We start from the raw sequence: 72,089 nt of genomic DNA, 5'->3' as shown, positions 1-72,089 counted from the left end.
CGCTGATGAAACATTCTTCCAGACGTGGGTAGCTTTTGCTCCTTCAACATACTGAGCTCGTCTACTAATGTAAGAATTTCGGCTTTCGATTCCGAAAATGCAAGAACTCAGATTGTGATCAACTGAGCCAAGAAGATATGGAGTAGAAGGCAAGCGAAAACCGCGACGAAAGATCGGGTCAGCAATCCCGCAGCACAAAGCGTCAGTCCCATGCGCGAAGATAAAAACAGGCGTTTCAGCGAAGAAATAGCAGCTGCATTCAAACGGCGATATAATGTTAAGTGGCTTTCCGCGATTGAAGAGAAGTACAGCTGGCCTGGTTAAGGCCCTGTCAAGAAAATGAATCTGATACACCGAAGACCTGGAGCGGAGTGGGAGGGTAAGCAACATTGCCATCCAACGGGAAGTGAGCGGAAAGGACCAGTAATAGCTAAATTAGGATTTCGACCTAGTGAACAATGGGGAACTAGCGCAATATTCTTCCGAAGTTTCTGGAACTTCATAGCTTTCATAATGTTGTAATTATTTTCCCTGTTGATTGAAGGTTCACTCTGTACTATACTGCTGTAGGATATAAACTCGGCCTATATTTAGCCTGAGCTGTATATACTTCGTATGTCAGATAAAATGCCTAGGGAGTCCACAGTACTTCTAAAATATTATGTGGCTCGGTCGTCTCGCTAGGAATGGATTGCCACTTATTAGATCCAATCCAGGCTACTTTAGAATTTTTAAGCTTGATGCTGGCAGAACTATAAACCATTCGAGCACCCTCTCTCAGTGTAACAGTGTTCACAAAAAGTTACAAGTGACAATATTCAGCCTTTCTAAATATACAGAGTTCTGCGCTGTTGCAAAAAAGATGCAAAGAAATAATTCAACGCCCCCGTAAATTAAACTTTCATGTAGAAGCTGAACGAGATGAAAGAGGACGTGAGACAGCCTGCTAAAAAAAGACAAAAAGTTACCAGTTGGTGGGTAAGCCTAAGTGTATACTGTCCAAAGTTTCAAAAAGCAAATAAAAATAAGCACTTTTTATTGAAACTTTCACAATCGGTCTGAAAATCAAAAGGATTTTTAAGTGAGCTTTATACCATACGGTTGTTGCAGCAGAAATGCCATAAACAGGGCACAGAAAGGAACCAGCAAACAGACAAGACTCAGCTGCTGAAAAATGGCCGTACTGAGGCTTCCCTTCTGACCGCCCCTTGTTCCTGATGGCTCTTATAATGCTGGAATATTTCTTGAAAACTCTAAGGTTTCTATTGAACAACACTTAAAAATGTTAACTTTCTAACGAACTACCAGACTTGAATAGACATAAGAGAGGTTTCGACCCCCCCCCCCCCCCCCCATAGCTTCTATTGTCATCCTTGTCATTAAGGCGACAAACAGCTTCAGCTTGGTGCCAGCCTGAATCATACTTTAAGTTTCCACAACCACACAATATTTGAGAAACTACCGCAATAATAATCAGTCACGCTATCGATAGCAAGTGCACTTACTTGGTGGGCATGCTCGAGTGCATTTGTATTTGTCGTCAAACGCGTTTTCTTGATCTGGGCAGACCATCCCTTCTTCGCAGGGATTTAAATAGACGTAGTAGCTCCACTTTTTTTCGAGCTTGCTACAATTCCCCGCAGTAGGTGGCTGGAGGCAAGCGCCATTTCGGGTATGGGTGCCTGTCATGGATTTCAAAATTCTAAGTCAATCCAAAGGCAATGTCATGTCCCGCACCTAACATTCTTGCGGTGCCGCCACACTGTAAAGCTGGAACTGTGTGTCGTGTATATGAAACTCTCTTTCCTGCAGGGCTAAAATCTGGATCCGCCCCTGTGCCCCAGATTTAGTATCACTGCTCTCACGTTCTATGCTGGCTCTTAAGCCGAATATCTGTTTTACCGCAATCATAGACTGCGCTCAAGGCCCCCAAATTGCAAAGCAAGTATGGATACGGAGTTGCCAATCAGGCTTTTCCAGACAAAAGGAAGCTGACGTGTATGCATTCTGTTTTTCCCGAGTACTCTTAGCTTCCGCCAATAATTACGATGCTTGTGAGACGCCGTATACCAAAAACTGTTAGAGTGTTGACATCAGACTTGCCAATCTGTGCGCGCTTTCTTGGTTCTACACAGAGGTGTTTCCTGCCTTTTATCGGTAGTTACAGTTAACGAGTATTAAACTACATAACCGTACACATTGGGTAGCACTTGAAGTCTTTTGGGGCGAGAATGATTCGTCGTTCTCAAACCTTTCCCATTGGCTGGAGGTAAGTTACGTCACCAGACCGGATAATTCCCATTGCCTGGAGACGAGTAGCGTCAACAGAGCTCAAGTGACGTCACCAAGCTGCAAATAACGTCACTTCCGGTAACGAAAACGACCGCTTCTAATAGTATTGCATTGTCAACACATAATATTGTTGGTGCCTCTCTGAAATTTTTCTTCCTAAGCCCATCACCTTGCAATAGGCACATCATAGGTAAGCCACTACTGAGCCACTGAAGCCAAGCTAATGATACTACTGTGTCCTGGCCTTAACCGAAAACAGCTGCTTTCATGATTTACGCGAGTAAGTTTATAAGGCGCAGGTTTTGCGACTGATGCACCAGCTGTTACACAACGCGGCGTTTTTTTTTCTCCAAGCTCACTGACGTGTTCAGGGGGCGAAACATTAGAGGTCGCTGCCGCAAGAACAGTATGCGTGACGTCACAATCTACATTGAGAAGTAGACAATATTTCCAGTGTTTGAAAGCATTGTTGATGGCGCTGGTCACTGCGTTTGTTCCTTCTTAGTGAAGGATCGAGCAAAACATACGCATCAAGCTAAACTCCAGAGGTTGTCAAGGACATAGCAACTTTATCGCCCTAAAGGAACATGATGCCGGCAATGCAGTCAGCAGCAACTTCAAGATCTCTGCTATGAAAGACATATGCTATACGAAATTTGAGATCAGATAGCCGGGCGGACACTGGGCCCTCTCCAGGTCCCATTTCTTTGCCAAGCAATATTCCACTCAACAATCGAAGGTGCAACTGCGTGCGATCGCCACGAAAAGGCAGATGCACCCCCTGTTCAATTCATGCTATTGCGCACTACCCCGGCTCATAACGTCTTATTTACGCCACAGTAGCCATCTGAGACATTGAACCTCTAGAACAGGCAAGCCACCTCTCTGCGTATGGAAAGCCTCATAATGGTAGGGGATAAAGACGTGAGAGTAAACCTCTACGAAAACGCAATATTGATTTGAACGAGCGAACCGCACTAGAATATTTTACAGCCATCACCGAACTCGGTAGTATTATCGTACGCTCTCTTATCCTCAAAGACAGCTGCACATACGGCTGGCGCAGTTTAGAACGTCTACACTGCCATCTGTGACGCCGATCTGGCCATCTTAATACGGCGACCAACTGCATTTCGATAATCCAAGCTCAGCGCCTCGGAAGGTCTAAATGCATCAAGCTGACCTTCAAGGGCGACTGTATACCATCATGCGTGAAATTTGGGCACTTTGACATCCATCGTATCAATGCAGCTACGGTGCAGGAAGCGCATGAGGATCGGTCACGTGAGCGGCGCCTGGAACAACTCCATCTTGTGCACGAGATGCTCCGAGTCGCACACCGGCGATATTTGCCGCGAGATTTCCTTGAAGTGCGCCAACTGCCGTGCCCTCACGAATCTGCCTCGGAAAACGGCGCCCGTTTACAAACTTGACGGGTGTTACTGAAACAGATGATGCGAGACCATTTCACGCACTGAGAGGCCGCTGCAAAGTTGCAATGACGTCGTTCGCGCCGCTCAAGATCTTCAAAAGAAGGCAATCACATTTGAAGTTATGCGAAGGAATGCGCTAAAAGCGGCACAAGAAGACAACACACACACACACACACGACACAAGCGCAAACTAACAACTGTTTATTCCTTACGGAAGATGCGTTTATATACACAACGTCAGTTTTTTTAAATATGCAACCTACCATCACCAAACACGTCACCATCACCACGACACAGCATCTGCACTTATTATGTCAATTTCGTTTTTTGTAAGTGCAATGTAAGGAATGCTTACACACGTTCCATTTTCCGCCTTTTCGATTAAAAATGCTTCGACTATCTCTCTTTCAATCCTTTCTTTCCGTTTACCTACAGTTGTGGTCCTGTGAAAAATTGGTTCGCATTTCTTCTTACACCTGCTGGAATGTTGCGCCAGATTCCCGGTGTGGTTAATTTTTTCGCAGTCATTATTATGCTCTAGAAGTCTCCTGTTGACAAATCTACCCGACGGCCCAATGTATTGTTTTCCGCATGATATTGGTATCTTATAGATGATGTCTCTCTGGCATGGTACTAACCTTTCCGTATGGGCAATGTCACATTCCTTGCGCTTTTCACTCTTCCCTTTCGCATTCATCTTGTTGCAGATGCTTATCAGCTTTTTTCGGTGCGCTAAATACGACTTCCACTTGGTGTTTGTTCGCCGCTTTCTTCAATCGGTGCGATGCCTTAAAAACATACGGTATGACAACCAAAACTTCTCTATTCCCAAGCTCTTTCGACTTCATTCCTTTCCTCGTCAGGAATTTTAGCACTTTTTCGCCACTGACGAAATCATGTTGTCAGGGAACCCGCTATCGGTCAGTCGACTAATTTTCATGCTTATGCTCTCATTCAGTTTGTGATCGCAGGACTTCGTAAGGCTCTGCATCATACACGATTGGGCAACACTCCTTTTGACAAGCTTGGACTGGTTGGAATCATATCTCATGATGCTTTTTTCACTTTTTGTATGATGCCACCAGAAAGTATGGACAGGGGTTTCCTGTATTTGTAGATCAAGGAATCTGATCGCTTTTTCAGGTGGTTCATACGTGAAATCAAGGCCATCGAATATGTGTTTAAAAAGCGTAACCATCGCCTCCGCGTCAACGCGCCTGCTTTTTCCGCACTAAAACACAGCAAGACATCATCTACATAGCGGAAGCATGCCAACACGTTCCTGACTTCAAACTCTGGTTTGAGGGTGCGATCACTTTTTGCCATGCACAGGCTCGAAAGTGCAGGAGCCAGACACGAACCAATGCATATGCCGCCTCGTTGTGCGTACACTTTTCCTTCATAGTTCACGCACAGGGATCTTAGGTATACCCAGAGCAGTTCAAGGAACCCACTGACGCGCATCCCACATTCATTCTGAAACTTCGTAGCTCCGTAGCTGTCAATACTCTCCTCGACTGCAGAAATGGCACCGTCTTGAGGAATTGAATATAACATGTATTTAACGTCCACAGACAAGCACGTCACCAGTGTCCCTTTCTTCAAGAATCTGATGACCATCTCTGATCTTTGCACCATGTATGGGTCATCACAAGTAAGCTTAGACAGTTGAATCTTCAGGTATCTAGCAACATAACTTTGCCACGTGTTCTTGTCCTCAGCGATCACCCTGAAGGGGTTGTCTTCTTTGTGAGTTTTGACCGAAAAGAATGGCCGCAGTGTGAGCCCCTTGCTTCCTTTGACCGTGTTCGAGAGCTTTTCTAAACCTAGCCGGGCACAGGATTTGGCCGCTTGCAATCTCATTTTCTTCAGGTCTTTTTCATCCGCACACATTTCGTCGAAATTCTTTCGAATGGCGGCAGAGGCTTTTCTCTCGTGTTCTTCCCTTTTCATAACCACGAATCGACCGGTTTTGTTCGAAATTTGAAGCGTAAGTGCGTAGTCGATCAAAACAACAACAGTATTCTTGATTGAAAAGCGCTCCTTTTTTGGTTGTGGCAGTCTTTTGACGCAATTTACACCTTCAGCGACGCAGGCAGCTTTTTCCAGCCCAGGGGCCCTACTAGCAACGGTGTGCACCATTCCTAACAGCTGCACTGTAATGGCTTTGACCGGAACGGCAAACTTGGGACCTTTGTCTAAAGTGGACTGTACCTTGCTTGGTAGATGGCTCCCAGATAAGTTGATGTGACCTTTGCTCTCATTTGGTCGACGCTGCTTCCTTGGTAATGAAGCAAAAGCCATCTTCCACTTCTCTTCCCCAAGGGACTCTGCCAGGTCAAGGAAGTATCGTACCATCACCCTCGTTCCTTCTTTGTCGAGCGTTTGAGCACAGGTAGATTCGATGTGGAGCCGGTATAACCCAATCTGCCTCCAGCTTTCAGCGCGGACAATTTTGCATATTCTCCGAGCCGTCCTCTCTCTGGGCGCCATAGCTCCCAACACAGTCTTTAATGCAGCGCAAGTCAGGCCGTGGTTCAGGGCATACGTGAGAGTTCGGGTCCTGGTCCTTTCCTCCGCAGTGCAGTTCACGAGGTAGTACACACGATGTAATGGTTGCAGGTGTGGAACACATGAGGCCGTTGTACTTGAAATAGAAGATAGCGAAGCTATTACCGGCGCCAATTGGTTGATTATTATACGAAGGAATGCGCTAAAAGTGGCACAAGAAGACAACACACACGCGACACAAGCGCAAACTAACAACTGTTTATTCCTTACGGAAGATGCGTTTATATATGCAAAATCAGTTTTTTTTTAAAATGCAACCTTCCCATCACCAAACACGTGACCATCTTCACGACACAGCATCTGCACTTATCATGTCAATTTCGGTTTTTGTAAGTGCAATGGAAAGAGTGCTTACACACGTTCCATTTTCCGCCTTTTCGATTAAAAACGCCTCGACTATCTCTTTTTCAATCCTTTCTTTCTGTTTACCTACAATTGTGGTCCTGTGGAAAATTGGTTCGCATTTCTTCTTACACCTGCTGCATTGTTGCGCCAGATTCCCGGGGTGGTTAATTTCCTTCCATTAACTTACAAAAACTTAACTCCTTCCATTGAACTTACAAAAACCGAAATTGACATGATAAGTGCAGATGCTGTGTCGTGGTGATGGTCACGTGTTTGATGATGGAAGGTTGCATTTTTCAAAAAACTGACGTTGCGTATACAAACGCATCTTCCGTAAGGAATAAACAGTTGTTAGTTTGCGCTTGTGTCGTGTGTGTGTTGTCTTCTTGTGCCGCTTTTAGCGCATTCCTTCGCATAATGATAAACCATCTGGCTCCGGTAACAGCTTTGCCACCTTTGAAGGGTAGGCTTCAAGCACTACTTCGGCCTGCACGCCTCCTCCAACAACCGCACTAGCACAAGGGTGCCCGGCGTCTGGTGGCGCCGCACCCGCTGCCTCTGATAATAATTGGCCACCACTACCGAAGGCTTGCCAGTCCACTGGGTCAGACAGGCTGCAGCACTCACAATGTACAGAACCTACGACTCACCCAGGCAAAAGCCGCTATCTAGACCGTGGCCAAGATCTCCAAGTGATTGCGATTCTCACATTCTTTATGAATGTCCTGCGTGCTCTGTTTTCCAGCCTGCGCACGCCAACAACAAGCAGCGCCATGCAAGCACTGGAAGTGCCACATCTAGTTCTTGCGGCTCAGCTCGACTGCAGCCGGTCGGGCGGCAGTTGAGTTCGTCAGCCAAAACCCGCCGCATGTATAGACACTGCGGCACTAAAGGAAACCACACTGTGTTTAGCACCTGAGAGAGACTTGCTTTAGGGACAAATTTTGACTGCGTTCCTTGTCCCTTCCGCTTTTCAATCCCTCATCCTTCTCCCCAAGTGCAGGGTAGCCAACCGGAACACCGTTCTTTTGTTAGCATCCCTGCTTTCCTACTTCCATTTGATCTCTCTCTCTCTCTCTCTGTCTTTTTATCGCATACTACCTGTAAATGTCGCTTGTTTTCGTACAAAAAACGAAAAATATTCAGTTCATTTTTTTGTTCTTAAAGCAAGTAGCTTTCTTGGGGCACCTGCAAAAAACGTAGATCGCCTAGTGTGCCCAAATTCCTTTGTCGGAGCGCAAAGGAATCTCATCACGCAACTTAAAATTGGTATAATACTCCACACGAATCTTCAAACATCAGGAAAAATAGCTCCAAAATGATAGAGTTTGCTGGTTTTCCTTTCAATACCGCCTGCTCTTGTACTAAGATGGACGGCTGCCAGCCGATTTTCGAGCTTATGCCACGCTTCAGAGAGCGGGGATTCCAGTACAATAATAAATATCGTCTCAAGCGCTTGATTCATAAGAGCTTGGTTCTGCTTCACTGGCTCATGATTTTTACTGCCACTGTACCGTGCAATTATTATTCCTTCGTAGTTGATTATAACAGCCTCTAAGGAATCCACCAATTTCATAAAAATATATGATGCATTTATTAATTAAGCACTCTTTCTTGTGTAGGGCCTTCGAAAGACTGCAAAGAAGCATATTACTGGCAATTTAAATAAAGGCTGGAGTTTTTCATCCAATGCACAGGACAATCGTTTGGAAGATATTTTAGCTCATCGGAGATCATACTCTCTGGGTATGTACTGAATTCACAGTAGGCTTCATATTTTGAAGTCAGGAGGCTGCCTACAGGAACCAAATGTTTATCTTATGTGATTATTGTCCAAAGGAGGTCTATCTGGAAAGCTCCCATATCCCCCAACCCCCACTTCCTTTTTCTTTGGCAGATATAGTCTCCACAAATACCAGCACTTCAAAGCGTCTCCCCCTGACCCATGACAGTTCCCATTCAATCTGGTATAAGCGTCGACACGGCATCACCCCCCGGATCCCACGGCTACGCCAGATACCAATTTGCAAGGTTCTGCTCTGCTCTCTGTCCTATCAGGGTAGGAGTTTGCACTGCAGTTATGCCAAAAAAATAGCTCTTAGTATTGACGAACCGGTGTACAGACCGGGAGGTCCATAAAACTAATCAAAGGCTGAAGTCATCGCTCTCTATTCCATAGTTTCACGGGAACCGATCAGTGTAAGACGTTCTCTTAGTTAAATGGCTCTGACATCCTCGTAAGATTTGGAGCATACTCTCCTCGTTAACTGTATCGTTAACTGCTACCGTAAGAGTATGTAATAATGCTTGGGTTGCATAGTCGGTCCTCTGGAAATTTCAGATCTTCTATCATGTAATCCTAGTAACGCGTTTAGCGCTGGCGTGGAATAGAAAGGTAATTTTATAATTATTCCTTCCTTCCTCATTCGTGGTGATGGCGGATAGACTTGCCAGTTCAAGACTTGCGCGTTGTATTTTAGGAGACACGTCGCGCCCCACTCTTTGACGTCCGCAATGGCGGGGTCACTGCGAAGAAAAAACAAATACCAGTGCGTTTAAAATCTTAATCTTCACACATGACTGTATGTAGAGGACGCGGCAGGCATGTCTGGCTGAGTGAAACAGGTTACCCAAGCTATCTAACCAGCTTTTGCTTGAATAGAAAAATTACATTTAAGAATCGCAACACAATTAAGCTACTCGGTAAACCTCATAACAGCGCAGCTGTAGTATGTTATTTCTGCTATTGAGTGAATAATTTTTTTATGCCAAATGAATTATTCAAGCATCGTTCACAGCACCAGCTTGGTTCTTCTGCGCGATGCCCTGCTTACGAATAACTTTACCGAATATTGAAATCCTCCTGCGAGCTTTTAATTGCGTTGTTTTAATTGCGCGCTACTAAGTATCATCATCTCGCCCGTTTAATGCCTTCTTTGAACCGTTATTTTAGGGCACCTTTTACTTCCTTTATGGCTGGTACCGCGCCTGTCCTGGTAATTACTAAGAACTCCTAGAGTGACACTACCTGAGTGCCCTAGAGGCGTTTATAAACATTTAGCGGCGTCTTCAGACTGCACGTCCCATCCGATGACGACGAATATTACGAGAAACGCCAGGAACGGCCAGTATGGCCATGGATATCATCTGATCGCGGGGAAAGCTACGCCTAGCAACTTACTCAACAATTATCTCGCGCCCGACTTGAATACGAATATTATAGGGAATGGGCACGTGACTGGATGTGGCTATACCACCGAGGCCGCAAAAAAAGCAATTAACACCTTCGCTGGAAAACAGGAGAGCATCCTGAACATTGGCGCGGTGAAATGCAGCGGTTTCTAAGAACACTTTGATGAGAATGTGTTGCTGCAGCAGAGACACTCATTGTATTACCTACATATATCAGTGCTTTTTTCAACGCGAGAACAACCAAGATTTATCATTAAAAAAGCGATGTGTTCTCGGTCATAAAATTCATCTATTGGCAGAAGAGAAATGACGACACTTTCCATCAGGTCATCATTTCCAGTAAAGGTATGAACAGCGTGTAATGCTGTCCCATTACCAACTGATAAAGTAATTAACTGTCGCTCTGGATTTTTGTTTTTCTGCTTCATGCTTGCCCGGTTCACAATATGTCGAAAGATAACTGCGTGTATCAAGAAAACCAAGATAGTGTGACTTGCATTTGGAAGCACTTGCTCTTTCCGCGCCTCCTTGCCTTCCCGACTTACGCTGCTAGCATCGCAGCAACGGAATGAAACAATGGCGTAAATATGCGACACGCCACATAATTGTTCGCCGCTTGTTATCGGGTAAAAAATAACGCCTTCTTCTCTGCTTTTTCGTGTATTCTATAGGCACGACTAAATATCAACCTTGATCTATACATCTTGGCCATAGTGACGTGATGAATCGATAAACTAAACTGTGCCCCCTCGTGGGAACTAATAAATGAAGTACACGTTCGGTACGTTGTTACCACAACCAAAGGAGTGATGGTCTTCCTCCAAGTCGCACTTCGCCCAAAATAAAAAAAGTAGCACTAGTTTCTGATAGATACAGGCTTTGTGTATGAAAAAGAACTTTTTCCACCTGGCTCCCGATTAGCCTAGTTTAGAGAGCGCTTCTCGTACTTATATACCTTCTCCATACGGCAACAAGAACAGGCGTACGAACAACACTGCTAGTAGCGCAACCTGTCGGTTCATCGTTTTCCTTTACCGGTCAGTGTACTTCACGACATGAATACGTGGACGTGTTTTCTTGGCTTCAAAGTCTTTTTATTTCAGACCAAGCACCCCGGGAGACTGGCGTGCTGCATAGACCGGTAGAAATACCAGTTTTTGCGAAACCTTAGCCCAGCATCCAAACATATGTGCGCCGCGAAGTAGAGGCAGGTTCGTGCTTTTTGCACTCACATGTGTTTTCGCGGCGCCTCACCGATACACTATTCTCTGGAGATGTTCATTGTCCATTGTAAAAGAGAAGCGTCCATGCGCGGTATCGACGTTGTCTAAACGCCCGCGTATGCTGACCTTTTCTTCGAAGGGATACTGCACTGAGTTCAGCGGAGCACATGCGCTTATAGCGCGCAAAAAAATTGTAAATACTCAACGTAAGTGCAGCTGAACACCATTGAAAGCAATTTTTATGGACTTTCGGCAAATCTCTTGCTCAAATATATGCGCAGCTGACCACTTAAGAATTATTTGCTTGTAAGTTGAGAACCGCGACTGAGACTGATAACTGAAAATAAGATTTTTAACTTAAGTATACCCACGAAGCGTTGATGCTTTTGGTCATTCGGCTTCCAGTGTATGTTTGGATGTAGTGTCTGCAGACAAAATGTCTGATGAACAGTTTCAGGGAATGCTAGGAGGAAAGACGCATACCTCCCTTGTCGCTTGCTAAGCAAAAAATATTATGGCTTATCTCTTTTTCTACAGGCCGGAGAAGTTACAAAAACTGCTGGTCAACACGGTTCCTGGTGTAAGGTGATTTAGCTTCACTAAGTACGCTTTAATCTAACCGCGGCTGCCGGAAAAAAGAAGATTTATTCCAAAATGAAACCAGAAAATTTGATGGTCTTGTGATCGCTCGTAGTGCTCCCTAAAATGATTTTTTAAAGAAATTTGTGATTGTTGTGATTGTGATTGTTTATTGGTTTCTTTCCAATACAAGGAAAAAGCGAAGGGAAAGCTAAAGGCTATTGGCCTGACGAGGCTCTCCTTCCGCATGCGGTCTAAATTATAGCCAAGTTGTCCAGCAGCGAAAATACATAAAGTACAGGTTATACATACATATTAGGCAAATTCTGAGACATTTGCAGCCTCATGCACGAAAAATAAGACGTGCTTCTGACTTGCTACCCACTGTCGGGTGAGAAAGAGTGTGACGCAGAGCCGGCCAACATTTTTTCTTGAAACTGTTTGCATGCCCTGCGTCCCATAAGACTTCAACGAAGCTCAGTACGCGTCCGCCACTACCAGGTAATGTGGTTTGACTTGCCGAACCAAGAGTGTATTACTACCAGACGTGCCTAAAAAAGGGCTCCGTAAACTTTATCGCAAACACAGGGTTGATTAATAATAATTGGTTTCTTGGGGGAAAGGAAATGGCGCAGTATCTGTCACATATATCGTTGGGCACCTGAACCGCGCCGTAAGGGAAGGGTAAAGGAGGGAGTGAAAGAAGAAAGGAAGAGAGAGGTGCCGTAGTGGAGGGCTCCGGAATAATTTCGACCACCAGGGGATCTTTAACGTGCACTGACATCGCACAGCACACGGGCGCCTTAGCGTTTTTCCTCCATAAAAACGCAGACGTCAATTTAAGGCGAAAACCTTTTTGGGCTCATGAGTGACGTGGACGGAAGTTGTCGACAGAGGCAGTCCAAAAAAAATATCCGCAAGGGTATGGTAATTAAAATAGTAAAAAAAGAAAATTGGGCCGCCGCAGTGGCTGAGTGGTTATGGCGCTCGGCTGCCGACCCGAAAGACGCGAGTTTGATCGCGGCCGCGGCGGTGAAAATTTCCATGGAGGCGAAATTCTAGAGGCCCGTGTACTGTGCGATGTCAATGCACGTTAAAGAACCCCAGGTGGCCAAAATTTTGGGAGCCCTTCACTACGGCGTCTGTCATAGCCTGAGTTGCTTTGGAACGTTAAACCTTCATAAACCATGAACCAAACCAAAAGACAATTGGGCTAAGAAAAGAAAATTTGGGACTAGGCCGAAATGGAAACCAGGCCGCAAGCGTGCGACACGTCAACGCTGCCACTCCTCCACGACACTTCTTTTTTTCTTTTTGCCAGCATGGTTTTTAGTACACGAGGTTATGCATGTAGAAAAAGGGTTCATATACAGACTATTTACAAATGCCGCGGCTAGTGACGGCACTGCACTTCGACGTTTGGAGCTGAATACAGGCGGGTCTAGTGAATGCACAGTTACTAAAAACGTACCTTTGAGATATTTACCCGGGCCTACGTGAGTAATTATTAGCATGTTAATCACAGATGTCGCAGTCAAGCGAGCAACATATTTCCTCTGTGCTTAGCGTGCAGTCGTAGCGCCATCATGAGGCCCAGCAGATGGCACAGGTGGCGAATCGCACAAAGCTATCGCATTTCTTTACGTAAGGACACTTAAGTACATCTTATAAATTTTTTCGTGTGGAATGTTCCTGTACACACTTGCGGAATTTATTGGGGAGTTCATTACAGACAGAGCCCTGAGCGCGTCCTCGTAGTATTCAGCTCACTCCATGTTTGCGCGATGTCTCCCACAGGCAACATGATTTGCATTTCGCCGTGTTTTGCAAATGCATTCGCCCCTTAATGACGGCAAAGAGTACATAAAGCGGCAGGCCCTGTGCCGGAACGGGCTTACGACTTGCCAGCTAAATGACACGTTTTTCGCGGTATTACGCGCTGTAAGAGAGGCCGCGCACCTTAATTTGCAGAAGGTGTCCCATCAACAGCTAGGGGGGGTAAAAGTGCGTATCATTGGTGATGTATGACAGTAAAGACATGGCAGTTAGCCTGACGTGATGAGGGCCCGGTGAACGCATATACACATTCTCCCGCACAATTCTTTCGCTACGTTCATTCGTTACAAACGAGGATACGTGTTGCAGTTTCATCTACAGGGGTGCCGTTTTTGATCGAAGATGTGAAGTTCTAGTGAAAGTCATCACCTGCATTCGATAACTAGATGTCGAATATAGGTGTGGGTATATATGCCTAGTAAAGGCGTAGCCTATAAAAGGCCCGTTAAAGGTCTTGTACGCAATGGGAGCATAATGAGAGCATTTTTTCTGATATATCGTTTTGAACGCAGTACACAGAACACTATTGAAGGGTATAGCTACGCTGAGAATTCGAGAGCTATGAGTAACCAGCAGAGTTCCGGAGAAAATAGGAAAAAGCAACACCAATTTCCTAACAAAACAAGAACAACAGCTGTGAGAACTTGGAAGACTGCGTTGAGTAAAGAAAGGTATTCTGTTCTGCTTACTCCTATTCCGCAAGTAGAGTCTGCTTTCTTCTCGGGCACCCTTACCACGGCAGTCATCTGCTGCACTTCTTTCTTTTCCCTTCTTTTCTTCTCCTCTTATCTTATATTAAACCATAGGCGAGTTCTCGTTAGACGCTTGGTTATTTAAAGTGGCTGGCAATGTTCTGTCCCCCCCTCATCCCCCCCCCCCCCCCCCCCCGCACGGTGGCTATAGCGCATGCGCTGCGTGGGTAGGCCTTCTTCCTACGAATACATAAACTTAAAAAAAACTGGGTTCCGTCGCTGAAAATGCCTTCAGCTTAGCGACGGGCCTTAGCCACTTGGTGTGCCCGCCGCGGTGGCTCAGTGTCTACACCGTTTCGCTGTATGTAGGTCGAGGGGTCTAACCCGGCCCTCGCGGCCGCATTTTCGTCTATTTGAAATGCAGAAGAAGCCCGTGTGCTCTGCGATCCCAGTTTCCAATAATCAACCCCGGACAGTCGAAATTCATCCTGGGCTGTCTGCTCCTGCGCCTCTTATTCCACACGAGAAGCTTCGCGTCGCTAAACACTTTATACCCCACACCATTTTCATCGGGTGCCTAGACGAAAATAGAATGGAAAGTTGGGTTGGCTGGATGCCGTTCATGATGAATAAGAACCGGACGGCGCCAGTCCTGTGGTCTCCTTTGTGCGTATTCGTGACGTTTGTGCCCACTTATTCTTCATGGCTTTGAAGGAACCGGAGTTCCGGTTTAGCAGAGCGACCACAGCGCGACCTAGCTTTCTAATGGGCCACGTAATAACGTCACTGGAGCATGCAGGTGTGTTCCGATGTGTCAAACGCGTTTCGTGCAGATAATTACTGCAACTTTTGGTTTGGTTTGGTGGTTTTACGTCTCAAAGAAAGTCAGGCTATGAGGAACGCCGTAGTGGAGGGCTCCAGAAATTTCAACCACCTGGGGTTCTTTAACGTGCTCGGACATCGCTTAGTACACGGGCCTCTAGAATTTCGCCTCCATCGAAATTCGACCGCCGCGGCCGGAATCGAACCCACGTCTTTCAGGTCAGCAGCCGAGCGCCGTATCCACTGAGCCACCGCGGCGGCTTCTTACTGCAACTTTTGCGACCCCATTGACGCTTACATATTCTTGGAAGTTTGGTGATCATTGCGGTTGTTCTCTGTAGTGCCACAGGAGTGTCGAGAATTCACGAAGAGCCTGAAATCATCCGTAAAATTTTCCGCCTTCGAGCCAAGCACAGCGATTAGTAGGGTCGCAAAACATTGATTGTAAGAAACAACACAAACAAGTTATTCCCTTGGCAACTGCATAGACTTAATTCTCAATGCGTAGGAGCGTTATTAATATTAGCCATACCGCTGGGACTACTACGAAGGGTGACCGAGCCTACTACAGACTGCCTCGCTTAAAATGTGGACGAGCTTTTATGCTTTGAAGCTAGAGAAAGCAGTGCGCGTTTAGAGAAGGTATGCTTGAATCGAGATTACAGCGCCGCATTTGAGTTGGACTATTAGAATACAGAGTTTACCAGGGTTTTTTTAGATTAACTTTGATCTGGCAGCGTTAAAATAAGAAACCCAGAGAGAAAAGCAACGTGGGTTCTGCCCTTTGTGTGTGTCGCTCCTCTCCTTTTGTTACTTCCAGTTTTTGTGGTGCTTTCTAATTACAAATGAAACTCGACGACAGATATGGTCTTAGATGTAGTTAGGGCTCCATCATGTAAGCGCAGCTGGCAATTACTGGCTTCTTCTAAGTGCGCCTCGATAAGCAGAGTGGCATTAGCCGATTTCTAAAAGCCTGCAAGGGAGACATTTTTTAGAGATCGCCTTTTAATAACGTTAATTAGACAAGCAATCTGTTGCCGTTATTATTTCCTGATGACTTGTCTATGCTGCTTTTATTTTCAGTGCTACCCTACCGCTCTGGTTTCTAGCTTTTTTGTGCTTGTCATCACCATCATCAGCCTGACTACGCCCACTGCATAGCAAAGGCCTCCGCCTTATCTCTATGGGGCAACACAACGCAGGCCAACATAAATAAAATATTCATGCTCGAAACGAAAGCGGTCCGGCACATAGCAAATGTGGATTACCGAGCGCACACAGATGAATTGTTCCCGCGCTTTCACATTGCTCCAGCTCATTACGTATACGATTAGTGCTTAGCACTGTGATATAAAAAAATGTATACGCTACCACAAGAATAAGTTCCTAGAACTATTCTGCCTAAAGCCACCATCCCAACATATGCATTTCGAAATAAGTCATTCTGGTGCGTTCCCCTCTTTTGTTCAGATTACGGACGTTCTGTGTTACGCTTAGCCGTTCCACATATAATAAGCAAGCTGCTGAGTAGAGGCATATATGCGGAAAAAAGTAGCCCACGTTACATTCTTGTCGCTTTGGGGCGGTGACTTTCAGTTCTCTTGATAAATGTGCTAACAGTGATCATGTGATCGCAGTGATCATATTTGTGGGCATTTATGCTTTTTTCTTTAATATATTCCCGGAGTGCCTTTTATTTATTTCAGGCACCTTTTTAATCGCAATCATTTTTAACCACGTTTTGTTGTCTTCGTTGTATTTTGCCTTGTACAAGAGGGCCTGGACTCCTATAAGTGAAATTTGTTTTCACTCTTCTCTCCGGGCCCACCTTCATCGTCCTGATGTAAATAAAGACGAACTTGAACTTGAACTTGACCCTCTCCTCTGCAAGGCGCGTCCATCTTACCACCGCTGCCTCCCCAATCCCATCCCCCTACCTAACATCCTACAGCCTCCCGATTCCCTCATCTTCTCTTGAAATCCATTCCGCTATCCTTACCCGGCATCGATTATCTTGCATTCGCATAATTCATGCCCTGCCCAAGCCGGTTTATTCTACTTGATTTCGACGAGGATTTCGTCTATCATATTTTATTGTAGTTTGATAAGCAGCGTTTCATATCGACGCTGAAGAGCCTTGGTGACCAGCTTAGTCCTGTCTTTTAACTATGAATAAATGCCTTTTGCTCTGGGATTTTTCTTTTCGCGTCTAACTGATGCCGCTGTGCTGTTCTCTTATACTAAAAAAAGTCAAACATGGCTATTCTCTTTAATCCACGCTGTAAACGGTGCTGCATACTGATACAAAGGATTCCACATTGCGTAACGAAACCGTTACTTATATGCGAACACATTCTGGTTAAAAGCAAAAGGGTCAGGTCACTCTGAGCCCACCTAATGACATTTTTTAAAAGAGGAAGCTCATCGCTCGCTTCTGGAGCGCCACTTGGCCGCAGTTTCTTTAAAAGAGGAAGCTCATCGCTCGCTTCTGGAGCGCCACTTGGCCGCAGTTGGGTTTACTAAAGGCATCATGCCTTTCTGCAAACAAACTAGGTGGCGCTGCTTGTGCTTAGGGGCCAGCGGTACACGAGAGCAAATATTGCTATATGAGACAAAACACACTGAGAGTACTGCTACTTTGTGGACACCTCCACCGCGCGAAGGGAGACATTGGTGCCGGTTGGAGTGAAAGAAAGAAAGAAAGCGGAAAGAGGACCGCAGTGAAAGGCTTTTTCCCGCACTGACATCGCCCAACACACGGATGATTTTTGGGTTTCCGAAAAAAAAAATTATTCATTTTGAGGAAATGAAAGGCGCAGTAACTGTCTCAGTTCCCGATGGGCACCTCAACCCCGCCTTCAGTGAAAAGAGAGAGTGAAAGAAAAAGAGGAAGAGGTGCCACAGTGAAGGTCTCTGGAATAATTATGAACACCGAGGGATCGTTAACGTGTGCAGAGAGCCGACAGGTGAGGGCAGGTTTTGAGTCTTGAATTCCACAGCTTGTGGGGGAGTGAAAGAAGAAAGCAAGAGATGTGCCGTAGTGGAGGGCTGCGGAATAATTTCGACCACCTGGGGACATTTAACGTACGCTGACATCGCACAGCACACGGGCGCCTTAGCGTTTTGTGGAGGCGAAACGCTAAGGCGCCCGTGTGCTGTGCGATGTCAGTGCGCGTTAAAGATCCCCAGGGCTTTGAAATTATTCCGGAGCCCTCCACCATGGCATCTCTCTCTTCCTTTCTTCTTTCACTCACTCCTTTGTCCCTTCCCTTCCGGCGCGGTTCAGGTGTCCAACGATATATGAGGCAGATACTGCGCCATTTCCTTTCCACAAAAAACAATTATTATTATTATTATTATTATTATTATTATTATTATTATTATTATTATTATTATTATTATTATTATTATTATTAAAGCTTGTCGGGGAGATTTAGTTTATTGGAATCACAAGAAATGTTGGCACTTCGAAGATAGCATTTCTCTCGAAGTACCTCGTAAGCGTTATCCGCGAAGGGCTTCGGCACTGCGCATTTCACACGCGGCTGGTGGCAACCCGAAACCATTTCTGTAGTTGGGCCAATGGCAGATGCGGAAATGGGGGAAAATGGAGTGTCCACTAAATAAGAGGAGTGTGGCGGGAACATTAAAGATTCAGCGGACCTCTCAGTGCAGCTGAACTGTACGCAATCATTCTCCTTGCTACGGCGCGCATAGGGTAGGTTCATGGCTGGATATAATTTTGGTTGATTAGAAAAAAAAGAACAAAATGTTGTGCTGAAAATAGAGTCAACATTATATTCCCAACTTTGTACTTGATTCACGCTGAGCGGCGGAGAGTCCAGTACGAGCACCCTGCAACTTGAGCGACACCCAAAGTTTGCAAAATCAAATGCCACTGTCGCGACCAAAATCTGGGCTGAAAAATAAAAGAGCATACTTTTAAAAGCCTCTGAAAAGGTGTCATACACCTGTACATAGCTATGTTGCTACAAAGCTCTGGGAGCTGCATATATTTATTAATCTCATCAATTCTGCCACGTTTGGTAAGCTTCATTAGGAGGAGCAGTACAGAATGAGTTAATTGAATACACAGAACAAGCAAAAAACACAAAGAAATTAAAATTGTTGATCTTCATTAATTTGCTTGTAAACCGGGTAGGGTTAGAATTCTGTCGCTGACTAATAATAGCGCACTGTACAGGAACCCAACACTTATTGAAGCCAAGGAAATTGTAAGGAAAATCTTTTTATGGTGTCATTAAGTGAAACGTGATAGTGTACTAAATTTTACATGAAAGTTAATTGATTACAATATAGAAGACAACACAGCCTAATTTCCAATAAACTTCCTATCATCAAAATGATTATGCAAGTCATTACTGAGCGAGTAGCACGGCAAAACATCAAATCGTTAGAAACGCTTGTCTTTGTTTCAGCTAGTGTTGGTTTACTTCATATGCAGTCACAAAGAAATGATTACTGGAAGCAGATTCGAGCTAAAAAATTTATTCGGCACTTTCAAGGTAGTCAGTCACCTGGTATTTGTTCTAGCAGATGCAGCACGCATGTCCCATCTCGCTTGCATGTTTTTCGTTGGCCTGGCATGCCCAAATAAAAGTTGTTGTTTTTTTGTGCGACTGCATTGCAAAAATTTTCTTCACCACTATACATCGTAACGAGCCCTTCATTCCACTATATTTATCTGATGATATTGATAGCGAATGTTTATGGCGCGAGGGCCTCTGCGACCTAAGAGCGCCATGGTGCGAGGATTTTCGTTTGCTCAAGGTAGGGAAATGGGCATACAAAATGTAAGTTGTGGCAAGTGAAAAGCTGACTATTGTGCCTCACGATGTCTAGCTAATCACATTACTGTTGATTTTTGCTCCCCGGCTTTATCACGCCAGCATGTAGCACATCCGCTTTTGCGAAGTGTAAAGATATTCGCCTGCGTAAGCGTCCAGTTAGCGTTAATTCTTTAATCTAGGAGGAACAGTATTTGTTTCAGCGGCAGTGAGTGCTGCTCGCCGCCCTCAACATGTCGATGTCCATCTTTTAAAAGAATACCTTGAATCGGGATGAACATTTCGTATTACACAGACCAGACACGCCACTACTGAGCAAGGATTTATTTATTTACCAAAGGGGAGCGGGAATTGCATTAAGTACGCATACAAGTACAAACGACTAAAAAACAGCAGTTAAGATATTAAACATATTCACAGGCACACTCTTAATCAAATCAATAACAACATTATGAAAGGTAGGTTTACAAAAAGCAGACAAAAAATACTACGGCTAATAAATTATACATACTTAAAATCACACACTTCTATAAAATCAATAACGCCATTACGAAAGGCCGAAGTTTCAGGAATTTCAACAATATAATGAGGAATGTATTCCAGCTGACACATGTTGGAGGTATGAATGTATCGTGAAAACATTTTCTGCGACAAGGAGGCATCCAACTTTGTGGCTGTGATCAATGGCTGCTGAAATATACGACGCCGTTTTTATTACCTTGTCTTTAAGATACAGACTATGAAAAATTCTGCGAAAAGTATACATAATGAAGCTATTGACCTGCGATGAGAAAGAAGTGGCAGGGAAAGGTTAGCATTTAGAGAGGTTCAGTGTTGTGTACAGCAAAACTTTTAATGAACATGGTGCAGATGAAAAACTTCCAGGAAGGTAACCAAGGGTGCAGTTGATGTTATTTTCATTCTAGTCGACATTGGTTTTCCAAGAATGGTTAGAAGGGTCGTAAAAACCCAGATGTTTCTAAGACGACACAGTTTTAATGATGCCTTAATATAGTAGGTAGAGTGTGTAGTAGATAGACGAGAAACGGGCAAATGCTTGCATTTAGTAATGTTTAGCTTCGCATTCCACAGGTTACACCAAATTGAGCGCCTTGTTAATATCTGACTGCAGAACAGATACGGCGTTATGGTCATTAATTTAGCAGTAAATATCACACTCAACGGCAAAAGACAAATGGAAGGCGATATAGTAATCGGTAAATCGTTTATGTAAGTAAATGATGAGGAGGGCCCAAAGAACGGGCCCCTGAGGTACACCAGAGCAAACAGGCTAAGAATCTGAATTGACGTTATTAACTGCTACGATATGACTTCGGTTTCAATGAAAAGAATGCATCCATGCAAGTAATGAAGAATCGATGTTAAGGCTTTTTATTTCCAGAAAAAAAAGCTCATGAGAAACCTTGTCAGATACTTTAGAAAAATCCATAAATATACAATCGGACTGCGACCAGTGATCGAGAACGCAAAGCAAGTCATTTGTGTAACATATGAGTTTTATTTCGCATGACAATAATTTACGGAAGCCGCGCTGGGCATTACTGAAAAAGCAATTGCATTATAAAAAGATAAGATTAGAGTATATTGACATTGATGTCCGGCATGAGGAGTGTAGACGGGCTTCCTGTGATTCGCGCTGTTATACGTGTGATTGGTGAAGCTGATAATTCATCGAATAAATTAATGAAAGCTGATGTTATGAAAAAGATTCTGGCAAGGGTTGAATTTGAAGGCTACGCTTTAGGTCGGTGGCACTTAGATCCTAAGAGTAGGCCAACACGATGAACGTTTAGAACATCTTGTTGGTCTTACAGACCAGTTGTCCACACATAAAAGACAACAGACAATTTGTCTGTTATCTGTGTCTCTCTTTTAAGTGCGCGCAACTCGTATTTAAGAACGACGAACGTTGCTGATTGTATTTGCACTGCTTCGAGAATTAAGTAAGGTTACTTTGTTGACCATCCCAAACCACGCATGTATATCCTAGTTCGGGCCAAATAAGCGTTAATTAGGTAAGTGAATTTAGCAAAGGGGTGCTAGCCGCAGGTTTGGTCAAAAGTAAAAAGGAGCCGTGGTTTATTTCTTTATTAACCTGAGTCATGTGAAAACACCAATTTAGGTCGCCTGGTAAATAAATGCCTAAATATTGGTCTCGTACAAATTTTGTATAAATTTGTACCAATTTAAGAGAGATCAACATGGTGAATTGAGAACAAAACAGCACTAGCTTCTTTTATATTATCAGTCACTGCTGCATTCCGTCAACAGAGCATTGCCTTAAAGCCAATGCAGTTTCACACGACACATAGAGAATATCTAGTCGTAATAGTTGTTTAGATAGCTTCGTGATAAACAACTTATCAGCAATACATGTGACCTCACAGTTCTTAGTGGCTATGAGGGCACAGTTTATTCTACCTATTCATAAACGGGAAGTGCAGAGGATGTAAGCTATACAATGGCTTGTTGAATCTCAGTCTCCTAAGGACCTTCGTGTACGCTTGCTTCAAATGCGAGCCAGTGTCACGGTGACAGGGCTCCACATGTTACCACCGAGCTGCAGGAATACAATAGCCTGTATAGTTCATATTCATCTACGCTTATGGAGATAATTAACACCGATCGACAAGTAAATATCCTATTAAAACCTTTGTGCGTAACGTTCCGAGACTGAGGTCATTGAAAAAAACGCGTTTAACATTTAAATCATTTGTGCAGCACCCCTGCGAAATAATCTCCCTTGCAGTATATACACAGCTTCCAACGCTTCTTGAGGTCTTGGAAACAGTTGGAAAACGCTTCTTTTGGTAGGGCTGTCAGCTTCTTTGTCGTGGCGTCTTGAATGGCATCCACGCTCCCCATACAGCGACCTTTTAGGGATCTCTTCACACGAGGAAACAGGAAAAAATCACTTGAGGAGAGGTCAGGCGAGTATGGTGGATGGAGAAGTACAGTAATTCTGTGCTGGGCGACAAATTTTGTCACGCTGAAAGCAGTGTACGGCCTTGAGTTATCATGGAGAAGGCTCCATTGTCCAGATGCCCATAAGTCAGGGCGACGGCAAAGCAGTGCATCACGCTTGTGTTGGAGCACGCGGATATAAAACTTCTGATTCACCGTCTGCCCGTTTGGGACGAACTGGTGCTGTATGACACCTCTGGCATCGAAACCAACTATCAGCATAATCTTTGTTTTGGCCTTTTGTCGCCGCACCTTTCTCGACTCCGGGGAGCTTGTGGACCGCCATTCGGCACTCTGCCTCTTTGTTTGAGGATCGTATTCAAAACACCATGTTTTTTCCTTCAGCAATGATGCTGTCGACGAATCCAGCATCCTTCTCTACCTCGGAGAGCAAATCAGCGCTCACTGATGCCCGCGTGTCCTTCTGGTACTGTGTGAGGGAGTGCGGCACAAGTCTGGAATTCAGCGTTCGTTTCTCCAAGTTCTCACGCAAAATTTAGTGGCATGTTGTTTTACTAATGTCGAGAGCAATTGATAGCATGCGGACTGTAATGGTGCGGTCTTGCTGTCTGATTTCCCTTATCCGAGCCGCGTTGTTTTCATTCCGTGAGGTTGAAAGGCGCCCCTGCTTTGTGTCGTCTTCATCCGATGTTCTCCCCGAAACGAACCTCTTGAGCCACTCGAAAACTCGTGCCCGCGATAATGTCTCGTTGCTGTAAGCGTCACGAAGGATCTCATACGTCTGTGTGGCTGTCTTCTCAAGCTTCACACGGAATTTCATGTTTACGTGCTGTTCGAGGTGGACGTCCATCCTCCATATTCACTCAAAGTAGAATGCGCAGACGACAAGCGATAACGTATATTTCTACATATAATGCCATCTAGCTGCTGCCTCAGCAATTAGCCTGAATAGCTCAGGTTAGCCCGGAAAGATGGCTCTACACGTACACACCAACATTTGTTCTCGGGAATCGTTTCTAGAGAAGAAAATAAATCAGCCTCGACACTTTACGAACAAAGGTTGTAATTCTCCCATTATAATGTTCTCTAGAGGGCCGTATTGTTCAGGTTATTGGCAGAACAAATACGGCGGCTTAGGTGCATTCTTTCAGTTGTTTTGAATTTTGAAAGGTACCAGGCTTTCTGAAGATTTTCGGAATGTACACTAGGTGGATCAACATTGGTGAGCAGCCCTTAAATGTATTCTGCAATAATACGGCTGCAGTCACTGCTCCATAACAGACCCTAAGAAACTTCCAGTTCGGACTCTTCGGAGACTCAAAATAATTTTTAAAGAGACAAACGGAGTTGCATTTGTTCTTAACGATTTAAGTTTAGTCCTTAAAGAGCGTACGTTGTTGGGCTAGTCGGTCAATCATAGTAAATACAAGAAGGGGGGTACTGCGCACAAAAAGACAAGGACAAGAAGATAACACAGGCAGTCGCGAGTCTGCGCCTGTTGTGTTATCTTCTTGTCCTTGTCTTTTTGTGCGCAGTACCCCCCTTCTTGTATTTACTAGTCCTTAAAGGTTACAGATTTTTTGAAGTGGCTGCAAAATGGGTACATTGCTTAACTAAACCGCACTGACCGTTCGTGACACGTACAAATAATCGAAAACGAGTCCATATTTTGCAAACCATTGTTTAAAATTCCCATGCCCGCGCTACGCGGCTACGTCCGATACTATACTCTCTCGCAAATCCTTGCATGCGATGACATGTTACCAACGTGACGTCTGTTGTGATGAGGCTGTCATTGACCCCTCAAAAAAACAAGGGTGTTTATAAACGAATAAGGCGCGTCACAAGGACGGCGGCGCGTCGCATCTTTACACTCTCCCCACTATTGTCGTTCTACGGCAGGAAAGCACGCAGCAGGACAAGTAAATAGAGGAGTCAACGGGCCAGAGCATACTCTCAGCTGTCAATCTGTATTTTTTTTTTCTGGCTCGCTTAGGTGCATCAGTTTAGAAACAAAACAAGGTGGTCGCTCTTAATTCCCGATATCTCTGATAACGCAGGTGCTTGATAGATGACCTTTGCTGGAGGATGATGGGTGGTTTATTATGTCCTTCGTTTTCTTACCCTAAGTATACAATATTTAAGGTGGCCTTTCAACATCACCTGGTGGATTGCAAAATCAAGAGTTTTAAAACTAACGGCCACTCAAGAGCTGCTTTGATACCTTTTGACATCACGTTCTCTTCCCGACAGCATGGACCACCTGGAGCACCTGACACAAGACATTGAAAAGTAATATCATATCTTTCATTGGCACGTTATAAGTGCATGCTATATACGAGCGCTGCGCAGCGCTTCAGTGTACCGCATGTGTCAAAGTAGATTTAACCGCGAAGTTGGCGCAGGTCTAGAGAGGAGGAACCTGAATCCGAACTCCTGTTTTTTGGTGAAATAAAAATTTCTTCGCCTTAAAAGTAGGTGTAACCATTTTTTGTGTTCTAGGTAAGCCACATACTGCTCATATGGTCCTTCATTTTTGGGTTTTTTTCCCAGAAATCAGCGACTATAATTCGCGCGAAATCTTTTAATTGTAATTGTCGTAAAAATCTCGTCATATAGTGAAAATTTGTAAACATCGGAATTTTTCGTGTGAGATCTTGCCGCTAAAGATAATTTCCTACGTGCTCACGTTATTGTGAGGTCCAAAAATGGCAGCTTTTATTGTTTAGTATTTCACAATTAGCACAGAAAAGGCAAGTTACCAAGTTACCGTCGTTTACCAATCCATACTTCCTTAATTCCTCATCTGTCACCAATATATCCCCGAAAAAATTCCCAGTGTACACAGCACTCCCGCGTCGGTGCAAGGCTTACCTCCTTTGCACACTACAACCAATCATTCATCAATGATTTATCAATCATTCTACATTACCGTGGTCATTATACACGCGTAAAGCTTTTCGATAAATGGCCGTATTTTATAATAATTTGTTATCGATTTGCCATTTCTTGTGTCGTGACGTCAGCGTGAAGGCAGCATGAGGCGAAATCGGCAAAGTGCAAGTCACAGATGTGAAAAAGTTGAGGTAGTGCTCAAGTCGAAAAATTTTTTTCCTATCGCCCGCGCGCACCAGCTCTCAACTGGCAGCGAAAAGTAGCCAATGATGAGGTCCGTCTGCCAGTTGGTCAATGGTCAAGCCACTCCCCACGAACTCTTGGAAGCTGCGGCAACACCACCGAGCAACAGTTCGCAAATGTCAGAGGACTAAATGGATCCGAAATAGAAAATAGAGAGCCAAACCTAACAATGGGATACGGCTCGATGGCATCATAGCCTGAATAGCGCCTGATATAATCATTCGAAGTAGACGGCTAGTTAGTGGTAATGTTCTGTCCTCTCAGTTATGAAACGCAATTTTTGAACTTATCCACAATTTAATGTGCGTCATGAATAGCAAGCCTTAAACGAGATTTACCATCGACACTCAACCAGAAACACATGTCTGCAATGAGCGTAACATACCGGCTAATTTCTGTGCTATGTCTTCATTAGCGCGGACAGGAAGGCGCACTTTTTATATGAGGAGAATGTTTGGGTGGAAAAAGTGTTTAACTATGTTTTAAGAAATCTGTTCGCCGTGAAAGATCGGAGTAAAATCAGGAATTTCTCAAAACCTCACAGCTCTCGGCACGGCGGCTGTTGCTTAGCAGCATTGTTGACACCATGATCATTCTTATTTAGTCTGTATTGCGCATTTTAATCCTCATTCTGGCAACAAATAAAAGCAAACAGCTCACTGGCTTAGCCACGGAGGCTTTCTCCCAACGGATGCCCACCAGTTGTCCGAAGAGGACAAGATTTCCCTTTCCCAGGTAATTAATTTTTCTGGGACGCAGTGCTTCGTATACGCACCTTTGACCTCTCTTTGATAGATCAGAACACATTGTGTTTGTCTTCTGCGGCTGAGTTTCTTTTCCTGAGTTAAAATACGTCACCAAAAATCAGCATTCATGTGAAGTGAAATGCTTATGGTTATCACAGTGAATATTTTAATAGGTGAGAAAAAAATTTATTTATTGCGTCCACGTTTCCATCATACAAAATATTGACGTCAGCAGCCTCGAGGAATGCGTTTGTGGGCTGAAATAAAATGTAAAATCAATTTATTTTCAGACTCAGTTCTCTCATTAAAACGTCAGCAGGCGAGAAAGCTTAAGGAGGCTACTGTCACAGTCCACACATTTGTAAGCAGAATTTAAAACAAATTTTTATGGCAGCTTTGCGAAAAGAATCCAAGAATTTAATATCATGTAAGCTTTGCAGCGCTGCCCAAAACTAGAGCAAATCGGAAGAATATTTTCACCTCAGCACGAGTTAACCTCATTAAAAAGATTCCGCTTCAGAGGCGAAGACCAAAAAGGGCTGCAAATGTTTCTCCCTGTGGAAATTCATCACAAAAAAAGAGAAAAAACACCTTGCACAGTGAAAGCGGTTCTGCATTAAAAGCATTATCATAGCTTTACTGTCTGAGCAATTTTAAGTGTCGCTGTTTGCAAGAGCGCCGTGGCGAATCGTTAGATAAAATAATCCTTCGGATAACACACGAAGGTTCTATGAGAAGTACTCACGAAAGCAGACTTCCAGGCATTCTTCCTTCGAGTCAAACAAGTTTGGTCCGCCATTGCAGCCGCCGTATAAGAACTGAAAGCAATTCTTGTGGTAGTGGTCGTAGTACCACTTGAAAGCAAATGCGTAACATGGTCCACGGTTTGGCCAGTGACGACAGTCCTCCGGGGATCTTCCTGCAAAAGGTAGTAAAGTGCGTCATGAAGGTAGAAAAACACAGAGAGCACCTACAGCGTACTTCATAACTTTTGATATTAGCAGTTTAATCAACTTTTCAATGTATAAATTCAGCTATGTATTCATTAAAGCAAAAAACCGTAATTTTACATTTTAAATCCAAAGAAAGCGTTCTGAAATACCACTGAATAATACGATCACACGGAGTGAAATTTCTCAGACATAACCTGAGTTCTATGAAAGAATAATTGGTTGTCAGTTGTCCTCAATATTTTTTTTCTGCATAGGTTAATTAGCTCTATCCAGCTTCACAGAGACTACCAAGTTGTAGAAGTTTAAATCACGCTTTATTCTTTCGGCGTCTTGACATCTGTCAGTAAATTTTTTTCTACAACATGCTTGGGGTACTGAGCCTCACGGTAGGGTTTTTGTTGGCATTCCACTCTCGGTGTCACAGCTGAGTAGCATAATCAAGCTTTATTTTCTCCTGAAGAAATAGGATCCAGAACTGAAAGGCGTACGCAGTAAACATCTTCAGGGCATATTGGTCCGCTCAAGACTTATACTGTATTTCGTTAACTCTCATATTTTCTCGTTGGAAATATGAGCCATTCCTGTGTAGCTCCTACTTCTTCAAAATAAGACGCACACTGATTTTCAGTTAATGGGGCAGGTAAGGCTCATGCCTTAAGAACCTCGTAAAAGCGCAAGTTTTCCGCACTGCGGATTTATAATGGCGTGCCACTCTGTTCCATTTTTTATTCCATTCACTCCCGCGGCTGGTAGACGAGAAAGTGAAAGATGAACATTATGTGCCCTTACGTCGTTCGCAGACCTTGCGGCACTCCGGCATGCTGGGGAAGTTGTTACCGCGATTGTGACAGCCCGATCTTTTCTCGCACAATTTCGTGTCCTGGTTGTAGGAGTACACGCTGCGCTCCTTCTCGGAGCACGAATGGGGTAGGGGGTGTTGGCTGCACACATCTCCTACAGAAGAACAGGCAAAAAACAAGCGGGCATGAAGTGCACTGCGCAGACTCGAAACAAAATAACCAGACAATGACCTAATGAATAAACGTAGCCGAGTTGTTTAACGAGAGTGAACTGCGTCGTTGCGGTATTCGCTATTGGTCCTGCCAGGTGTGCTATCAGGCCGGAGTGAACTTTGAACATAGCATATGAGTAAGATGAGACCTCAATGTTTTCTGTCTTCCTTCTGCTATAGTGTGAAGGTAAGATTGATTTCCGAAGATGTTTAAGGAAACTGCGCAGCAATATGCTGCACCTTGTTGACGCATCACACTCGAGCCCGAACACACCGCGCTTAGTACTTTAAGCTATAATTTAGGCATCTAACATTTCGGTATCGCCGACAAATTTGTTTCTTCTCTAGTTCAGCGTTTACATTTATTAGCCTCAGGTTTTTGGTCCGAAAACGAGTAGAGAAATATAAATGCTTGCGAGACTTTTCTGCTGTGGAAACCTTCTGGTTGATTGCATTACGTCACACAGCATCACATTGTGACGTAAACATATAGTCTTTGTGCTGCAGCCAGGATTCTTAACGTCGCTAATCATGCGCTGGGCACTATCTGGACTCCGGCACGGTCTTCGGCAACAGCTAGATGTCTTATGACAAAACACGAACTCCTTTAATGTGCAGAGCATGTTAGAAAGAGCTGCGAGCCGAAACTGGTCTGAACCTCTCAGTACAGCGTCTGTCCATATATGCTTGACCCCGATTTAAAAAAAACAACTGTATGATGGAAATGAGCAGTCTAATTTTATGCAGCTGCTGATTGCATAAAATGTGTTGTATTCGCTGATGTGCGCACAGCCTCTTATATTCGAATCGATTTGGTAGCTTAGAAATATTACGTAGTCATTGTTGGGCTAGAGAGAGAGAGAGAGAAAGAGAGAGAAACAGAAGGACGGAGAGGCAGGGAGCTTAACAAGGCGATGCCCAGTTGGCCACCCTACCGGTGGAGAGGGGAAAAAAGTGCACAAATATTTAGCTACACTCAGCTATCTGAGCACGATATTTAAACTGAACATGTTTTAACACATGGTAACTAACTGGTTTTTCCGATTCCCGCTCGTCAAACGAATACATAGCTTAAGCCATCGGGTCTTACAGCTTTACGGCAGACAAATATTGCTGCTACACTACATCGTGAACAGTTCTTTTATGGCGTTTATATATCAAAATTAAGTTCATTTTCGGGTTTGGTTTTTAATGCAATTCTTGTAAGACTTGTTGAATGCTCACTTCGCATCACATATTGATTTCGGCAAGGTTTTTATTCCTTTAAACGCGAGCTAGACCTACGGTCTTTATACAGTTTCACACACACGAGCCTCGGTAGCCTCAGTGCATGCAAATTTAGAGTTACGCACACCTGGCAAAGAAAGGCGTTATATTACACTATAGTTCACTCAAGGCTTTACTGCGGCCAGTTTATCTGGGGAACCAAAACATTATTAATCCTCATTAATAATGCCCCGTACCAAAGCCACACGTAATAGCTCTACAAAAAAAAAACATTCAATGCTTACCGCGAAAAACATAAGAAAAAGTTACCTATCATTATTCATGCCCAATTATAATGCGATCGGGATACCTTTACATAGCAATATCTTGCGAGTGATCAGAACTATGGCTTGCGTCAAACAAAATGCTCAAAAGAGAAGTTCCGTACAGCCGTGGGATGCACAACTAACCTACCGGACAGCAGTCCTTATTAAACACCTTCCTCAAATCATATGTATTAAAAACAAAACTAGATCTCTAGCAACGTTCAGAAGCGCCTTGATAATTGTGCGTTGCATCTGGATGATTCAAAATTGCTCTGCCCACAGAGCGTGTAATTGATTTCCGTAAACATATGCAATTACAGTGAGTTATATTTATCGTGCAGTATAATGAATATGTTTGTCAAAGCTGCTGCATGTATATTTTGTGATTGTTTTCCTCTTTTTGCCTTGCTCCGTACGAAGTTTCACATGCTAGAGGAGGTTGAAACTTAGTCAGGCATAATATTACAGCGAAAGCTCTACTAGGCTATGTAGGCGGTTTCGTGTCATCAAAACGTGTCCGCAGCCATTGTGGGAAACTAGAAAGAGAGAACGTCTACAAAGTGGCTATAATCGAAAGAGGATGATCTGAGGATGCGGCGCAAAAAAATTTGGTGACGATCCAAGTGCTAGTTAATTAATTAGAGCCAAAAAAAGTAACAAAAAGTGGGTGTGGTAGAAAACGAGTGCCGCGAAATTTGAATCGCAGGAAGTGCAATACCATGTGACGTTAAACGAGTTTGAACAGGGGACCAGAAGGGCCGGCAGAAGCAACAAGTGGGCCAATTTGAATGTCCGGAACGTAAATTCTGATGATGAGACTATGTAATGTGGAGTTACTCGAGTCCAGACAATTATTATGATAACGTGAGAGCCAATGTAGATGAATTAAGGTGCATTCATTGTGAATAAAAGCGAATAAAGCATATTTGATGAGGCTCAATGAGATTGCAAAGTTACTTAATGAAGCATTGAGTGAATGGATTAGTGTGATATATTTGTGAATAAAACAATCAATTCGAATAAATTGAAGTAATTATGAATAAATTTTGAATTATTGTTAGGTGATTGTGAATTAAAGTGAATCAAATGTGAATGCAGTACATTAAATATGAATTAAGCCTGAATTATGTGCCAATCAGTGACATATGACTGTTGATTGGAGTGATATAATTGTGAACTGATGGAATTAAATGTGGAATAAATGAACCAATTGTGAATTAATTGTGAATTATTTGCAATACATCAACGGGGGAAAAAGAGGCAAAGAGGAGCAAACATAGACGCCGAGTGCCGAGGAGGCGTCAATTCTTACGCATTACTTCAATGCGGTTGCCGCAACGCCCTCTAATGTTTTTGCCTTTTTGTCAACCTCCTTGGTCATTGCCCTGGTTCCAAAACAATACTCAACTTCAGCTTCAAAAGTCTGAGTGTGAAAATGCCTTAGGTCTCAGAACTTGGTGCATATTTATGTATGTTTCCCAGCTCGAAGGCAATTATCAAGTGAGGCAATGATCAATCAACGGTTCATATATATTGAGAACTTCTGGAAGAAGTTTCAGGGGATATCTGAATATTAAACGCTGCAATGTTGAATGGCAAATTAAACTTCACATCGAGCCACAGACGAGCAGTTGCAGAAGTGATAGCAATTACGGTGACTATCAGACCTCCTCTCACAATAACTGATTTATTTAATACCAAATGATCTATATGGTGTAAGCGGAACCCACACAATACGAGCCGTTCTTAGGAATGAATTTTATATTATGAGTTGTTGTACTTTATGACTCGTGTTCATTTGCATATCTTGGAAAAATTTGATCATTATCTCTTATATCTGAAGCTAAAAGAAAAACCCCAGAAAGAGCGTTTTGCAATTTCATAGTGCTCATTACTACAGCAGCCGAGAGATAAATTTTGTAATTTATAAAACACAAGTGACAACTCCAAAATTACGCGCACTTCAGAACACTTAGACCAAGACTGGCGGTGTAACTTAGTAACGTTAGTAACCTTAGTCACCTCCCAACGGCTGCCCGCCAATTTGATATTACTGCTCTGATGTTCTCAAACGCAATTATTTATCCTGCCGATGATGTTTTCCTTGCTATGCTTTTGACGATCGTGCTGCTAGAGTTGTAATCGCTGTTCACGGTCGCCTCTTTTTATCATCTATTCTGTGGTTATGCCTAATAAAAACATGATTTCGTCTCGAAGAAAGAATGCGCCAATTCTTGTATGGTTGAATAAAATTCTAGAACTTCTGGTGCAAGAAAATAGTAGAGTGCGTGTTTTTGATTGGACAATGCGCAGAAAAGAAGAATTAATTCCGGCTAATGCTCATTAATTCAAGGTACAAATTCTGCCCATCTGCGCACTAGTTTGTATGACGATGCTTCCTCGTGACTTTTAGATGACTGGAAATTTACCGGGACTTTACAAATAAAAGACAACTTCAAAGTGGCATAAAGGTGCGAAAGATGCCTAATCTACTAATGAATCTCCCTCAGACACCTGGTAATGGGCGTCCCTCTGCGTTGACAGCCTAACGTACTTCAGATTCACCTGCGCACACCCCATTAGCTTCATTCTATATGAGGCATTGTTTATTCTGGTGATGTAGTACAAAAAAGCAACAATGTTTTAATGTTTCCTCAACATTTAAAATTACAGTTTTTAGTGTCCTAGACTGCCATCATGCATCTGGCGACATGGAATGTACGGGAAGCTTAAACCTCATTCTGTTCCATATAGGTGCCAGCTCGAGTTCGGCAGATTGGAGATTTCTAGATCACAGCAAGCGCAGGCTCATCTCTAGTGGATATCTCTAAAGGGGAGAAACAAAGCTGTAATGAAGCGTTTTAAAGCGAAAGCTTTACTACTCCATTCCGTTGCTTGTTCGACGTGTGTTTCACACGACCTTCAACCAGGTCACGTCGCGGAGCCGCAGGAGTGCCGAAACCGATAAGGAGCGGGAACTTCAAAAGCACAGGAAAAGCGCATAACTGGCCCACTGGGACAATGGGCACCTCCATCGCATTTTAAGCTACCTGGCGGTAGTGACAGATGTGCGCTGCATGCGTTGGCAATGAAAACGTTGTGGCATAAGCGCTTCACTGAAGCTATAAACCGTCGGCGTTCATTGTGTTTATTGGAGTTGGCGTTGGCAACGTTATTGACTCCGGTGGTTTTGGGGGAAAGGAAGGCGCATCACCGGCTGCCTTGGGTCAGTGGATGGCCCAATCGCTCTTTGATGTACGGGGAGGTGCTGAGAGAGAGGGAGATGTGGGCTGCATGCATTAGCGCTGAGAACGTTGTGGCAGACACGCGGCACGGCAGCAACAGGCCGGAGGATACATTGGGTGAACATCCTCTCGCGATGAATCATTAATTTAACTGCCACCTACCAGGGTGGCAGAGTGGGCGCACTGCCTATTCAGTGTCCGGAACTCACTCAACATTAAAAATGTCAAGCCGCGTCTTGTTGCCCGATGCACCACAGCTTTCGCTCCCTAGCCAGGTTCAGCTGCAGTTTAACGGCAGCCAATTTTTACTATCTGCGTTCTCCGGTTGGTAATTTACAGTGCGCTGTGCATTGTGCCTTTCTTTTTCTTGAAAGCCCTTATTAGGAGCGACCAATACACTTTATGCAGGACTAGAGCTATATTGGAGTAAAAAGGGATTCAGCTATTACGTAGCGGAGTCCCTTGGTAAAAGGCAGTGCGCTAGAGGATAGCTTACGTCGTTTTTACCCATTTTCATCAACGGTGCAGGCTGCTGGTATTGGCTAATTTCGCGGCCTAGAGAGAGCGCCTCAATCGGTAAAAATGACGGCTCTAATGCTGGCTACTTCCGTGGGCAGCCTAGGTAAAAACAGTACTTGTTTTATCATGCAACGACAAACTCGTTCTTGCTTATCTAATAGTCGCAGCATCGTGAGAGAAACAGTCGCGTTTCTGGAATGCGTAAATAATAAACCAGAGACCAAAAGAAACCGCTGACTTTCGTCTGAAGCCATCCGTTGTGAAAGCGGCGATGATCGGTGATGAACGCTGCGGAGATATAAGAAAACTAGAAGCGTAGTTTACCGCTTAAACACCGCAAGCCCACAGTCAACAGCGATTGTAGCGCTGGCTGCGAAGAATATAACCTAAAATTTTTTGTCAGCCACTGTGACTTTAATTTTATGCACTAATGCTGTGCACTTATCAGTAGTGTTAACCACCTGCTAGTTTAAACAAGAATATAGAGTTATAATCTTGAGCGCAAATGTTAAGCAAGATCAATAAGGGCGCTTTTTTCGGGATCTCTTTACACTGAGCAACTATCCAGGCGTTGTGCTCTCAATTTGTTGGTTAAGAATAGATAGAGGGCATTCAGTCAATTTATAGCCGTTGTAATGCGATTCTTTTTGTCTCGTTTTATTCGATTCCATTGAAAGATGATAGATTACAATGACGCCTATCAAGAATATACGCAAAATGATTTGCAAGAAACAAATCAGAATAAAATGAAACCTATATGAAATAAAATATGCCCCCTCGCTCTCCTCAGACTGCGAGCACCATATGACGACACGCAAATGCTGTTATAAGGCCTCCCATTACATTCACCAGTACTTGTGAAGTTACCCCTTAAGACACGTTAGTAATGTATGGTCAGCCACAGTTGCAAAAAGTTAGCGTTCTGTATTCGCACGGGCATTTCTAGCCCGAAGAAATCGAGTCTTTTGGATCGTGAAGAGATCTTAGCGCAGACAGAGATCATCGATCGAGATTGTCGGTGAAGATCGATCTGCACCAACACGCCCAAAAAGAACATTTAAGAGCTCTGCGCCTGATGTCGACTGTACTTCACAATCCTCCAAGCGTTCCGCTGTAGCGTTGGAGGCTGCTCTTTCTATTTTTGCAGCGTATTGCTGGCATCAGAACGGTACCTCGGCACTTAGTGGCTCGTTTACCTCGTTATAGCGGGTACATCCGTGCAACATCCCACCGAAATATATTTTTGAGCGAAACTCGCAAGACATTGCTCGGATGTGCCAGCAAAATATTTACGCAACGCAACAAAATATATGGGTCCGTGCACACCGACCTTTCTTAGACTGGTCAGACTAGTGCGCGGCGCCACCGCAGCGTGCCGTAAGTTTCGTGGAGATCATCAATAAGTTGTGTAATCGCAGCGTTCGATTGTTCTGCCGGATGTCAGTCAAACTGCTACGGGTGCCGGCGCGTTTAGATGGCACTTCAGTGGCACACAGAGTGGCATAATATTTCTACTGCTCTAAAGCCGTTGCCTCCCGCCATGATTTCAATCACCGTAAAAGGTATGGCAACTACTAGTAATCAGACTTGGCACATGCGTTATCTTCTGTGAGCACGCTGCCTAATGTATGAGTGCATTTCAATTAAGTCTCATGGTGTGGTATCTTTATTTTAATAAGGGACACGCATACTAAAACCATTCACTTCTAGAAAGTACTTACGGCTCCTGCACACTTCACTGCAGAGCTGCCTTGAGGAAAAGGAGTTTGCCCGCGCAAGGTGACAGCCAACACCCAGGCGGCATTCCCTGGTGTGTCTGTCGTAGTACCACGTGTGCCTTGACGGCGCGTAGTTGGCACAAGCAGGGTCCTCGGTTGGTCTAGGAAAGTGGCAGAAGGACTCTGCAATGTGTGCACCAAAAAAAAAATCGCGACTTGAGGAGAAGTTGTAATAGATACATTTGCAGGCTACATGGCACCGTCGCAGTTTGTACCTTTCGGCCACAAGCTCCCTGCCTCCTGCCGACAGATAACGTTACCCGCGTAGGCCTCAGCCTAAAAACACATGATATATAATGTGAGGGCGGCCCTGGAAAAACATTACACGTGTTGCCGTGCTGTCGACTCAGCCTTCATGTGTGTGTGTGTGTGTGTGTGTGTGATCTGCACGGCCAGGGGCGAAGCAAGACGTTGATTCCAGTTCTACCCGGGCCGAGGTATTTATCAAGATTATGCAATAAAGAAACGGCGGCCTGCCAACTTGTTCAATGAGTGCAATTTATTGTTTTTATCACCAACACAAAGAAAGCAGTGAGAAAAAACAAGGACGATGGTTTAGCATATCAAGAGAGCACGTAAAATAAAAGCGAAAAATTATGTTTCCATGCAGGTGCAACCCACACCAACAGCATGAGACATCTCTACTCGCGTCTTCGGCTGTGTAATTTGCAGCTTAAGAATTTTATAACGCCCATGAAAATCGGAAACTTCATTCTGCAGTTATGAACAGCCTGAATATTTGAGCGAGGCAGACGCGGAAGCCTTCATCTTCGTTTGCTCTAAAACTGCAGGATGCACAGAAAAGAGTAAACGACGTGCGCCAGCACATTCTTTGTTGTTAACATTTTCACAAGAGTGCAAATTTTAGTTCTTATAAATCAGGTTACGGTTCCTATGCTGGTAGCGCCAGCAAAGATGACAGTCATAGTTGAAAGTAAAGAATTTTCCTCTCAGTCGCTAAAAGCGTGAAGAATTTTCCTAATCTTCAACCACGGATACAAAATAAACTTTCAATCGCGAGCACAGCTGTTTACAAACATGGATTTAGCACTCACTGTAAAGCGGGGATAATGAGAAAAGAGGCACAGTACCCGTTTCCGTAAATGTCGGTGCCTCATACATGCCTAGTGAGTAACGATGCCTATGATCAACATTGCTATAATGATGAACAGAATAAAGTTACGCAAACAAGATGGCACTCAGACAAGCAGGTCCGCCACCTTTACTAAAAATCGACGGGCACTCACCGTGCCTGAGCCTAGAAAGTACCAAAAAATCTTCGCAGACACTAAACTCACCTTAAAAATGGAATGCGACAGCATTACAGGTCGACACTGTTTATAATTGTGTGTCTCTGTGTCATTTTTGTATGCGTTTAGGGTTGCTTCTCAGGCACTAGTCAGCACTTCAATCACACAGCTGAATCAGCAGATGAGGTCACAAGGTAACGTCTTCCCCCAATCCGGTGGTGCAGTTGCTTCCTGCCACCACGGGCACGCTGTGATTACGTCACAAGGTGGCGTGACCTTTCTCGACCAATCAGTTTAATCTCCATCTGCCAGGGTTGGCAGTGTGTGATCATGTCAGAAGGTCATGTGACGTTTCCCGACCAGTCAGGGAACTTAGTCTCGCATATGGCAGGGGTTTCGGTGCGATGACTACTCCAATGTTGTCGCCCTAAAAACAAATCGGCGGCATGCGTAGCACTCTGTACCTGAGGTACTCCTTCAATGTAATTAGTGTAGCCACACTTTTCAGTGTAATCAGTGTACCCACACTCCAACATTTTTGAGTGTGTGGCTGCGCAATCTTTACTGCTCCGGAGAAGAGTGAAGGAAAGTGACGGAAAAATGTCTCCCAGCAATACGCAAGATGTGTTGAAGGAATTGCTTGATTTTTGCAGCCGGAGCTACACTGGCCTACCAGTCGAGCATTTCGCGGCGGCCGGGAGAGGCCAGTTGTGCGCATGCGCCGTTACCATGCTAACCAGAGAGACTTTACAGGGGTGCCGCGCGCTTCGCCGCCGTCTCGCCGCACGCCGCTCTATCCCGAACCGCGCGTTGCATGCGCAGCACTGCGTATATAAGGCGGAGATGTAATGGGCGGCGGTATCACAACGTTTGACATGGAGGCAGAAAAGAAGAGTCCAGCCGCTACTAAGATTAACTCTTCCGATCCTAAGGCTATCGCCTGGCACATGGCGAGACGAACATGAGAGACGAACTGCTTGCCAAACTGAGATGTCATACTGCCGATAGTAATAGGCGGCGCATAGCCGCCGATATGGAGCCCAGTGTCTCTCATTGCTAAACGCACAGTGACTGCAATAAGCTGAGCCAGGGAAACGTACCTGTCGCTACGTATATCGTGGCATAGCCGAGCTAAGCCACTGCCAATTTTGACACGTCCTGCAACTGGCAAGCCCAAGACGACAGAACAAAAGCACCAAATGAGCTACAATCGCAATCTTTGGTAAAAAAGCCACGATCTACTGTGGTCTGCTTTGCTGCCGAGTTCTTCCGGCTTTGATGAATGAATAAATCTTCTGCTTGCCTGTAGATATACGCCTGGTATACCCTAAAATTATATAGACTGGGTTGCACGATCGCAGATAATTGAAAGTTTACTGGCGGACGCTGTTGCGAGTTCGGAACGAAATAAGTAAGTAAGAGGAATGGCAATGAAAAAAATTGTCTTCTTTAGGCTTCAGAGTCATTTTCAGTCGTATACGCTCCTCCCCAACACATCTTTCCCGTTTTGCCACAAAGAGGGCAGTCGTCTCGAGGACATTAAGCGGCGGAAATCAAAATACTATGAATGTCCTGCAGTGTACATAAACAAAATACGAGTGGGTAAAAATTGTAATGAGCAATCTTTGCTGCCGTAGATTACTATAAAGGCAGACCTCTTTTCGTTCCCCACAAGACTTTCAAAACATTGTCGCTCCAGAAACATACCAGTTACTCATCATAGACAGAATGGAGATGGTGATGTGGTTTATTCCAGTTGGACTCTAGACTGGTCAACTTGCACGTTTGATTTATAATGTGTCTTTATGTACAGTTCGCACTGTTTTGCTCACCTGACGGGCATGTTTTTTCGCAGGTGCTCCTCTTCACGAAGCTGTTGCCAGCCTTAGGGCAGACGAACCGGCGTTCGCACCTCTTGGCGTCCAAATTGTAGACCCACCTCTCCATAAGGCGTCCACAGCCGTGGGTTGGCGGGAAGGAGTAGCACACTGGACTTGGCATTGGTACCGGCGAGACTCCTGAGGTGACATGTGGACTTATTTGAGCACAGAACTTGGCATGTGGTGGTCATTGCTATTTGAGGCCATCTGGATTTAAATTCACTTCAATGCACAGCGAACGAAAGAGGGATAGCAGCAGGGGCGGTCATGAAGCCCCTGGTACTTGAGCGTGAAGGACATAAAGACAGAAAGCCAAGGACAGCGCGCTATGGCCTCTCAATTTTACGAGCCACATGCATGAAGTTCGTGTATTTTAAGCCCCACTAATTTTAACACATTGAGGTCGTCGGCATTTATTAGCTGCCACTTTTCGTTTTCAGCCCTCCCCCAGATGGGCTATAGCTGTCACGTGACACTGGGCGCTCCTCACTTCATAATATTTATGTTTTACGCGCATAGAACCATTCTGCTAGCTCCTCATGATTGAACGCGTGTAAGTTGCGAAGCATCTAGAAACACTCGTATTTCATATGACAGTAACGCGAAATGGATACAAGGTTTAGAGCCGTCGGCCGGATTCCAAGGAAAATGAAAACAAACGGTGTTGCATTTGAGGGCGCTCTTCAGTATAAAATTTGCGGCTGTACTGCATTCAATGCAACGTATCTTTAAATCAATCCCAAGGTCGACTGCATGAGCACAATGCAAAATGTCTTAGTATATTCGGAACAAAACGCGAAGCACCAACATGCCGCCATGCTCGCAGATCACGGTACACGCAGCATGAAAGCTGAACCAGGAACTCCCAGTCAGGTGCAAGCATCACTGCGGCTGTGAAGAGCAAGTACGTGAAATAGTACCGAAGACGCCCGGGACGAGGCGACAAGAAATGAGAAGTTTCCGTTACTTGGTTTAGGTACTGTTGGCAGTACTTACACACAGTTGCGTATACTCCTATATTGTACCGCCACTTTGTGCCACCGCCTTCTTCCCGAAGAGTCGCGAAAGAAGCCACTTTTCTTGGCAGGCTTTGTAAAGGGATTCTTTAAAGCCACTGCAATTGAAACGCCTATGCCACGTTTCATATCCGTCGCAGAGTTCTCTAGGTACTAATCGCTTATAATTGGCCACAGTTTTCTTTTTCACTCGAACAAAAGCATTTTAAGGAAATGTGCACATTTTTGTTGACAAGGACGTCTTTTGCATAAATAGAGCTCCTTCATTCAATTATGGTAATCAATTTTGCTCTTTTTAGCTTTTCACCAGTTTTACAGAGTTCATAAAAGTGTGCGCCGCATGTGTGGTGATTTGTATGGCTTCAAGGATCGAACGTTTTGAAAGTTGGCTAAGACTTTGAGGAGAGGCAAGGCTTCAACATTCCTTAAAAACTCTGTGCTCTATTCCGTAGTTATTAGCGTAGTGGAAACCTGGAGTTCTGAAATAAAGAAAGGTAACCACTTTGAAGCATTTGTCTCTGTGCAGACCTAAGCATTCAAGCCGAAGACGCCAGCTTCCGAAATCTCTAGCGAACTCCTGGGCACAAATACCTCTAAACTTTGAGCTCAGAGGGACACTTACGTCTTACGCAGACCCTGCGGCATTCTTGTAGGCTTGGGAAGTTATTCCCTCGGTTATGGCAGTTGACGTCTTTAAGGCACTGGCCGGAGGTTGGGTCGTAGTACCATACGGTCCTCTGTCCGCTGTCGCACAGTTCCAATGGCCTCGGTGCATCGCACACGTCGACTGAAAAAAGAAACGAAAATCGAAGAATATGTTTAGAACAGAAGCAAAGATCAAGCGAAATCTTTTTCAATTCAGTGGCTCATTTTCTCATAAGTCTAATTGGCGGTACTGTTTGGTGTAACATATTCCGAAGGAAGCCTCTTATAAACAACAGAAATTTTTTCCCCTTCTTCCAATTATATTTTATGCGGGGGACGAAATGCGAAAAAAGAAGAAAGCATTATATCTTTGAGCTTGACTCGTTCGCCACAAGCAGTGCCCTGAGTCATTAACCTATATTTATGAAATATTGAGCACTGTTTACTAGGACAGCCCTCTATTGCTACTTTGTTTTCTTGGATTGAGGCTTCGAATGTATACATTGAAAATAATTCGGTCAGTTCTGTCAACCATTGATTGCTGTCTAATGATTTCACAATTCACCGAGCGTTCCTTTTAATAAAAATCAACTGAGCTTACATATTTGGCATACCGTAATGTTTTGGGTGCATTGCAGAATGATGCTCTGATCCATAACGGCACGACAGACGGGACAGAGAAGAAGAGACACATCACCGTCTGTCGCGCTGTTATGGATCACCGTGATTACCAAATCGCTCAACAACTGGTATTGTAAAATGATGCTAAGTTCTCTTGACATCAGAACAATGCAACATGTTGTTTCAAAAGGATATCGATGAAGAGCATAGTCAAGTACTACTAGTATGAAAGCATTCCTGCGAGAATGTAGCTGCGCAGAGTGGCAGGAATAATGTTGGATGATTCCTAAATCATTTCAATACCACTTTTCTACAGGTAACAAACGAAAAAACAACGTTGTAAAGCCGTGCCGGCTACAGCATTCAAAACCGCGAATTTCTCACCTGCTCTGCACATCGAGACGCATTCTGATCTCGTGACGAAGGCATTGGCTCCGATCACACAATTGGCCGATTTTTTGCACCGATGAGTCTTTGCGTCGAAGAACCATTGGCTTTGTGCGGTGGTATTGGAGCAGTGTTGATCAACTTTCGGGAAGAGGCAGAAAGAATCTAATCCAAAAAGAAAAAATGTTTGATTAATGACAGTTATATCTAAGCAACAATCAGAAAAAGCATTAGACTTGAGAACAGTTTTATTTTGGCCTGAGTACATGCTTTTAGGTCGATATGCACAAAATTCTCTAATTTTCACTTGTCTCCACGCTATGCTTAGAGATGATGTTATTACTGTTACACAAGTTCAGAAAAAGATTGAATACCATCACTGGGGAACGCACTTGAGACTTCAGACTGCATAGTGGGCTGCGACAGACAGGCGTCCTTCCCTTTATCTTGTGTACGAAATTTTATTCCCGATAAATTTGCGCGTATTTTTCCCTTTTTATGCGATTACCTCTATACTCCCTTGCTTGATGCCTCGTGGGAGAAAAATAGAAAATATTTTATATAAACAATGTTCATGATGTGTAATAAAGGCACGGAATAGTCATCAGGCCCACGCACTAAGCATTATCAAATCTTAAAATTTCGGATGAAATTTTTGAAAAATCCAATACTGTAATATACTTTTACGATAATATTGAAGGTAATGGTCCATACTTGCGATATGTAGCGAAATTTTACTTTTGAAGTATTTCCACCGGTCGCATCGAACAGCTAAGACTCCCGACGAAAACCAATGAGGACCGCTTTTTACGATAGCAAAAACGTTAATAGAAAAAAATTCAAGACTGCCGTCGGGTGATCTGTGGATATTTTGATTTTCATAGTGAAATCTTACATTATATGGAAACATTGCATTCATAAATGGATTACCGCTAAAATTCCTTCTGTTCATATTTTCTGGGTATGTGCTTAGGGCGAGAAGTCACCTATTTTTCGGGTACCATGCTGACCGCAAGGTAACAGTTTCCTTATTATGTTGATAGCGAATTAGACACCGTTACAATGCTAAAGCCACAATGGCGAAGAGCGCACTAAGGGGCAACAAGCATTGTTGATATGCTTTTTTGCTAATCCATTGCGCTTATACTTCATGTGCTACCACGCTCTATGTAGTACTCATTTGACATAATTCCTCAGTGTTATTATGCAGTGACTAGGCTATAAAGCTGATTAATTATTCTGAATCCAAGTGAGTGCAAGTCTGTCAAAGTGCCTAAATAATTATGACAGCATTTCTTGCAGTGCTGGGATAGGCAACGTAAACACACGTTCACAACACCAGGTTTTAATTTATTTCACCACAAACGCAAAATTGCACTGAGGGCGGTGTGGCAGTTTATGGAATTGAGAAATTCAGGAACTCAGTGGCACAATCACAAACATTGTAAACAAAAACTTTCAGCTGTGGAGTAAAGTGACCTTTATCTATACGACGCCACACGAGAACGGCTTCAGCATGGACATGCGCTGCCTTGTCATGAGTTTATGTTCAGATTATAGAAAATCTTTAATTAATGTCGCTATGTGGCTCTACCGCCTATTCTGCCAGTCATGTAAAGTACTTGAGCGATATTCAGAACGTAAAAGAAGCTTAAAGGCCTGGTGAGAGCGTCAAACATCTTATTACTGTGATATTTGTATTGGGAAGTTTCAAGGGCTATATAAACAGACACCATGCCCCCTCCGCCCCCCCCCCCCTCCCTCGAACCCTGTCTCGATGCCATCACAATTATAAATTGGTCATTTAATTCTTGAACTTGTAACAACGGAGGATGCACAAGGCCCTACTATGTGTTTCTAGCCCGATTTAGGCCGATAGAAGAGAAGGAGAGCATGCGTTTACATAGCGTACACTGCCTGAAGTCTGTCCATATGTTAACGTTCGATTGTAACTTCTCCTTATGAAATACTTGAGCTAGCTAACTACCTTATGCCGCGCGCTTACCATGCACAGCCAACGTAAAAGACTTCTTTCGATTATTATTACAGTATATGCCTTCACTAACTTGTATAAGTTCCTATTGTGTACAATGATAGGTACCCTCACACAGAGTGGCACTATACGCTGCATGGGTAGCCGTCGCTGAGACTCAGCAGGTACGTCGTTTCTGAACTTTGCACCAGTATTTGGGTTTTCATGCAGGCTTCAGCACAGCCCTGCCTAATGGAAGCCAAGTGCAGTAAGAAAAAAGTTCTTGCTTTAATGATTCTGCTTTAAGTAAAGCATCCCCATTTCAAAGAAGGAACTGGCGCCTTTTCTTAGCAGTATGATTCAGAGCCTGTGTCTAGCTTTCCCTTAAATATGATTTTAACTCAGCAGCAGATTTCCCCGTCGCTTCCATTTTTGTCACTCAAAAACAAAAACTCCATTCCCTGCAAGTCAAGCTTATAACCAGGTACAGGTCGCCAGGACGTGAAGCCTGTGAGAGTCAGGACAGAAAAACGGGTTTAGTTTGCTGGGCGCCCACCACGCGCCGCATGACACTTGAATAATCAAACTAACGGCGGAAATAATGTACAATGGGTATTTCGTAACGATTTTCTGTACCCGTGGGAAGCACTGCATGTGATCGCGTGAATAATGTGGCAGGTCTGAGTGTCCAGCGGCTGCGAAAAGTTGGACATATTCATGAACATGTTCACGCCGAACTGTGGTAGAATAGGGATGTAAGAGCGGTGGCCGAGCGCTGCTGTACATGCCACCACAGGATAGACTGGCGGAATCATTTTACTGAAGACCGAGCAAAACCAGTGCAGGAGATTTCATCTTCAGTAATGCCACGCTCTTGAGAGGAGCAGGAACGTTATAACCGCTCCCTCGAAACACTTCCTTCTTTTTGCACCAACATTTTACGTTCAATGACCCAGTAGTTGAATACACATGTGCTTAAACATCCAAAGCTGCAACCCACCCGAACTTGATGAAAGAACCGAGTATGTTCAGAAATGCCATGATAACTTATCTTGATTACCGCTTTTTTCTTACTCCAATTTCTTCGCCAGAACAGACAGGCCTGTGTGGCAAGTTTTTTTTTTAGCACTGTTTTACTTTGTCTTTCAATCGGTACTTTCTCACAATTAATAGTGCAAAGATTCCCTTTCAGGTGTCGATGTGTTCACTCCTACTACGCCCACCAGATGGCGCTAATTTGCTAGGAGAGTGGGAAAGGGCAGAGAAGAAGGTTCCTAGTGGCACATCAACAGGACCAGATGGTATCCCGATTATGTTGATAAAGAAGTTAGGACCAAAATCCAAGCAAACATTAATACAGGTAGTGAACAAAATGATAGTGGATGAGAAAGTCCCCGATGAATGGCGATTAAGTAGCATGAACATTATATATAAGGGAAAGAGGGACAAAGCAGACGTAAGTAACTATCGCCCCATAACCGTGACGTCTGTGGTTTACAGGGTGGTGATGCAAATTATAAAGGATAGACTGCAGGCTTGGGTGGAGAACGAGGGGGTGCTAGGGGAACTACAGAATGGGTTCCGGAAACAAAGGAGGTTGGAGGACAATCTATTTTCATTGACACAGTGTATAGAAACTGCGGAAAAGGAACGTAGGCCCTTATTGCTAGCATTTCTGGATATTAGGGGAGCCTATGACAACGTTACTCAGGAGCATTTGTGGGACATATTGGGCACATTGGATGTGGAAAATGGAGTAATTAATCTTTTAAAAGATATATATAGAGGTAACAGAGTGCTCATAAAATGGGAAAAAAAGGTATCAGGGCCTGTAGAGATACAGCGGGGGCTTAGACAAGGATGTCCTCTGTCCCCTTTGTTGTTCATGTTGTACCTGCAAGGTTTGGAGGCCAAGCTAGAGGGGAGCGGACTAGGTTTCAACCTATCTTTTTTCAAGCAAGGGGAATTGATTAAACAGACATTACCGGGACTAATATATGCGGACGATATAGTGATAATGGCTGACAACAAGGAAGACCTGCAGAAGTTGTTAGACATATGCAGTACAGAGGGAGATAGATTAGGCTTCAAGTATAGTAAGGAAAAATCTGCAGTCATGACATTTAATGAAGAGGGCGGCGAGCATAGAATACAGGAGTTCGTGCTAAAGGTAGTGAATGAGTACAAGTATCTTGGGGTGTGGATAAATAACAGTGTTGAGTATCTGACAGAGCATGAAAAATATGTAATGAATAAAGCTAGTAGGAATGCAGCTGTCATGAAAAATAGGGCACTGTGGAATTACAATAGGTATGAGGTGGTAAGAGGGATCTGGAAAGGGGTGATGGTCCCTAGCCTGACCTTCGGGAATGCGGTCCTGTGTATGAGGCCAGATGTTCAAGCAAGGCTGGAAATTAGGCAACGGGGAGTAGGGAGGTTAGCTTTGGGAGCACATGGCAATACACCAAATCAGGGGGTACAGGGTGATATGGGATGGGCGTCTTTCGAGAGCAGAGAGGCTAGCAGTAAGATAGCATTTGAGGAACGATTGAGAAGGATGGAGGAAAAGCGATGGGCTAGGAAAGTTTTCAGATACCTGTATATAAAGAATGTTGATACGAAATGAAGAAAGCGAACTAGAAAATTGACAAGCAAATATCTGGACAGCAGTAAGGGGGCAAATCAGCAATTATCGGTTAAGAAAAAGGTTAAAGGAACAGAGAGAGCTTTGTGGAAAACAGGGATGCTGACGAAATCGGCACTAGAAACATACCGGACCTTTAAACAGGAAATTGTCAAAGAAAATATCTATGATAATTGTAGGGGAAGTTCTTTGTTGTTTGAGGCCAGGACTGGAGTTTTGCGTACTAAGAAGTATAGAGTCAGGTACCAGGAGATAGACACTTTGTGCATTGCGTGCGGAGAGGAGGAGGAAACGGCTGAACACTTGATACTTTTCTGTAAAGGGCTTCACCCTACAGTGGAAGGCAGCGGGGCTGACTTACCCAAGGCATTGGGGTTTAGGGATAGTGAAGGGAAAGTGGATTTTAAGAGGTTAGAAGTAACCAAGCGAAGGTTATCTGATTGGTGGCTAAAAGCAAGACAGGAGTAAAATTTCACAAGACATGGCTAGGTGGCTTGAGCCACTGCCCGATGTAAAGGGTTCAGCCGTATCCATCCATCCATCCAAGTAGAGTTACGGTATATGTTCTGGAATATATTTAGGAACACCAGTGTTCCAGAAAACGTTTTTTCTTCGCATAAGTACTGGTCGTGCCCTTCAAAAGCAGCGACGCGTCCACAGTATATAACTTCCACTCACACGCCGGGCAAGCGTACTCGCAGTCCTCCCTGCTGTGGAAGTTGTTTCGATCCTCGGCGCAGGTCTGGCTTCTTAGGCACGACTTGGTGAGCATGTCGAAGTGCCACCTCTGTCCGGCATTTGCCACCCGGCACGGGTGGTAGCCCACTGCGTCATAGCACTTCGACTGAGGGTTCTTTGGTCCCCCTGCGAAGTTGGAAAGCAAAAAAAGAAACGAGGGAAAGACATATTGTCGATTTTTTAGCGATGTGCAGACAGAAACAACCGGGAGTAAAGAACCTTAAACAAGGGTTTTATTCGTCACTCAGTTTGCTTTCTTCGTTTGGTCTCTGTCGACGCTGAGTGCAATACCACGCTACGAGTCACTCGCGCGAGCCAGAAAGAGCATGCAATAAACTACGTGCTTTTATATTCTTGATCATAAATCGCTCTTCGCACTCCCGCTGCGTTGTTGTCGATGCCTTCCTTGGAGCTTTTCCAAAACCGCAGGAGGCACAAAGGTTGGTGATTCAGCACTCAGGTATGAAGCTGACTAGCCTTTGTTTTTCACCTATCCGTAATTCCAAGGCGTATGCAGAATTTTGTTGCAACCCTTTTACCTCCAAAAAAATAAATTTTCTACTTGAGGCTTAAAATGCAGTAATACCACCGCGAGAGTGAATAATGCATGAGGATCGATTATGTCGCAAAGATGACCAGGAGCGCTGTGATTATTTCGCCCGCGTGAAAACTGTTTCTAAAGACACCATGACTTGCAGCAAACATTGGGGGAGGGGGACAATGCGGCCTTTTCTATACTTGCTACCATTGTTGCACAGACCATGACATTCCAGGGAATCTCTGTTTTTATTACGGTTCATTTCTTCGTGTTCCGACAGTGCAAAAATTAAACACATCTTTTGATTATTCCGCCAGTGCCAACTTAGATTTTCTGTACCTGAATAAATGAAAAACTTTCGAGTGATGACGAATTGACGCCCCCAGATATTGGTTTCCAAGGCGATTTGTAAGTAGCGTCCCGTATTGGGGAGGGGGGGGGGGGGGGTAGAAACTACACATGAAAAAACTGGAGGATGCTTAAGCTTTGCCTTTAAGAGTGGAACGCGACAGCGTGTTGCAGTGCTGCCATGGTATTACTAATGTGCGCATCCGTACATGAATACACTTGTCGAAGTGAAAGGCCACACCGCATCCACAAGGCTCACTTTTATTCAGTTCCAACCAATGAGCCTTCGTAGCGTGTTCTGCGCGTGCTCGCCTCACAGTCTGAAAGAACTGGGCGCGATTCCTCGTATCTCCACAAGATTTTGTTCAATCGAAGGTTATCGTGTTACAACCCCAACAACGCTAACGCCGGCTTATCTGCGGCAGGAGCTCCTTAACGCTATTTGCGTTAATATAACGAGCGCAGAATATCCTTAGCTGATCCGATAATTTCACGTGGCTGTGACAAACACTAGGTTGCTGAATATCGCCAACCATGTTGTTACAGAGCGCTAAACACTAATGGCACTCCGTAGTGCAACGGATCTCTGCGACGAGACCAGCGGCACAAGTACTTGGATGAATCAGTAGTGAAAACTATGTAGCTTGAGCCGCAATACCTTGTTCCATGTTATTTAGACGCGTACAATGGGCGTACGCCATACGTATACAACTTCGTACTTTGTGAAAACGAAAGCGACTAAAGGACGTATAAACCACTTATATGCTCGCAAAAAAAGACAATTGTTGCAGCAAACACCGACGATCCTTGTAAACGCGTCATGTCTGGCGATCGGTAGACTTTCCAAGGATGCTCGTTCTGCGTTTATGGACATGTTAAACTATACGTTATACTTAACGTAGCTGTAGGGAGGCCTGCAGGTGTACAATGTTGACATGAACGCCACCAAGTATGCAGGGCGCAAAACTAAACCTACCAACTAAACAGCTGTACCAAATAACCGTTCTAGATGTAAGCGTGAATTTGAAAAATAGCATTTTCATGATGCATTATCCGTTAGCAACACCCCTTCTGTGCTCCATTAGAAAGTTTTTGGGGAGATACAAGTATTTATCTGAGCGCAAGACGAAAATCAATAATCTGCATTCGTTTTGCACTACGACAACAGCCGATGAGGGCGTATATCTACGCTTTAAGTACCCTACCCAGGTAATTATAATCGTCTAGGCTTTGAAAGGTTGTACAATTGCTTCGCGACGTTCTTCTACGTAAACAGATATTCATTAGCGGCGCAAAGGCGTAGATACAGCCAGACTAGATACAGCCAGACTTCATATGTCTACTCTGTCTGTTTAAATAAGCGCTATAAAAGAGCAAGTCACAAAGCACAACAAACAGAAAGGCTTGAACTGCTGTCTTGGAGAGGAAGAAATCGTGACGCAAGCAGACGACACAGCGGTTAAAAACGTGGCTAGGTGATGGCTGACGTGTGTCCTGGCGCCATCGTTCTGACAGCCGGTAGACGCGCAACTGTCTTGGGATTCCAACCACTCAACACACGCGTTGACAAGCGTGACGTCATTCGAAAGGGAGTAGCATGCCGCTCAGGCCACACGCGTCTAGACGCGGGACGTCGTTATGAGAAACCGCTTTCGTTTTCCCCAAGAGCATTCGTGTTGTATTGGGAAATAATTGAGAATACTGCTAGCCGGCGACACGGCTACTCTAATACTTACAGAAAGGAAAGAAAAGACGGGATAGGGAAACCACATTTACGTAAAGTGCAAGAATTCAACGTCGGCCAGCCAAAAACAGTTCGTGGGGACGAACATAACCTTTGCGAATGTGGTGACTTATACTTCCGCACTGGTGGTAAACACCAATATTTTAACCTGTTTCCAAATGCGTCAAGACCGCTGCCACACATTGTTATTGCTTGTAATGCCAACCTCATCCCTGCCCCCTGGCACGCCTCATGGCTTCGTTTCAGGGCTATTTTTATTTAATAAGCGCATTATACGCCAGTGTGAGCGCGCTTCTAGTTACGTAATTTTATACACATATTATTGTGCTATATCCTGCGAACTTAATGGCTAATATCACTGTCATGCTGCATTCGCACGTAATTCAAATTCGTGCATGTCTACCGGCTGTGAAAATGAAACCTTAAGTGCAAGATACGGAAAAGTACTAAGTATGAGTCGTTGCATTTCCACTGAAGGCAATACATTTAAAGCGCTTGTTCTCGTGTTCGCTTCTTCCTCAGTACTTCGCATGATCGGTTTTTGAGTATATGTCGGTATATCAGAGTTCAGGTGAATTATATACCGTATTAGGTAAATCAGGTATAAATATATCCTAGAACTAACTGTGCTTCTGCATTCGTTTTGAATGCATTTATGCAGTAGAAAGATGACTGACGCCAACCAGGACAGTTTTTGAGAAAAAAAAAACAGGACGTTTTGGGACCGGCTCGGTCCCTTCTTCACAGTGTGACTACGGGCGAGGCGCAGCTTGGCTTTTTAAGCCCTCGTGTTCAATACCTCCGGGTCAATGGCCGCAAACCATGGATGTAAAACGAAGAAAGTGTCCCCAGGGAGAGATTAACATTCCTTCGTGTCTGTTGTATGTGCCACGACTCCAGCAGAAGCCTCCTGCGCTGGCTAGCTTCGGTCTCCAGTAGAATAGTGCCGTCAAAGTCAATTCGGTGGTCACATTCCTCGCAGTGTTCGGCCACCGCGCTGCTCTGACGGTTCATTTGTCGGACGTCCGCTTTGTGTTGCCTCATTCTTTCGGCGAAGTTATTCGTTTCCCCCACGTACGAGGCCGGCCAGACTGAGCAGGGAATTTTGTATACAATCCCTTGGGCCCTTTCTTTGTTTTTTTTTAAAAATTATCCTGGTTGGCGTCAGTCATCTTTCTACTAAATTAATTTCTTCTGACAAATGTTTTCTTTTGAGCATTTATACAGTAATAAACTGTAGCTTGCAGGGAATTTAAATACGCTCTTGCTGTATAGGATGCTATTTTCACGCATTCATTGAATCCCCTATATTTTGTAATAAGAAATGCACATGCTTCTCTTTCCTTTGCTGAAACACCTGAGCTCCACTTAAAAAAGTGAAAATTTAATGCAGCTTGCTCCTTTTTGTCTGCCCTTAAGCTTTTAAAGTTTGTCGACTTTACGACGTCTCTTAAAAAACCACAATTTCCGGCATCAGTTTTTTATTTTTTTCATACGACACAAATTGTCATGCAGGGTCGACTCGCAAAGATTATCAGAAAAAAAAACAGGTGGAATTTCAGGTCTCATGAAAGCATAATCTTACTTAAATTCCAGTTGTTTCCAGGGAAAAATGAATTTCCAGGTATTCACCAGTTTTTACTCGTGTAGAGACTTTATGCAATCGACGACCCTGAAAATTGTATGTTGACGTAAAATACGGCCGCTTTTTTTGTACGTACATACATACATACATACATACATACATACATACATACATACATACATACATACATACATACATACATACATACATACATACATACATACATACATACATACATACATACATACATACATACATACATACATACATACATACATACATACATACATACATACATACATACATACATACATACATACATACATACATACATACATACATACATACATACATACATACACGCCATTAGTGTTTATCAGCTGTGTAGCCAGGGTGTGTCAGTGCTTATGGCGCTCAGCCGCTTACCTGAAAAACGCGGGTCCGAACCCTGACGCAGGCTGTCGCACTTCGATGGAGGCGAAATGCTAGCGGCCAATCTATTTTGCATCGTCAGAGCACATTGAAGAACTCAAGGTGGTCGAAATTATCTGCAGCCTTCCACTAAGTCGTCCCTCGCCGCTTATAAGCTGCATTTTTATGTTAACCTCTAAAAACTAAGCACTGAATTGATTAAATAATCTGCAAATGAACCCCCACTGCTTCGAGGTTACTCCAGTCTGAATCGCTTTGGGACAAAACTTCGTAAACTAAACATAAACCAAACCGTTGTTCAGCCTTCTTGCGCAAGCTTAAAAATCAGCAACGCACCCTACGAAGGTTCGTCAAGTGCAGAGTTATATGCAGCCATCTTGCCCTGGTCAGTATATCTTTGAAATTGGCCTCGTTTCCTAAATAAAGAAAAATATTTGTTTTTATTTTATGTTGCTGGCGGCGCGCGTAGGAAAACAGCAGGTTTGAATATACATCCAAGTGATCAAGTTACAGCAACCAGTGAGTGTAACACAGCGAGAAGAATATCCTACGTTTCTGGTTAAAATTTCATGAATTCGCTGAAAGTTTATTCTTCACTTCAACGGAAGGTTTTCAAACTAAAAAAAGTTGAGAAATGTCAATTCACATTTTTAACCCGTAGTATTCTTTAATCATTCCATTTTTCTAGCTGAAATTAAAGCCCTTGAAATGTAGACGCTGGAACACGAATACAGGCTCCGGCGTAGCGGTGTTACCAACCTGGAACTTGCCCCGACTGCAGAGACATGGTATGCAAAGCCGCATGGAATGAAGAGGCCACCATTTTCAGCGGTAGTTCCGCAATGAGTGCCGAAAGTTCCTTTTTTTTAGATTCGTGCAGACGAAGAAGGGGACCTTGAAAGGTCTGCGATCCAGTCGTCGCCACCTTAATCATTGAAAAAATATTTTCTAAAGAAAAGCCTAGACAAAAGCATCGCAATTTAATCTCTCTGCGTATCTCTCTGCGCTAACCGCAGGACCACCGCTGCGACAGTGTGCCAGTTTTTTCACAGCCGATACGTTTAACCGAATACCTACGGTCGGGGCGCGTTTCCGAGGGCCAGCATCGTAGCTACGCTTAATACAGCGGCAACTGTAAAATCTGGAAGGCGATATTATGAACCCCCAGAAAGGAACCCCGGTAAACTTGATCAAAGAAAAGAAATGAAATGTGTAATTCTGAGATTGCTCTGCCGGTTTTACACTGAAAATTTTGCGATAAATTAAGCACTAAAAACTTAGCGAATTATATTTGTTAATCAGTATATTGGGAGCAGTTATAGGACATGGCGACCTGGTGGATATGACTACTACCGCCTTCACTACTCCAGTCTTTGTAGAGGACGTTGTCAACTTAAGGCTTGGCCCACATTTTCTGAGGAGCCGAAACGGTCTGTATGGCAGGACTGCCCACTTGATGGGACGCATTCAGCTTATCGTTTTCGATATTTGACCTTCGGTCTTAGTTTTTGTTTCGAAAGTAGCCTTCTGTACACAAGCTGACGCAAGATGTCCAACAATAAGTGGGGTGCGGTCCGCTCACCCACAGCCCATTTAGCATGAGTTGATGACTATTTATAACGTACGTTTAAAAACGCTGACAGAGAATACATGATCGGTATCGCCCATGTCGGTATCGGCGTAGGGAGTTTGCACAAAGTGCAAGCAATGATAGGTTGTGCATTAACGCGATTACAACAATTGATCTGTTTGTCCTTGTTTGTTCTTGTTTCTTTTGCGCCGAAAAAACTGGCGTATGCTATTTTTCCACCAATGTTTGTCCAGCTGGAACATACACAAGATTTGTTAATCCTTCGAGATACTGTTCTCTAAAACTGACAGTTCTTCCTGATCTTAATTAGTTGGTACTTCGCCTCATAACTCCGCATCTAAATATTCTCTAATTAGTGTGTTAAGCGAAAGGCAATTATACTTTGCCGTGAATGCATCTAACTACTAAATGAAGTAATTCATCCGAATGAATAGAAGGGTTTCTAACTTTTCAACGATTTTTCCATACGCTGTGTACTATAGGTGGATTATAACACGGCATCTATTTCCAGGGATTGTTACTGGCGGATGTGTTAACCTAGCCAGCTAAGAGCTCTCACGTGAGAGCGGTTTTGTTGCTTTTATTTCAGTCCCTGTCGTACCAACTCTGGTAGAATTATTCTTAAGCAAATTGAGCCGCTGTTCTTAATAAGAAAGATTCCTTGAGTTCCGACCAGTTCGACGTTCTGTAAGGTGTACTTGCATTACCACTATCTTGCAGCTTAGGTTCAGGAGAACGTAGCGGGCTATGGAAAGGAAAATGACTGGTGTAATGTTAAGAGTCAGGAAGAGGGCTGTGTAGGTCAGGGAACTAACGCTGGTTAATTATATCGTGATCGGAAATCAGTCATAACAACTTGTCTGGTATAGCAGATTAGCGATTGTAATAGCCATCCTGTCAGTTTTTATATACAATAGTCAGCAAGTTTTCCTCATGCATTGCTGGCTCATTATTTTGCATGAAACGCTAATTGAGTGGCATTTTTTCTATCAGTTCGCCCCATTTTGTCTGGTCACTGCAGTTTAGTTCCTGCAATTCTGCATGTGTGCTTTTCTTCGCTAATTGTAAAATTATATTTTCTGTAATTTGGCGTTAGAAATAGAATTTGAGCGCAATAATGTGTACATTCCTTTTTGAAAGCATTATTTTTACCGCCCAGTATTGCACTACTGTGCGCCATGACGTTGCGTTTAAACGGCTTTTAGGCCATGCCAAGCTGCGGATCAAAACGTGAACTGAAACAAGTGGAGATTATTGAGAAGATAAAGATGCATTAAATTTAACGCGTGGGTGACGGCGCAGAGCGTTCCGCCCAAACATGAGGATGACATTGCAAGGAAATATGAATCACGGCCAGCAATAGCGGACACATGAGGCCGTAGAAGCATTTAGTTCGTCTTAGAGGACCGGAAAACTCAGTCGCAAGGGCACTGCGGCTCACGCCCCTGAGTTTACAGCGACAGATGTGTTTGCGCTGTTTTCGTTTTTCACGTGGCAACATTTTTTTTCTAAAAGAACAGACGCTAGTTTATGAGCGTGTTTATTCGTAATTTTATGTTACTTCCATTCTTACGCCATCCTAGCCAAAATAGGCACTGTTTGGTTGTTCGAACTGGAGCTGGAAAAGCAGAGAAATTCGGTCGGAAATTCTTTCCTGTGATTGGGTGAATTCTTTTCCACGTGGCGGTTGATGTTTGCCACTTGCGCATCATTAATTGTGAGAGCGCTCTTGAACTTGTAGCCTTCACCCAATAAACAAAAAGAAAGCAGGCAATATTGCCTGAGACAGTAGTAAACTGTTGTATTATCTCCTCAACATCCCACTCCCCGTGTTCCCTTTCGAGACAAATCCGTAGACCATGTGACTGGCATGACTGGCGATGGGGCATTCTCAAAATCACGAGCATGCGGCTGCAAAGACACGAATGTCTCGCCGCAAATGGATCAAATATTCTTGACGTGCTGCAGAGGACGGGTTTTCGGTCATCATGCAGTACGGTGCCAACGCCTGTGGCTTCTGGTGAAGAGCGTAAATGCGCTGGGCGGTACGTATACGACACCTCCGAGCAGCCAAATTGGAACGTCAGAGGCTCCACGGAATGCTTTTGTTTCCGCGTCACAAGCGTTAATTGAGGTAACAGAAACGGGGGAGCGTTTTTAGTCTAACAAAGGGCGCTCGTACCATGCATACCGGATTAAGACAAACAGCGTCACTTCGCTCTGTCGCTGAGCCAACTGCGCAGCCTCACTCGGACGATTATTTTTTGGGGATGCCCGCGCCCCGGCTAGCCGTCGACGCCTCCACGAGTCACGTCAAGGCTAATATGCCTGTACTACAGAGCGAGGCGTAGAGTGCGTTGGTTGCCGCGACAAATGGTTAAGGTCGCCACCGACGCTTGGCACGTTAGTGGCGCAAGCGGAACGCCTTCGTTCGGCGGACAAGTGGTGCGCCGATTACGGCTACCTCGAAGCGTGCCGCGGATATTCGGCCCTCTGTTGATTCCATCTGCGGCTAGCTCCGTGGTCTATGCAGCGCACTGAATCCTTCTGAGGACTCTGGTGCTAAAATGAAGAAAAGTAGGCGTTAATAAAAATGAATACTTATAATCGTCGTCATCATAATCGTTGAACCCTTCTACGATCCGTAGCGGCTTCTTGTGCCATGGCCCGCTGCTGTTTCTCTGCACATTTCAAAACCCACTTGATCTTTTCTGGCTGTATGCTGTTCTAGACTACGCACCCTTTCACTTCGTAATGAACCCGGTAACTCCGATAGACGGTCTCCTCTATACTCGACTTCTGACGCGTCTCACTGAATGTCGACGCCTTGGATACCTACTCTTTGTTACCTACTGTTGTTTCATGATTGACGTATCTCTCATAGCGCCTTTAGATTAAAGGTTAGAAGTATCATTTGCTTCCACCTATTCGCACATATCACTGCCTTCTGACCTGAAGTTTCTGATGAGGCTTGAACTTCGGGCACTGTAGGTATTCTTGAGAAACCTATAAGCGAATATTGTTAATCCTGGCCTGCTTAATACAGAAATGAAAGCGGAAAATGTGCAAATTTAATGAACACGAAACCTCTAAGATATATCTCGAGACATAAACAATTCAATCTTTGTGTTCGTTCACCTCCAAGCGAAGCAAGTCCTCCGCTAATGGGGTCGGGTGAGCAATGCTACGGCGACACGTTTCCCGAGTCAAACTCGGGAAAGGCAGCCAGGCTGTAGCGCACATGTTTCTATCGGGCACCTGGTGCGATGTGGAAGCACCGTTGTCGACGTCTGACCGCGGATGGTGTGTTTCGGAAACAATGGTGGTGCGCAAGCGCAGCGAAACACGCGTGTAACCCGCACGGATGTAAGCTGCGTACCTCGAATCCTGCAGCTGCTGCTTGACGTCGATTCTATTGTTCGCGGAACTAGCTGCTGGCAAGCTTCACACATACAGGTATTCCAGGTGGTCCGTTACTGCTGGCAGAGAATGACCCATCGGCTCCGATCGAAGCTCATAATTCACGAAGTGTTGACCGCGGTGTTAACCTTTTGCCTTCAGCGCTTGTTTGCGGTTTTTTGATTAAGAAAAGTCCAGAACCGAACTATGTTGGCCCATGACGACAGAAACAAAGGAGATCTCTAGCAAAAATTCATAACGCAGGGGGTCCTTGGCTGAAATGGATTCGCACATGTTCTTGCGGCTAGGTTATGACTATATGGTCTTGTGTGGCCGTGTACAAAGCGGTATTATTTAACTTATTTAATAGCCAGAGCAGCGAGGAGCGCCTGTCATTTCTTCGCCATACTACCCCCACTTTAGTCATGCGCATTTATTAGAGGTTAGACACAAGAGCCGTACGCTGACAGGCATGCCTCTCTAATGTTTAGCGTTTGCCATGAATGTTAAAAGCCGACGTCCAGTGCTGTGCATGTCCAACATTCTTGTAAAAAAAATTGAATTTTGCAAAATTGTACTATACTCTTATGGAAATATTCAGAGTAGGGGTCTATTCTTCCGATATATATAAAGCTCTTTATTTTACAAGTTTTTCTATCGCTAGCATGCAGCAGTAAAGACTGCCATAGACGACCAATAAATAACGCTTTTGACGATAGCAAAAGGTTAATAGCAAAAAATTAAAATGTGTTGAGGGAAAAGCTGCGGAAATATTGATTTTATAGTGATTCCTTACAGGATATGACAAAAAATTGCGTTCATAAATTTTTTCTTCTTCGAAAATGCTTTTGTACACAATTACTGGGTATGGAACAGACTAAACTGCTACAAACACTGTTAAACCTCTGCTTACTAATTCACTGATACTTCACTGCTGAGCCTGCCTTTGCTTCAGGCATTTTCTTCGGTCGTTGAGTACCAACGTAAATGACGGGCGGCCTCTAGCTTGAATTTCTGCTTCTGCTCACGGAACCCATTAGTCTTGTTCCAGTTATCGCCTTTGCAACGGCAGTGGTCTTCTCGAAACAGCGGCGACCTGCCATTCGTTTTATTGCTGCGCATTACCCACGGGGTTACCCAACTGGGTCAGTAGCCGGCGGTCGAAATCAGTCACAGGCTGTGTTATTAGCCTGCACAATCCATTCGCCCCACGACATAACCACCATGCCTTCTGTAAGATTACTGAAGTTATCGATGTCAGCGTGCTAGATTTTTTCGATGCAAGGTAGAGGTACGTGATCCCTGCCGCGCTGAATTATAGGAGCTCAAAAAAATTACCCTTTCTCTAAGCTGCGTCTCTTGTATGGTGTTGCATGACTACGTACGCCTGAAGCCCTCACTGGTGTAGTCGACACGTACTAACGTACCCCCACCTACCTCATTCGATAATATCAATTTCTCGGAGCCATCCAGTTCATGGGCGTAGTTAGGTTGTCTTAATTTGCCGCGCCTATATACCAGTGTTCATTTAAACTTATTTTCCTGCGTCACGAAGGAAACACAGCGAAATATTTTCTACCTTGAGACGAACAATAGTTAAGCGTTTCCCAACCGACTCAGCTGTTGTTTTGAAACTGGAGGAGCCGACTTGCCTTTCTGCCTTCTTGGTCTGTTCGCACGTGGTGAAAGACCAATCATTATCCCGCTTGCACGACGTCCCGCGAAGTTGACCTCAAAGCATTTGTTTGGCCTGAGATTTAGAAATGATGGATATGATTCTGCAGCTAGAAACATATGTCGTGCAAGCAAGGAACTAGAGAGGACGAGGTGTGAGCTGCATTCTCAGTAGGGCGCGATTGTTTCCATTGTCATATTTTCCGCGAAACATGGGTTTATTTCCATGGGTTTTTGAAGACAGCTAAGAAGTGACGAAGGAATAGCTCCTCAAATAGCAAGGAGCGTGTCGCGTATCACGATATAGGTTTTTTTTGAAGCAGCATCAAAGCTTTTAATGGCCAGTGAGGCGGGTAGTTGCCGCATTTTCTTTTAAGCTTCGACATCAGGCCCTGTGAAGCCAGCGTTCATTTGTTAAAAGGGCGTCGTAGAGGCATGTGCAGTAGGTACTAGAGACTACACCAAACAGAGGGCCCGGCGCCAACCTTGTTACGTTTCTTTGCGAAACGTGCAAAATACGCTAGTAGTTTAAAAACCTTTGTTTGCTATATTGTAAAAATTCACATAAGTTCGCTGATTTACATGCTCAGAAGTTACTATTAATGATTATGGGACTTTTGGGGAATTTATGTATCTAAGTTTTTAGTGCATTGTTTACGGGAGGAGAAATCAGAGATGGTGAGCCTAACGCAATAGGCTTCAAATTCCTTCGAAAACAGACAAGAAGAAAGCAGGCCGTCTGTTGTGTCTTTTTTCTTTAGTGGAAAACATAACCACTCATGTTTAAAAGTCGCTACGACTCTACAGTGTCTAACTTCGTAGGGGCTGCTTTGCACCGCTTATTGTTATTAAAACTTTTAGTTATTACAACTTATATTACAACGTATACTACATTTTCATTAAGATATAGCCTGTCATTTTGTACTGTATGCAGCAGAAACAGACCAAGAAACGCGTGATGCGACACATTTTTTGTGGTCTCATATTTTGCAGTATACTAAAACTTCTGTCGACCTCAACATAGGGAATGACAAATTATGGCAGACAAACTTGCACAGCGATGACTGGTTATACAAGATAATTTTGCATTCTCTGATACGAAAACACCCTAAATATTGAGAGCATCGTTACTGCTGTATGGCAGTGGAAAAAAATTGGTTGAAGAGGGAAAAGTAATAATGTGAACAAAACTTCTCCTTGTCGACACTGGGCCTCACATAAATGAATACATAAATATTCACCTAACAGCCAGAGTAAAGTCATTGACTTTGCTTTTAATATTCTTGCTTTTACTGGAAAAACAAGTTCGCATGTCTCAGTACATAGTAGCACAGCGCCCCACGCTTCAGAAAGCGCACAGTGTCATTGCATTCATGTAAAATAATAAAATATTATTTTCTCACCTGCAACTGTTCTCTGAAATCAACATTACTACCAAGCGCAGAGGTGAAAAAATTAGCACTTAGAAAAAAGCACTGATAAGAGGTGCCAAGTAAGCGTGCACGACTGAACTAAAACAACTTCATCGGCACTGAACCAAACAGCCAGCTTCAACTTCATGTTTTACAGGGATTTAGTTTCGCAAAACATATTGCGAGCCATGCCGTCACTCAGGCAGTGTGCGTGTTCCGTTCCGCATATTTCCGCCTGCAAAACTGAAAGTCGCTCTTTTGTTCACTTTTAGATAGATATATAGATAGATAGAGGAGGAGGGAAAGACAGGGATGTTAACCATAAAGGGGTTCCGGTTGGCTACCCTGCAATGGGGAAGACGGATTAGGGGGCTAAAAGGAGGAAGAGAGAAGGGGAAAAAGCCATAACACACACACACACACACACGCACAACGCTGTCACAAATTGTCACTCAATCCAGTCGCTCTCAAGTAGGCAAAGAGTGCCTTGTATGCCTTGAGGGCAGTCGACTGCTGTGGCCACGGACCGAGGATCTTTTGCTCTGTTAATGGGCGAGGATCGAGGCGGTCCAGGGCACAACACAGTGTATGTCTTGCACTCACAAATGCAGGGCACTCACAGAGAAGATGAGCGATGGACTGTTGGCCATCCCCATCCGGAAAGCATAGTGGTTGGTAAAAGCAACGCCGATCCATGAACGGCATAACAATGTTGAGTCGCGACGTGCTAAGTTACGTGGACGACGAAGGCGCAGTCCAGGGTCCGGTACCTTGAGGCGGAGATTGCAAAACTCTCCCGTGTGCCACGCTAAAAGTGTGAGCTCCAACGCCAAAGGGCGAAGCCCACACGCTGCGTCAGGTCTTGAGATTGGGATCCTCACTGGAAGTCCGTCGTTGTGAGCCGAACGCGCAGCCGCATCGGCCTGGTGATTACCGTTAATACCACAGTGTCCTGGCAGCCATTGAAAAATGATGTCATGACCTTTGGAAACGGTGCCGTGGTACAGTAGACGGATCTCAGCAACAAGTTGTTCCTGCGACCCACGGCGTTGCGCAGCTTGCAGGGATTGAAGGGCTGCTTTAGAGTCGGTGAAAACCGTCCAGTCATGTGGAGGTCCCTGACTGATGAACTCTACCGCAGCCCTTAAGGCTGTGAGTGCCGCACCAGTTGGAGATGTTGGATAGGTCGTCTTCACTTTCATGAAGATGGATCTGGCCGGTATCACCACCGACTCCGCAGAACTGGTCGAGTGAACTGATCCATCTGTGTAAACATGTATGCAGTGACTGTGGTAAGAATGCATGTGATTCAATGTCAGTAGTTTGAGAGCGGGCAGTGACACACCAGCTTTCTTCGTAATTCCAGGGATATCGAGGTGAACCCGAGGTTCATGAAGACTCCATAAGGGTGAGCACGGTCTTGACGCAGGGGTGAACTCCGATGGAAGATATGCGCGATGAGCTTCAATGACATTGGCGAATGCAGTACGCGGCCTAATTATTGGGAGTGTTGCGAGGTGATGACAGGGAACCCGTGTGAGGTGCCGAATATGTGTTCTCAGGTGTCAACAGTAATGTATGTAGTAACAGAATGTTCCCGGGCATCAAGAACAGTTGCTGCTGTTCATTCACATTTAGGCAGTCCAAGGCAGACACGGAGAGCTTGCGCTTGCACACATTGAAGGGTCTTGATATTTGTCTTTCTAATAGAACTGAATATCGGAAGACTGTACCGCATGTAGCCCAGAAATAGCGAACGGTACAGGTGCAGCATATAGCGCACTGATGCGCCCCATTACTTTCCCCCGTGGAAGGAGAGGACGTGGACAATCGCAATTACTCTCTTTCTCATGTCGTAGACATGTGAACTCCACGAGAGGTTCCTGTCGATGACAACACCAAGGAATCTGTGGCTTCTCTCATAGGGAATGGCTTCACCATTAATGCGAATGGTGTAGCGTGACATTATTTTGCGTGTGAACGCCACAAGTGAACACTTTTCGGTCGAAATGTTCAGGCCCTGCAAGCGAAGATAAGATGTCAATATCGATGCCGCCTTTTGAAGCCTTGCACGAATTTGAGGACGGGTCACCCCTGATGCCCAAATACAGATGTCGTCTGTATATACCGAGATCTGAGCAGATTGTGGCAATACGTCGACCAGGCCGATGAGAGCAAGGTTGAAGAGAACTGGGCTCAGCATTCCACCCTGAGGGACTCCGCGCGAATTTCGGTGTAAGGACGTTGGTCCGTCCGTAGTCAGGACAAAAAAACGACCTCTCTGATAAATAGCTGCGTATCCAGCTGAACGTGCGGCCTCCAATCTCAGCAGCTTCCATTGCGTCCAAAATGGCCTGATGCGTTGCGTTGTCGTACGCGCCCTTGATATCCAAAAACAATGCCACGGTCAATCTTTTCGAACTTTTGGTGCGGTGCACCGACGTTACAAGGTCAACCACGTTGTCGATAGAAGAGCGGCCCCGTCGGAACCCAGACATGAAGGTTGGATAAATCTGATATCGCTCCAAGTACCATTCCACGCGTGTGAGCAGCATTCTTTCCATGACTTTGCCGACGCAGCTGGCGAGTGCAATTGGACGGTATGATGAAAGGTCGAGCGGTGATTTCCCCGGCTTAAGAAGTGGAACCAGAAGACTGGTCTTCCAATCATGAGGAACTATGCCAGCAGTCCATGACTTGTTATAAGTGTCCAAAAGAGCCCGTCGAGCTTCTTTGCCAAGGTTGGCAAGTGCGGAGTACGTTCACCATCGGACCCTGGTGATGATGACCTTCTACAACGAGCCAGCGCAGCATCAAGTTCACCTGTAAATTTCTGAGTTTCCAAGCATACAACCAAATATGCCTTCAAATCAGGCAGCTCAGAGAGGACTTTGCAATAATTGGCGATTTCAAAAGGGAGATTTTGTAATTAAGGTAATGTTTCATTTGCATCCACCTCTAAAAATTACAATGTCGGGATCTCTACTGAAATGTTCATATGTTTGAATTCCATTTAGGTTGATTAAACAGGGATATTGTATACATTCCTGTGGTGTATAAAAAAACAACATGGCACTTCAGTAATGATACTAGACGACGAATATTATGAACGACCAGGATTTGAATGAACAACAAACAGCAAGAATAGCGACGTTTATGGGCGGAAGACGTGCCGACAACTGTTAGCATTGCTTTTCTTAGTTTGCCGCCAAACATCCACATATTACTTCGTGGTTGCGTTGCCTCTGTCAAGCAGATCCGGCCTTGCAAGCCGGCAGCCCTCGTCGCAAGCAAACAGCTAATGAATTCGATGTGGCACGGCCCGCTGGCCTCGTACACCACGTGCTCGAAGCGAGGTGCAGCGCCATGCCAGACTCCCAATAGGCGAGCACTATTTACCGCTTCTCTGAGGGGCGAAGGAACAAATAGGCGATAAAACAGGCAGCGACGTACAGCCCTCGGCCTTGTCTGTGACAGCTGTCACTTCTCCATTACGCGCGCCGCTCCTCAGGCCCGTCGCGTTCAAAGCCTTCAACTCCGAGACGCGGAAGTAGAGGAGCGTGCCCTATCGGAAAGCCGGCGTGTTGCGGCACGGCCCTTACGATGCCGCAATAAGTGAGCAACACGGAGGGAGAGGAGGAAAGATATGGAGGATGAAAACACGCGTGTGAAAGTAAACCGGCTCTCACGTCCGCTCCGCGTGCGATGCCTATCAATGAGTGGATATGTTGGTTCCTGGCCCGTCGTTGTGTTCCGCTTTGGCGGCGTGGCGCGTCGCTTGTAAGCGACCCTCTCTGTGCCAGCTAGCTGCTCTAGGGGCAAGGACGATCTTTTATTGGCTTAGATAGTGTGTGTGTACCTCATGCGCCGTGAGGATAAGAATCTGTTGATTTCGGCTTGTATTAAAATACATTTATTTGGCTGTGATGGTTGTTATCGGCGCAATAATGATTTCTACTTTCCTTTCAGCTCGTCATTGTCGGTCTCAAGCACACCCATTTGTGGAGTGCGGTCATGAGAAGCGACACTTTCCGTTCTAGCAAGTACGTCATACAGGAGAAGACCCTTAATGGCACTTTCTTGGGGTAAAACTGCCAACTGTATTTAGGGTGCGCATTTTTCTTCCTGGAACATACCTTTAGCTTTTTACTCGTAGACATCTTGCAGGATTTAATGGTTTTGAGTACATGACAAACAGTAGCTTGTTGGAGCATGCTTTACAGGAGCGCTCATTAAAGTGGTTTCAACAAACTGCGCTTTTAGTCAGAATCGTAATACAATATAAAATTGCAATATTTGAAGTTTCTAAGCTGTTACCCATTCATTTAACGCAGCTGAAAGTGTTGCGAAGTTTGAAAAGAAACAGAAATATACATCGTTCAGAACGACACCTTCTCATCAGGGGTGAACATTGCACTTTCTTGTTAAAATGGGGAACTCATATGGAATATTATCAGTGACTAAAATGCTAAAAGCCGAACTTTTATTTCAACGCACTTTAAGGACGAATCTAGCATTACAGCTTAGTGTCTACTCACCAGAAATACTACTTAGGAGTGAGCCACTGCGTCTTCGTTCTAACCGCACGCGGCGCGCTGGTGGTAGTAGTACAAATATAAATTATAATTGTGAATTTCAGGTGCATCAGGCGGTTTCTTAATTTATATCTTGTGACTATGCTTGAGTTTGTGTAAAAACGATCTGTCTCGATAGTTGTAAATTGTAATTATCTCCGCTATCATTTTCTTCTATCTCTGCTGTTCTAATATTGTCGTGTCTGTAACCGTCGCCTCTGTTTTATTTGGATGTCTGCAGATGAAGCACCCAAAAAACACACAACCCTTCTCCGCATTCAACGCAGATAATTTTATTTCTTTACTTTTTCTGTAGTTAATAACATTTTGAATACAATGGTATATGGGGAGCGCAAAAACGGCACAAGGGACAAAGAAAGACGGACAACACAGGCGCTAACTTCCGACTGAAAGAAACCTAGGCGACCAAGACGAACGTGGAACGTGAGGGGAACCAGGCGCATGCGCTCGTAAAGATATAGAAAACCAGGTGAACGAGGAACAACGGACATGCACGACTCAGTTAATCTTTAAGAAGGCCAGCTCTCTTTTCGACAGAGAGATAGACGGCTTGCTGACACATTTGTCTTGCAATGCAGCGATGCGAGCTGCTTCTATAATCTCGCGAGTTAACTGATCCTGGTGTCTGGCGACGATCGAGCACTTGTCCAGATATGGCACACAACTACATTCCTTGCAGTGTAAAGCCAGATTGCTGCCAGTAAATGTTCTCAAATTATTATTGTGTTCGCAAAGTCTCTCATTTAAGCACAGACCAGACTGACCAACATACCGCTTGCCACAAGAGAGAGGAATGTCGTAAACAATGCCTTCAGTGCATTTCACGAATTTCTGTCTGTGCTTAATGGTGCACTGCGTCTTTTGGGGACGTTTATCGGCGGGCAAAGTTGTTTTGGATAGCGCTGTTAGTTTGCCAGGGGCGGAAAAAACGACACGAACATTAGCTTTTGTTCCAGTTTTCTTGAGGTTATGGGACAGACAATGTATGTAAGGAATAACAGCAATTTTCTCCTTTTTTCTTTATGAGGGCCCGGACGGTAGTAAACTTTCCTGGCGCTTCTTCTTCAGTATTCGTTCGGCGACAGAAACGCAAATATCAGCTGGGTACCCTGCTTTATGGAACCTTGCGATTTGTTCGTGAAAGCTCTCGCTTATGAGATGGGGGCATGACTTTTCTAGAGCGTTGTTCAAGCATAAATTAATAATGCCTCTTTTAACGAGTTTTGAATGGGCAGAAGTGTAGGGAAGTAAAGGTTTGTTGGCTCGAGGTGAATAGCTCCAACACACGTGGTTTTCTAAGAATTTAAACCGGATATCAAGGAAGCAAATTTCGTTGTTGGTAGGCATTTTGTTAGTCAATAGCAGCGGTGAAAAACACTCTTGTACATTAGCTAAAATACCGGATGCCACGTTCGTTTTGGTCGCCTAGGTTTCTTTCAGTCGGAAGTTAGCGCCTGCGTTGTCCGTCTTTCTTTGTCCCTTGTGCCGTTTTTGCGCTTCCCATATACCATGGATCATCGTTACCGACTCGCCCAAGTTTCCACCCTTGTGAAATACAAATTTATCTAGTACCGTCTCCACAAACATTCCAATAAAGCCCCTTGATAGTTAGGCGCGGCAGTGCGGTGTATAGAATCCAAAAAGAACTCTCTGATCGTTGAAAGTATGCATCAGGAGTCGCATTTTGTAAGTTTTCTTTTTTGTTTATATTTACCACACATTAACTATCAGCCAATTCTTGCGATGTTATGGCTGCCAGTAAGAAACTACACTCCTGCGTCGAAATACCCCCCTCCCGCATCCCGTAACATCTTGCGTTGACTGCACTTTTTTTCTCCTTCTTAGTGTTCATTGCATGTTATAAGCGGTTGGTGACATAAATAAGCTGGTATGATCCAGACTCTGGTAGTGCATGGTATACCTTAGTGTCCTTTGTTTTTTGTTGTTAAAACTGTAGGATAGTCAAAGATAACGGTAAACGGGGGCTGCTGAGGGCTTAAAAAGCCACTGAAACACGTGTAATCACGCGCCTTCATCACACGGCGTATAAGAAAATTATCAGAATGCCCCGACACAATAACAGGCATGTAAAAAGGGCTGTAGCTGTTACCGAAAAAGAGCCAGCTGCGCTGATGTGCTGCAAGTAGGCTTGTCATAAGGCATTATAATAGAGAGTGCGTTACACTATGGAGGAAGCACATGTGGAACACTTGAGCGCTGGGTTTTACACTATGCAGCGGCGCCTGTTGCCGCTTTGCACAGAAAGCGTTATCAAACGTTGCAGCAGGGCATTCACACTTTATCACGCAGAGAACCTAGCACAAAAGTGCGCCCAACTTGGTGTGGTACATCCAGTTAAATAACTGAACTGACTTCAGTACTTAGGGCGAATAGACCGTAATATCTGCTGGTACAGGCATGTCCGTACAGCAATACGTATTCTTTACATCAGGGTTAGCTGTCCGTGGTGTTACTCTGAAGGCGAGTATACGTTGCCCAATAATTAATTGAACCATTTTCCCACTACTTTACTTAATTTTAAGTAATTAACTGGTCATTATCATCAACCGAGGAACGCCCACAGCACAGGTGTCCCGCACAAGAAAGACAAAGCATTTTTGTCTTGATTTTTCTGCGTTCTCTCATTATGACTCCTGCCAATTTCTCATTATCATCATCGTCGCTTTTTGTTGTTTCAGGCGACTGAAATTTTTTTAAGATACAAAATCTGATATTCATTGAGTGTGTTACATGTCCGACCTATGTCCATATCCTTTGGGTCTGGTTGAAATCTCCTGGAGTGAGATTTTGCATTTAAATCACGTTGTCTTCTTTATGTCTTGGCGTTGCAGTACTCAGTTTTCATGTGTCGCTTGCTGAACTGGCTCTCCCCTCCTTTCTGGCTGTTTTGAAAATGATGTCATCTAAATATTAAACTATACAGTCATGATGTCGGACCTTCCTCATAACATGCTTTCAGACGGCACGTCATTATTTGGAGTTACAGTGGCATTCCGTATAAAGGAGTACGTTTCAGCGGAAGCGAATCATATTGCCTTTTTCTCCCACGTACAGCAGTAATGACCTCGTAAACCGTGACATCAATGTCTGCCTGCCGCCACACTATCACTATTCCAGCATCCATACAAGCAAGGGAGCGCTATCTGCGTGATTTCAGCTCGAAAGCCAAGTTCCGTGCGATAACAATAAAACAGGGATGGGTGCACTTAAAACGCGGTACTTAAACCGGTACCTTTACGTGTTCGAGATCATCAGCCACGACGTGAAGATACAGCGTTTGCAACGCCATGCCAATCTGTCATTTAGTGAAAAGCTTGGAAAGCAATGATATTAAATTTGCACTTGATATGGTTTAAAATCAAAAGAAGTGAAACTGATACTAATGTCTATTCGCAGCTGACACATTAGCAAATAAGTGTACACATGATAATAACGACGGATTCTAGAGAGTGCCCCGCATACTTGCGCGGAGGAATAGGCTTCATTCCACAAAAGTTATCCACGCTCAGCACTAGAATAAAAGAGAATAAATGGTTTTATTTTGCTTTTTAGGGGTTTAATCTCCCAAAGCTGCTCAGGCTATGAAGGATTCCGTAGTCGAGGGCTGCAGATGATTTCGACCGCCTAGAGTTCATTAATTGCGCTGAAATTGTGGAGTGCATGGGTCTCAACCATAACACCACCATCAAAATGTCACTGCCGCGGGTAAGAGCGGAGCTGAGGTTTTCGGGTCAACAGCTGAACGCCATAGCCACTGAGCCACCACGGCTGCTAGTAACAAAAATGCGAAGTGCCGAGGCATTCTTCCAGCTTTCAGTACTTAAATCTGCAGGGATTGTTTAAATAGTACATAACCGCGGGAAGCTACCGAAGGCCACAGCAGTGTCAGTGGGTTAAATAATGATGATCATCAGTCGAGCTGCCGGACAGAGTCCTCTCTCATATCTCTCAAATAAACCCTGTCACATGCCAGCAGCGGGCCACGTTATCCAGCAGAATTCATATTTTCGTATGCACAACTCACTTCTCGATGCTCCCTGCCACTTATCCCGTCCTTTAGAATTCACTCGGTTAACTTGTCTTTGGAAGGCATCATCGGTTACCTTTCATTAGAATGAAATCCACTTTGCACTCTAGCTGCTTGTTTTGGTGTGAAAGCACTACTTCATTTCTATCTTTATAAGCACCTCGATAGTTCCGGATTCTGTATAAATAGCTGTGATCATCTCATACATATAAGTAATAAAGCTGTCCTCCTTGCGTCTGAGTGCTTACATAAGGTTTCTGCCATTCCCTGATTGCCTATGCCTCGTTTGCCTCGTTTTAAACTACCCCCGTCTCTTAGAATATGTTTTTTGCTGCATATTGTAGTTCCTAATGTGGTTCCCTGAGACCTATTGTTTAGCTTTAAATGTTCTGTTCTACTTGTGGGTTTAGAGGCGTTCATTCTTTGTTTTTTCTGAATGAGGTCTTTCGTCATAAAAGAAAGCATGGTAATGTCGTGTCTTGCTATCAAACCCGCTCTTTCATAAATTTGAACATCGCATACCGTGGCTTAAGTATTCCATAATTTAAACATGTCACATACTACAGATGTATTGTTGAGAAAACGTCGCCTGCACAGGATGACACAAAATACAGGCCATGTAAGCGCTTTAAAGAGGCATTTTAAGCCCTCTCAAGGACTAGCCCAAATACTGTTCAGATCAAGTGTCAGCAAAGAAGCTGGATTACCATTCATTTACGAACTCACCGGAAGGAAAAATTCGAACAGTTATGTGCCTCCTATTCATTGACAGCACTAGAAGTAATATCCTATTCCCCCTCCCCCCTTTCGTTTCACTTTTGGCGTCAGTGTCCCTGTCATGGTGTCTATATGTTCTATTAGGTAACAAAAAAGTAAGAATATTAACATTATCAAAAGCTACCGGCTCGGGGCAGGCGTCCACACTAGACAGGCCTCTATCCTCAGGCGGAGCCAACGTGGGTATCTGAATCCTAACCGAAAGGGCTAACCCGGACTGTAATTTAGAGTGTTCTTTCTCGCAGCCACAAATCAGTGTAATCAATCACAGACTACTCAGCTTCTTTGCATTTGAGCAGTGGCAGTTGCGGTGACGTGCAGTGTCGTCACTGCGCGGTAATTATTTTTTAGCAACCAACTAGTACTGAGCACTTTAACTATCCTATGGTAAACGGTTAAAAAATTTAATAAGATCTTACTATAATGACTTCAATATACTTGCGAAACTCGGTGTGGAGTCCTTTTTATTGTAATTTCAGAAATAACTGAGCAGTATGCTGAATCCCAACAAACTGAAGTCACATGCGGTAACAATCTGCCAGCAAAAGTGCATGCGATATTGTGGCCGCATTGACTAGCGCCGGAAAGGCGTCATTTTAAGAATTTCATGAATTCTGCGCGCACATTAAATAAATCATCAGGTCAGAAGATACCCGCCTAAAAAACAGCAGCCTAAAGCGTTGATTCTTTTTAAAGGAAAAAGAGTTCTCGTACACGTGGACAAAGGAAAGCAAGACCAGAAGCTCGTTTTAGTAACTGTTCTTCTAATCAGCAGAAGATTGCATGATTATCTGGGTGAAACTCAGCTAACTCAGATGTTACACTACACAGTGTCATGATTGGCTCTTTTCTTGCCTATTATACCTTCATTAAAATCTTGTGTGTTTACACTACAAACAGAATTGTTACGTCGTTGCTTGTTGATAGAGTTGCGACAGAATGTAGCTTTCAGACTTACTCACATTATTCACTTCAGAAGAGTGTTACAGTGAAAGAATCTATGTGTATCGACCGAAAGAATGCAGTACCAAACAATGAGTGCCACTCTTCCGGATTTAAAACTAGTGCTACTAACAATCCGAGAACTTTGATTTCAGTTTTCTTTCTAACGCATGAAACCGGTAAGACAAGCGTTTATATGAAGACTATTACTTTCAAAAGTAATACTTGCAGCTACTACATACATACTTACGGAGGAAGATTTCAGGCCTTATGCCAATTCTTTTCTGTTACTTCAGATGTCTTTGTGACATCAATTCGGAAGAAGCACTGCACGAACTGTTTTTCAATATGCGCTGACCCCATAATAAGTAGGCAGTGCAGTTATCTTAGCGTGTTTCACTGCGCCGGTCTATTAATCAATACATCCGTAAGCGAGGTATCGACAAAAAGGATCAATGAGAACATGAAATAATTCAAAGTTGAATAAAGAAAGCGTGCACCAGCCAATCAGGGAGCAACGCCAACCTTTACGATGGAATTTAAGCAGTTGTATCCGAAAATGCTGGCACGTGTAACAAAGACGGGAGTTAGATGTGTGTGGCACATCGGTGTCTTGTGCGCTTAAACTATATAAACCGTAAATACGTATTGGTTAGTCAGAATAAAATTCGTACAGCTGTTAATTAACATTACCGATGTTGCGAACACTTCAAGAATGCCAACTATGGAAGCGATGAGAACTAGGTCACTGCGCTCTGCGCTGCTTTGAGAACACATCCAAAAGTAGAAACGAAACATAGGCTCGCGTGCACCCAGGAGCCTTCCTAACCACTCCCTCCACTAACAGGAACTGTCAACCACCGCGTTAAAGTGCAGGCTACGCCAGCGAGAGAAAAAGATCGTAGAGCAAGAGAGCGTAAACACTCACAAAACGCATCCTCGTACTCGCGTTGGCCGCTCGCGAGTCCCGCGAGCAGAAGGCACAGCATCCAGGGCACGGCGGCGTTCTTCATGTTCTTCCCTCTCGTGCGGTGGTCCCGCCCCGCGCACTCAACGCCGTCTGGCCGATGGGAACGCTCTTCTCCGACCGCCAACACGCGGCACGCACGCAGCGTAGTAAAGCGCCTATCTTGCGCTTCCTCCGGGCAACCAACCTCTTGCTTTCTTCTTGCGCGCCTTCTCTCCTTTCTTCTCACCCCGACGCTTGCCGCCGCCGCCGCTGGCTTCTTGAACGCCGCACGGTGGCCTGTGGGCGCCGCGTCCAAATGCGTCTCTCCTCTGGCAGCACAATGCCAATGTCGCAAGCCGCCTCGAGCGGCACGGGAGCTGTAGGTAGGTGTCGGTTGGTCCGCTCGAGTTTCTATTTGGCTCCTGGAAATTGGCGACCTGTTTGCCTCTGGGCTTTCCCTTTTCGCCGATTCGTGCTTCAGTAGTACGTCGGTTGACAAATAGTTGTTGCACCAATGAGTGAGGGTGTGATGAATATTGGATTCCGATGAGGCGCTCGGCTGCGGAGCATGGAGGTGGGGGGTCAAACACTAGCTGCGAACTAGAGCCGCCCTTCCACAGAGGTGAAATGAAAAAGTGGCACTGGCGTCGTACTACGACAATGAAGTTACAAAACACCATCCATTCGAAAATAATCCGGAGTGAAACGTTGAGTCAGCTCTTTCTATTTGCCTTGTTTTACTCGCGCCATGCTCTCTTATTTCCACCTTCCTCCATTCCCTCACGGCGGTCACGACGCGACCATCGACAAGAGAGGCAGCTACTAGCAACATACAGTTGTTCTCAAGCTTTCACGTGTGCACCCGGAGGGAAATAGTTTCGAAAGTGGTTCGGTGTTGACCCTTAATGAAGTAGTTACGGTGTCCTTGCCTACATCGTAACCAATTCGTGTTTTCATTCTTTGGTCCGAGAGCAGCTTCTACCGACTAAAGTGGTACATTCTCCCTGCGTCACGCGAACCCATGACCTTAAGAATGTTAGAATAGTTTTGTAATTCATAGTAAATGTAATCCTATGTGCCCTGGCTGACCGAAGTAGGACAAGGTGCAGTTTGTCAAGAGCAACACCTGTTTGTAGCGCCCTGAATCACTTTGACATGTGAGTCACGGAATAGTCTAACTCCGCGCGCGAACTCATCTTCCCCTCATACGTAAACGTAGTGGCGGAAGCGATAACGCAGG

The 72,089-nt window shown here is 44.4% G+C and overlaps 1 protein-coding gene across 1 annotated transcript; it reads right to left on the bottom strand.

Annotated features, from left to right (window-relative positions):
* Window positions 1–26,747: 26,747 nt before the first annotated feature.
* Window positions 26,748–71,089, bottom strand: LOC144105537 (papilin-like). The gene is made up of 9 exons (XM_077638660.1): window positions 70,829–71,089; window positions 46,756–46,941; window positions 41,459–41,626; window positions 40,431–40,595; window positions 38,745–38,930; window positions 35,606–35,785; window positions 28,366–28,530; window positions 27,369–27,542; window positions 26,748–26,880 (listed from the first exon to the last, which is right to left on the bottom strand). Exons 1-9 carry the CDS (start codon window positions 70,911–70,913, stop codon window positions 26,852–26,854), a joined length of 1,338 nt encoding a protein of 445 aa, XP_077494786.1. The 5' UTR covers window positions 70,914–71,089; the 3' UTR covers window positions 26,748–26,851.
* Between the last annotated feature and the right edge of the window lie 1,000 nt (window positions 71,090–72,089).

This window comes from Amblyomma americanum, chromosome 9, assembly GCF_052857255.1.
Source record: "Amblyomma americanum isolate KBUSLIRL-KWMA chromosome 9, ASM5285725v1, whole genome shotgun sequence".
NCBI classification, from domain to species: Eukaryota; Metazoa; Arthropoda; class Arachnida; order Ixodida; family Ixodidae; genus Amblyomma; species Amblyomma americanum.
Note: the sequence above shows the minus strand (reverse complement) of the source record. Positions and strands in the feature narration are given on the sequence as shown.

Bases quoted from the DNA above. Each gene is read 5' to 3' on its own strand.
- LOC144105537 (XM_077638660.1), bottom strand. From the start codon at position 70,913: ATGAAGAACGCCGCCGTGCCCTGGATGCTGTGCCTTCTGCTCGCGGGA. The intron at 38,931-40,430 runs GTAAGTGTCCCT...ATGTCACCTCAG, and splicing joins CCGCAGGGTCTGCGTAAGAC to GAGTCTCGCCGGTACCAATG. The intron at 35,786-38,744 runs GTGAGCAAAACA...CACACATTGCAG, and splicing joins CGAAAAAACATGCCCGTCAG to AGTCCTTCTGCCACTTTCCT.